The sequence below is a fragment of the Nuphar pumila genome, chromosome 2 (genome assembly GCF_984573655.1).
Source record: "Nuphar pumila chromosome 2, dmNupPumi1.hap1.1, whole genome shotgun sequence".
NCBI lineage: Eukaryota > Viridiplantae > Streptophyta > Magnoliopsida > Nymphaeales > Nymphaeaceae > Nuphar > Nuphar pumila.
The window spans coordinates 87,510,279-87,582,367 of record NC_143250.1 but is presented as its reverse complement, the minus strand read 5'-3'; the positions used below and the strand labels follow the sequence as shown (position 1 = coordinate 87,582,367).

The 72,089-nt window shown below is 37.0% G+C and overlaps 2 protein-coding genes across 3 annotated transcripts; one reads left to right on the top strand and one right to left on the bottom strand.

Annotated features, from left to right (window-relative positions):
* Positions 1–8,124: 8,124 nt before the first annotated feature.
* On the top strand, positions 8,125–9,189 carry LOC149845966 (uncharacterized). The gene has a single exon (XM_089989942.1). The coding sequence runs from the start codon at positions 8,125–8,127 to the stop codon at positions 9,187–9,189; it is 1,065 nt and encodes a 354-aa protein (XP_089846068.1).
* Positions 9,190–34,491: 25,302 nt separating this feature from the next.
* LOC149845965 (uncharacterized) lies at positions 34,492–54,019 on the bottom strand. 2 transcript variants are annotated; one of them, XM_089996102.1, is made up of 14 exons: positions 53,591–54,019; positions 51,881–51,971; positions 50,705–50,789; positions 50,385–50,469; positions 49,897–49,966; positions 49,402–49,471; positions 45,528–45,573; positions 45,178–45,421; positions 44,182–44,387; positions 44,017–44,091; positions 42,149–42,218; positions 41,971–42,051; positions 34,976–35,055; positions 34,492–34,889 (listed from the first exon to the last, which is right to left on the bottom strand). In XM_089996102.1, the coding sequence occupies exons 1-14, from the start codon at positions 53,734–53,736 to the stop codon at positions 34,811–34,813; spliced, it is 1,428 nt and encodes a 475-aa protein (XP_089852228.1). In that variant the 5' UTR covers positions 53,737–54,019; the 3' UTR covers positions 34,492–34,810. The 2 variants fall into 2 exon arrangements, with proteins under 2 accessions (XP_089852228.1, XP_089852227.1); XM_089996101.1 differs by having other exon boundaries at positions 34,976–35,078; positions 53,591–54,017.
* Positions 54,020–72,089: the final 18,070 nt, after the last annotated feature.

Here is a 72,089-nt window from a genome sequence, read left to right as displayed (position 1 = left end):
GATTCACCCAGATAGAGGACATTGACTATAATGAGACATTCTCTTCTATCTCAACTAAGGAGTCAATGAGGATAATTTTTGCCCTCGTAGCTCATTATGATTAAGAGCTACATCAGATGGATGTGAAAATAACATTCCTCAACGGGGATCTGAATGAAGATGTATACATGGAATAACCTCTTGGTTTCTCTGAAGATGATTGTTTGGTTTGCAAGTTTAACAAATCAATATATGAACTTAAACAGGCCTCCAGACAATGGTATATTAAATTTTCCCAAGTCATTATTACTTTCGAGTTTATAAAAAATATTATTGATCAATGTATATACCTTAAGAAAAGTGAGAGCAAGTTCATTATATTGATGTTGTATGCGGATGACATTTTGCTGGCAACCAACGATATAAAGTTACTTACAGAGATAAAACAGTTTCTTGCATCATATTTTGATATGAAAGATATGAGTGAGGCTACTTATGTACTTGGCATAGAGATCCGCCGAGATAGAGCAAAAGACTTTCTAGGCCTCTCCCAAAGATCCTACATAAATAAGGTATTAAAGCGATATGGGATGAAGAATTATTCTTTTGGTTCAACACTCATATCGAAAGGTGACAAATTGAGCTTAAAGGATTGTCCACAGAATGAAATTGACAAAGCACAGATGAGTGTTTATCCATATGCATCAGTTGTTGGTAGCTTGCAATACGCGCAGACTTGTTCACGTCTAGATATTCACTACAAGAAAAATGTTAATTAGCGACGAAAATTTGTGACGGATTTTTTTCGTCTCCAATTTATGATAGATTAGCTAGAGAAAACTATCTGACACTATTTTGTCGCTACTTAGCGATGGAATTTGTCTGTCGCTAATTACGATGGATTAACGATGGATTTTTTCCATCGCTAATTCATCGATAAATAGTGATGAATTAGCGTTGACAAACTAATCGCCTCAGACTCCGTCGCAACTTAACACCGGATTAGAGACAAAAGGCATCCGTTGCTACAAAAGTCGTTACTTAGCGATGGAGTTGGCGACGACATACGTTCGTCGCTATTTTTCTATATAAGCCCCTCTAAGTTGTGACATTCTCTCTCCTCTCTCTCTGATTTTCCTTAAAACCAAACCCTAGTCCACCGCGTTCAGCTCCGGCCAGCAAACCTCAATGTTGTTGTCTCCCTCTTCGTTAGCCACTGGTGGCGTGCTACCAGCGACCATCGTTGCCCTTCTCAGCAGGCGCCGCCGACTGAAGTTGTTGGTGACCCTGAGTACTCCTTGTTGCTCCCGTTCGGCAAACCCTACGAGCAGAGCCACCACTTCTGTCGTCGACACACCAGCAACCTCTCGGTCATGATCTTTGTGCTCCCCCCTTTTTTGTGTCATCGCTGCAATCCCCAGCGCGCCTCACGATCATCGTTTCCTTTATTCCCCATATGCGAGCTCCTACAAGTTGATCCCCCATGCCAGCTCTGCTGCCACTGTCTTTTCCGGTGTCTCTTAGGTAAACTCTGCGACCCCCTCTCGCCTTTTCCCTCTTTCTTTCGGGATCGTCGGGGGACCAGGGTAAGCCCTATCTTACTTGTTTTTCGGTAGGGGGTGGCACCCCTTGCCTTGCTTCTTCTTTGGCAGGGGGTCTCCCCCCTACCTCATTTTGTTTTCAGGCAGGGGGTGCCCCCCTGCCTTACTGTTTCTTCGGCAGGGGGGTGGACCCCCTGCGTTGCTTGATTTCTTCGGCAGGGGGTGGCACCACCACCCCCCCCGCCTCACTTGTTTTCTGATAGGGGGGTGGCCCCCCTGCCTTACTTATTTTCCGACAGGGGGTGGCACCCTCTGCCTTGCTTCTTCTTTGGTAGGGGGTCGCCCCCCTTGCCTCATTTTGTTTTCAGGCAGGGGGTGTGCCCCCTTGCCTTACTGTCTCTCCGGCAAGGGGTGGCTCCTTTGCATTGCTTGTTTTCTTGCAGGGGGTGGCCCTCTGCCTTGTGTTTTCCAACAGAGGGTAGTCCCCTTTGCCTTGTTGACTGATTTTTTTTCTTTCTGGCAGAGGGTGGCCCCCCTGCCTTACTTGTTTTCCGGCAAGGGGGTGGCACCCTCTGCCTTGCTTCTTCTTTGGCAGGGGGTATCCCCTCCCCCCTGCCTCATTTTGTTTTCAGGCAGGCCCCCTCTGCCTTACTGTTTCTCCGACAGAAGGTGGCACCCCCTACCTCGCTTATTTTCTGTCAGAGGGTGGCCCCTCTGCCTTGTGTTTTTCGACATGTGGTAGCCCTCTTGCCTTGTTGACTGGTTTTTTTTCTTTCCGACAGAGGGTGGCCCCCCTGCCTTACTTGTTTTCTTCTTTGGCAGGGGGTCGCCCCTCCTGCCTCATTTTGTTTTCAGGGAGGGGGTGGCCTTCCCTGCCTTACTGTTTCTCTGGCAGGGAGTGCCCCCCTTGCCTTACTTGGTTTCAGTCTTACTACCTCTTATTTCAATTTCGTTCACCCGAGGTTTGTGTTTCTCTGTTCGGGCTTGTTTCTGACAGGGGGTGTCACCCTCCTTGTTATCAGGTAATAAACTTCATTTTAACACAGTGTCTCTTGCAGATTTTTCAACGGATCTCGCTTGTGCCCCGCCACCCGTGGTAAGTAAGTAACAAAAATAATGCAAATTGGGTAAATACCCGTAGTAAGTGATGCAAGTGCATCATATGTTATTTAATTTATTAGATGCAACACTTTTTTGTTCACACACTCACTTAGTTGCGGATATCTAGGACTGCTTTGATGGAGTTTGGAGATCATGCTGAGCATGATTTTAATGTATGAGAATAGAAGTGTTCTTATTTTTTGAGTACGGATTTCATGCTAGGCATGGTAGTAGTTAGCGGGATATTAGAGTGTGTTTGTAGCATGTACGTGTTTGATATTGTTTTGATATGAATGATTTGAATGTATTGCAATGTTTGATGTGTCTGTATCCATACTAACATGAAGTTATTTTTCATTTGATTATGCCTTCCATGTGAAATTGTATCATGGAAACATGCTTTAAATGAATGTATTGTTTTATGGAATGTGATTTAATATTTATAAATGTCATTGTGATGTGTATAAATATGATGTGATGGTGTTACACACGAAAATCTATGCATTAATTAAAACAAAAAATTGCTCACAAACAATCACCAAACAAGAATTAATAGATAAATTAGATATTTTTTCACCATAGCATTATTAAGATTCTTTTTTTATTGGTGATGATAATATATGTAACATTATAGGACAAATGGCTGCAAACCGTGATTGGATGTACCGTAGGATAGTTGATAATGAGGTGTCACATGAATATATGGATAGTGTTGACAGTTTTATTGAATTCGCAATGGTAAATGACAGTACAGTAGATCCCACCGGTCGGATCAGATACCCCTGCACGATGTGTAAGAACAATTGCCTCATGGCGTTAGACATCACCTATACAAGAAGGGTTTTGTTATTGGATTTTTTTTACTGCCTTCAAGCATGATACGCATGATTGAATCACATATAAAGTTTTTTGACTGCCTTAGAAAACATATGAGCATGATTAAATCACTATATAATTTTTTGACTGCTTTAGAACATGATACGCATGATTGAATCACATATAAAGTTTTTTTACTGCCTTAAAATACATATGAGCATGATTGAATCACTATGATAGTTTTTTTACTGCCTTATAACACATATGTGCATGATATTAGCATATATAAAAGTTGTTTGACTGCCTTATAACACATATATGCATAATTGAATCAATATGAAAGTTGTTTGACAACCTTAGAACACATATATGCAGGATTGAATCACTATGCAAGTTTTTTGAATACCTTAGAACACATATATGCATGATTGAATCACTATAAAAGTTTTTTTACAACCTTACAACACATACAAGCATGCTTTCATCACATATGCATGATTAAATTACTATAAATTTTTCCTTAGAACACATTTATCCATGATTGAATCAATATACAAGTTTTTTGACTGATTTAGAATACATATGAGCATGATTGAATTACTATAAAAGTTTTTTTACAACATTAGAACACAAATAAGCATGATTTCATCACTATGAAAGTTTTTTTACTGTCTTGTAACACATATATGCATGATTGTGATACATAACACATTTATTTGATAGCATTATAAACCATATATGCATGTGTGAATCACTGTGACATTCTTTGACAACCTTAGAACATATGTTTGCATGATTGAATCACTAGTTTTTTTTTTCAGTCTTAGAACACATATTTGAATTCTGTTAATGTCCTTCAGTTTATTGCTAGTCTGTGTCATTCAGCCATTTACTTTGTTGTATTAGATTAGGTGCATTGCATATAATTTATTTCATTATATTTTGTTTATAAATACTAACATTTTGGTTCTCTTTTGTAGGATGCTGGAGATGATCAGCGTAGAGGAACTGATGGAGGCATGGAGGGAGGGGTAGATCGAGAAAATAAAGAGGATGATGCCCAAAATCTTGGCGAGGATTAGATTTGTTTGTTTAATTTGTTTGACAAACTTGTAACTAATTATAACTTGGCAAGGACTGTATTTGGTTGTTAAAGTTTGCTTGTGTTAAATTTGTTTCACCTGTATATGTATTTTTTATGTATATTTTTTTTTTATAAGCAGGTTATATGAACTATATAACGAGAAATTTTTCTCGAGTTTCAAAATATTTCAAAAAAAAATAAAATTTTTATTAAACATTAGTGACGGATAATATCCATCGTCATTTGAAAGCAGTCGTTGGTTTGCGACAAAATTCAAACTGTCGTGAATGGTCGTTGCCAAATTGACGACGGACATTAGCGACAGACACATGTCCCTCGATAAATGGTAGCGACAGATTAAATTTTGTTGCATAACCAAATCAGTCTCTAATTAGCGATTGATTAGCGACGGACATGATCCATCACTAACCCATCGCTAATTAGCGACGGATTGGCGACAGATAAATTCTGTTGCAGTTTAGCGACTAGGGTTATGCGACGAATGTTATCCGTCTGTAACTTATTTAGCGATGGATAGCATCCGTCGCCAATATGGATTTTTCTTGTAGTGATTTCCTTCGCAGTAGGGATGCTTGGTAGATTTCAGTCTAACCCAAGCATATCTCAATGAAAGGTTGCTAAAAAAGTCTTGCAGTATTTGCAAGGGACAAAAGACTATATATTGACGTATCATAAGGTTGATCACCTCGGGGTCATTGGTTACTCAGATTCAGACTTAGGATGATGTCTTGATAGTAGAAAGTCTACTACTAGGTATGTCTTCTTACTTATTAGGGGAGCGATCTCTTGGATAAGTGGGACAAATGACCACCGTTGCTCACACCATGGAGGCAGAGTTTATAGCATTATACGAGACTACTTCGCAGGCTATATGGTTGAAGAACTTCATATCACAGTTAAAGGTGGTTGATTCCATTGAGAAGCCACTGAAGGTCTACTATGATAATGAAGTTGTGGTGTCATTTTTGAATAACAATAAAAGTACTACGTCATGTAAGCATATGGAATTAAAGTACTTTATTGTTAAAGAAAGGACAGAGAATCATCTAATGCATATTGTTAATATTGGTACCAAAGAGATGATTGTTGATCCTCTTACTAAAAGGTTAGCACCAGGATTGTATTCCGAACATGTATTGACGATGGTCTTGTTAAACTCTTTATTTTGACATATGCATATGAATAAAGTGATCACATACAGTTTATTGATTCTCATTATAGTTATTGTTAATCTCATAAGAATTAGAGATTTAACTAAGGATCTGTAGAATAGATTTTAAAGGTCAATCTATTCATCAAGCAAATCCCATAAGGTATTCGGTTGAGGGCTTATCGCTGAGACAAGTGGGAGAATGTTGGAGTCACCCACGTAATGTGGGCGTTATCCGGATTAAAGGACTCCCATGAAGGTGTCCCTATCGGATAAACTTCACGATTTTGGAAGGGAACATTTGTCGTAATTGTTCCATAATAAAGATTTACATTATATAAACAAATGTCAATGAGAAACTTGTATCAAGAGAAAAACAAAGAAAATGATTAAGGAAGAAATTACCTTTTCTGAATTTTTCATAAAAGAGGGAAAGGGATCCTACTCATCGGTTGTTGAAGGTGCCTGCACTCATTGGAGGGCTACGATCTAGCTGAGGAGAGAATCTTCCTCATTTCTTCTGCTCTGCAAAAGACCATCTGCCATTGCCGGATTGGAATGGCTTCTTCAGGTACACCTTCGAACTTCTTACGCACATAGTATCCCAACATTGAAAAGATAAAAACAAGAAACTATAGAAATGTCAAGTATCATGTGGCAACAATCATGCATCTTGCCGTGGAGTTGGGATGGCCGGTCTCACACTTATATTTGTCGGTCAATTTTGTTCCTTCTCTAAATGGAATCTTGGGGATCCTAATGAGACCGTTTCAAATAGGAAGTAATGAGTAGAGCCACATAATAGCATCACATCAAAGTGATTTGACTCTTAGCTATTGGATTGGTAATAGTGATGACAATGTTAGAAACTTCACCATAGAGGCTTTTTTCCTATGAGTGGGGAAGTTGATGGAGTGGGAGCACTCATGCATCCCATTCATGCATTCCCCAACTATCCACTTTACCCATATGGATATAGATCAGGCCTGATATATGACTGATCAACTTTCACCATATTATTGTATACAAGGTTATCCTGACCACAGAGAACTAACAGATAGGGCCCTCTGTGGTCCTTGAATACTGTTTAGTCATTTTCCAAAGACTTGTCGGTCAATTATTCTGTGCAGCTGCATAATAATAGAGACGCTTTCCATCCAGGTGCACGTTTGGATGGGTCCAATTTAAGTGGTGACAAAGGCATATAATTTGAACACCTCTGCTATAGGTTTTTGTTGTATTGATGAAAGAGGTAATTAGTTTCTTGCAAGGGTTATTGGTTGTGGATGATACTGTATCCATTTTTCCACCATGTTTGTCTAAGAAAAGGGACCGATTTATGGAATGAATAATTATTTAGAAGTGGGGGTGACTCGATGATGCAGGGGAGGAACCAATTTATGGAATGAATGGTTCTTGCTTTAATCATGTGGTGTGCAAGTGTAAGATGCCCCCGTGACGTGCAGAAGAAAGTACAGCAATAGTCATCCTCTATTGACAATGCGGAGAGGAGAGGCAGCTTTTCCACTAAAAAGGAAGAAAAAAAATAATGGGGCAAGCATAATGTGAGGAACCACCTGACGATGGGGCAAGAAGAAAGTTAAAAAAAGCACAAAACAACAGCGGAGAACTGGCGTACCAGGGAGAAGAGGTGGTGGTAAGGGGGATGAATACATGGATCTGTGGGAGCCTCTCAGTCAAACCAGCCAAGGCCAAGATGGCAGACTAGCCGGCATACGCTCTTAGCCAAAATAATTGTACGTGGGTGGGACACTGTCTCCCACCCAAAAAAAAAACTAAAAATCGTGGGAATGGAAAGTGAAAAATGAGTGAAATTGGAAGAAAAAAGTACAGATTAAAGCAGAAAGCAGCCTAAAGCCAGCCCTACTCGCATGACCCATTACTAGTCTTGTCTCTATATATATTGCAAGGGTCATGGATACTTTGTTGTGTGTGTGATCGAACTAGGGGTAATAAAGGAAAAAGTTGGGAGATTTGCTGTCATTTTGTCACCTGCTCCACGTGAAGTTACACTGGACAGGTATTCCACATCCTCATCTCCCACAACGGAGCTCTCTCCTCTCTTTCTCTCACTAAAAGCACTCATCCACATGCACTAACCCTAAGAACAGGCAGCAAGAACAAAAGCAATTAAAAGGAGGGAAATAATATTATGATTTTATTTTTTTTAGTGATTCTACTTTGGTTCAAAAACAAAAAAAGCGAGGGAGAGGAGAATAAAGACCATCTCCTTGTGTGTTTACTCCACCATGTCACGACAGAGAGAAAGAGAGCTTCAATATTCCTCTTATTCTCGTCACCATGTTTTTCTTTCTCTCGTTTTCCAGTGAATACGATCCTTCTAGAGATTGAGCTCCGGTGTGTGCCAAATATAGTGATCGATGCCGTATCTCCCATCAATCTGATTCAGAATGCTCACACCAAGGCTTGGAAACGTGCTGCAGCTGCCATCCTCCCCTGACCAATATCTATTCAGCATGGGATGCTCCTCCTCGATGCAATCAGGAGGGGACCTTGGAGGGTTGCCCTTCCCATTCGAGCAAGGAGACAGTGGCCTAGCCGACGTGGTGGGGAGGGCTGGAATGCCTTCCGAGCAATCCGTGGTGACTACCACCATTGCTAGGAAGGCTCCCAGAAGGAAGCCTGGCAAGAAGGACCGCCACAGCAAGATCCCCACTGCCAAAGGCATGAGAGACCGAAGGATGAGGTTATCTCTTGACATCGCTCGCAAGTTCTTCAAACTACAAGATTTGCTAGGCTACGATAAGGCCAGCAAGACTGTCAAATGGCTCATGGACAACGCCCGGCCGGCAATCAAGCAGCTCACTAGATCGGCTCCGCTGCCGGCGGTAACGAGGATCCTATCGGCATCGTCCTCCAAATGTGAGGCTCTATCGGATTCCGAAGGCGCAGATGAGTCAAACTTCATTAACAAGGCTAGAGTAAGAGGAGGAGGAGGGTGTGCAGCTACGAAGGAAAAGGGAACGTTGGCCTCATTGAGACGATCAGTGGTTTCTTCTCCTATTGCTAAAGAATCAAGGGAGAAGGCCAGAGCTCGAGCCAGAGAGAGAACGAGAGAGAAGATGCTGTGGAGGAGAAGGTTGGAGGAAACAGCTGGAGAGGAGTCGATCTCCCAGGAGCTCAAATCTTCAACGGAGCTCGTGGCTCAACCTCCTGAGCTGAGCTCCCACTCCCAAGAGAACCGATGTGGTTCCACTGATGACATAATCCAAGACTCTCTTCTTTCTATCTTCGACTATAGCGAGAATTGCCTTCTCCCTCCGGGCTCCAGCACCCTGAACGACCTCTTTCTCAGCCACCAACTTCCCGGAAACTGGGAAATCGACGATGTCGTCATGAATTCGGCGCCGTTTTCTCTCGCAAACGTGCACTCACCAGCCCAATTCAACAATGACTTGCACTTCTTTCTCAGACCATGGGAGTTTGCTCTTAGTGATGGTCAGAGTTTGTGCTAGAGCATCCTAGTCATGTGTAACAGCCTATGTGAGCTCAATTCCTACCGTTCCTTTCCACCCTCTCTCTCTCTCTCTCTCTCTCTCTCTCCTCCAATGGTGTTTGGAGTTGTGTTGCTTGTTATGTTGGTAAAGCGTGTATGGTTACTTCTTTGTAACAGAAAACTCAAGTTTATAATTATATGCAAATTCTAGATAGATAAACGCTATGCAATAGCAGTGACTAGATTGGCATATATAGTTTTGTGCCCAACAGGCTTCAGTTACGTAAGTTAAGAACTGAAACAAGGGAGTCATTGTTGGATGTTTTTCTAAGAACTGCCAACGAAGGGTTCCCTTCTGTTGGCCGCAACGTCAACCGTCTTTGCTAATTTTTTTATTATGGTCAATGAATCTCATTGAATACATGATAAAAGAATTGATTCTGATGGCCTATATGCAGGGATGTCCGGCCTTGCACGATCCCCATTTTACACTTTTCCCTCAGATTACATTATAATATTGAAAAAATGGCGGGATTTAGAGACAAAGGGTACGTGGGGATTCCGACTCGTGAAAACCAGACTTGGTAGAGACGAGATGGAAGAGTCATCGGAAATAATTCCAGTGACCGGATTTTTCAATCTGTTGCTCTAAGTGTAGCCCTTTGCTCCAGATTACTTTCGTGGTGTTACATGTCTTGACATGTATAGATCCCTTTTTTTCTTCTCCCTTCATATGCTCCATTATTGCTCAGAGAGAGATGTGATGAAAATGTTTATGTTCGGACTTGATGATTAGAGGAAAAACAAGGTAGGAAGGCCGAAAGAGGAATATGGGAGGTCATGAACAAGACAGGCAAATATGGAGATGGCAAATGACCATTTCACGGGCATTATTAGAGGGATGACTACCCGTTGGCAGCAATGATTTAGAGACCTTTTGTAGGCCCTGCAGCCTCTCGGTAACTCCCATCTTTCATTTTAGTTGTTTGACTTCCAGTTTCTTCTCTTCCATTTTTTTTTAATGTCTCCTGTTCTGTTTTCCACGGTGCTATGTGCTAATTCTTCCTATTAATCTACGTTCTTCATTTCAACGAGCTTCCCTTCATTTTTACTTTTATGAGCAAAGAATTACAGTACTGTGATTTCATTTCTTCTGTCTGTGTTGACTACTTTTGTTTCAATATTTCTATTTTCAGGGAAATATTCTCTCAAAAAAAATAGTTTCTTAGATTTGTGGTATATATATTCTTTTAGTGATATTATCTGCCACTCATTTTATTGGTGACATTTAGCCATTCGTAGTGGATATTTTTACTTCAAGAAGTCCTTGAAGTTTACTTTTACATCAAACAATATTGTTCTGCGCAGTTTTATGATGAATTCACTTTCGCAGTCGGTCAGAGAAAACTGTGGAAAAAAATACTGGAGTGCAATTTTCTTAATTGCAAGGGACTGTCTCCTTTTGAGTTTCACCATCTTTGCCCAGATTTATAGCTGAAAACAGATCATAGTCTTCTTAAACTGGTGTTCATGTTTAAAGTTGAATACCTTTAACGCTGGCTTAGGAAACCGAAGGAACATAGACGCTGCTCCAAGAAAAATCAGTAGACACCACTTGACTAGTTTGCAAAACTATGGCTTGAGAGTTTGGCTTTCCACATCAACTGGTTAGGCCATAACCTTGGAGATGCTTGTTTCGTAGATTGACGCTGTGATTTGATAGGAGTTTTTTTTTTTTTTTGAAGGAAAAATATTTCATAGATTTAATTAGGATCGGAAGAATTACATCACGAAGAGATTTGATAGATTGCGCTGATTTCTTTCCTTTCTTTGGTAAAAGTTTTATGAAATTCTATCGTAGAATCATGAATCTTATGAAGTTCAGTTGGTTCTTGTTTCTATATATGGCTGCAACAGGTAGAAAAGGGAAAAGACGGGAAAGGGGGAGGGATTATGAGGTACATTATCATAAACCCTTTAAACAGCTTCCATACGTGAGTTTGACGCGTCTGATATATTTTTGACTTGTGTAGAAGTAGAACATTAGGTGGACCATACAGGCGCTATTAAAACGTTTTAGGTTAGCAGATTTACGAATAAACCTTTTCAACTTCCCTAAAATTCTTCTGGCCGGATATAATTTGATGACAGTAACCAACTTATCTGTCTAGGAGTTGCTCTCTAAACGCTTTCCCAAACAGGTTACTGCAATTTCAAACGAAAACAAACATTGCCCTTATCCTAAAATTACTTGGTATTGAAAAAACAAGTACGTTAATGACTAGATATGTCATGTCTGATAGGGAGAAGATAATAGTTTGATACTGACAGCAAAATAATCTGATACCAAGCTTTGGCGGGTTGGTTAGTGAGATACGTGAACAAATTGAACGTTTTATGGATTTGTTCAATATTTCAATGCATAATAAGGATAAACACTTCCCACCACAACCCCTCTTTGCTTTAATCTCCTTTATCGACATCAGGATTTATTGAGGTGTATCTTTTTATTTCTATTTTTATCATGAATAGCCCTTGTTTGTTAAATTTGAACCGAGGATTTTCTTTCAAAAATAAAAAATCAAAACGAGGATCCTCACAAAATGATTGTCAAACAGGAAGTGTTCCACGAGCTTTTTCTTAAAACACAAAATCCATCAGTTCAACGGCCTCAGCAATTCAACATATGGTTGGTTGGTCATATGTTTGGAAATCTGACATGAGCAAAATCCCTTAGAAGGTAAACTTGGAAGGCATTATCTGCACAATCTTATCACTTGGAAACATATTATTCACACTAAGAAAGATTACCTGCATAGAGTCCCACATTCATGATGCCAATAATTTTGTGCAAACTGTCTACAGAAATACCATGCATCAGGGATCCAAAAATAGTAAATTATATGCATATACATCCATCTGATAGAAAGGCAACATAGGGTTCCATCATATTCACACTTGTTCTTCTTAACAACTTCTTTCCAAATGCAGCTATAACTAATCATTATCAGTCTTTTACTAATTGACACCATGGTGCTTTGTAATAAAGTCATAACCACAGGCAAAGAGAGCCTTCAATTTAACCAAAAATTTTAGAATTGTTACATTTAGACAGATAGTGACTGGCTACCACTTGATTGAGCCAGTCATTGTAGTCTCAATAAATAATGCTAATTTTCATATGAAAAAGTGTTGCATGCCTTTGATTGAGGTTTGAAACGGTAATATTCATAATTTCTTCATCATTGTTGAAAATGAGCTATTTTCACATTAGGTACCCATAAGCAATGGCTATTTTCGCATTAGGTACCCATAAGCAATGGAGAAGTAGTTAGCTTATGATTTTAATTTTGTAGCAGAAGAGGTCCACAAGTAACCATAATTAAACCCTCCAACATCCATGCAAGAGATAGCATGATCGCTTCCCAACACTTGAAAATTCCAAAAATACAGTACATGGTGGTTTACACTTCTAGCTAATTTGGCTTTGAACCTGCTACCAAATAAATGGAATTGATATTTTAAATGATCCATAGGATGAAAAGGATCTACAGGAGCTGATACATAATGTTTTTGTTTGGTGGCATGTCTTGGTTATCCTTGTCTTCAGTGAAAAAAGAAACGTCTAGTATTTACATCGAGTTTGCCAATGCATGTTCACAACATTCTAAAGATGATTTAGTTGTTCATGTAACTACAAAAAGGAAATAATGGAATTAAACCATGATACTCTTCCATTGGTACCAATGGTCTGTTTCAACAGCCATGAGAGTAATTTGTATATTTGAGGTAGAATGTGATGGCAGGGCAGTCATTCAAGCCTCCAGTTAGTATATGTCCTCTCATAGGATTACAAATTTTATGGTGCCTGCCTCTGAAAATTGATCAGAATGGTCAAGTGGTAGTTTATTGTCAAGCTTAGCTTCTTATCCAATCTCGAAACTGCATATCATTTCTTGTGCAATCTACATACTAATTATTATCAGTCTATCTGTCATGTTTTGTCCATGCTTGAAACAGACAACTTTAAAGTTGAACAACTACATATATGATAATCCATCAAACACCTTTTCAGTAATACTGAAGAAAAAGTTGTTTTCCTTCGGAAGAAATTGGATGCGCACCCTTTTGCTAAGCAACAAGGCAGCCTTTATATGTTCATAATAAAGATACTCCTCTTAACATGCCTATTTGATTGAAAGGAATTTGTAAAGGAATGTATTTGCATCACATCATACTCCTTTTTTCTCCAAGCAAGATGGCCCATTTTCCTAGTTATCCGAAAAAAAAACACTTCAATTCTAAATAAATGGAAACATGTACCCTATACTTTTCCCCAAGACCTCTCTAAGAAGATCAAGTAATGATCTTGAGAAGTGAGCAACCAATTTGGTAAGATATTCCTTGAGCACAATCAGTATGTTAACTTCACATCATCATATCACGCTTTGAGAGTTAAGCATATTTATGGCACATTAATATTTTTATTTCAAGTTACATGTCAGCAAGTTTACCATTTCATTAAAAGCAATGTTATGTCTTGACATGTCTATTGTTCCTTGGGTTGTTATAACATCCACCTTCATTACTTACAATTTTTATTTCCCTATTTCCAATTTCATTTCGACTACTTACCCGCATCTTAGATATTCCTTGAGATTATGAAGATATTCATACTTATACTTGCACATTAAAGATTCAGCCATTAAAGTGACTATGCTAATGCTTTCACTTGATTGACCTAGTTACTTCATGAATATGACTGCAAGATACTTTATCATACTGCTTACTATTAAAAGTTTGGAAATGCTTCATAGTTACTTCATTAATAATGATACTTTCTTTTTTGATCAAGTAATTTCAATCAATTGCTAGAAATATTAGAAAAATATTAATTGCAATAGCACTGTGAAGAAAGGGTTATAACCAAGGTTGCCAGACTCGGTAGTGAAAACGATACAGGAAGTGAGAAGCGAAGAATTTATATATATAAGAATTGAATAGAAATCAAAATAAAGCACAAATAAAAACTAAAATAAAAGTGAGTATTCTTAGTAGGAATTAAATGTTTAAAAAAATCTAAAAATAATGACTGCCAATTTAGAGAAAGCAAATGAAAGTGAGTGTGAAGCATGAGAAGAAACAAAACATGAAAAGTAGAGTGAGAGAACATATAAGAAGAATAGATGAAGCATGTGAAAAGCATAGGAAAAGTGTGGGAAAATCAAGATTCTCATCAAGTTTTGGAAGCAAGGTGTATCACACTTCCAAAACATGTTTCTAGAAAGCGGGCTTCCCATCTATCTAAGAAGCTTCTAGTAACTCTAGTTATAACCAAGTAAACTTTGAAAATTTATCAATAAAAATCACATAATACAAGTGTCCATTAAATGATCTTTCCAAAGCTAATCCTTGCATATCATAACAAATCAATAAGTGCTCTAACAAGCATAGATATTTGAATGAAAGACCACAATTATGTCATTTATGCATGCAACACATGCATTATATATTAACTTTGAAAAAGAAACGAGTTAAAACCTAAAAATGCAGTTAACAGTTTGTTGAGATAGATGAATGAGCCTTTGATGTTATTACTCCACAAACACCCTTTTATTGACCTTTTGTTAAAAAAAAAATCCCCTTTATTCATGATTAAGTTATTGAAAGAATTTTGATGCAATTTCATATTTGTTTTATGTTTGTCCTCCACAAGAAAATATCTTGGATGAAATTCCAAATATATGCTATTATCTTGTCTAAAAGTAAATCCATGTGGAGACAAGAACATGCAACATATGCTGAAGTGTAAAAATAATATTGGAAATAGAAAAATGTAAAGATTCAATGTGATGACTTTCCAAAACATGCGCCATTACTCATGTTTGTTGTATGTGGACAATGATATCCAAAGTACAATGCCTAACTTGTTATGTTAGACATGAGATGATGAGTTGTGCTTAAACAAGGTATGATTTGGCAAAGACATTCTAAAGAATAGTGTATGTCAGCTGTCAAACCAAGTCATGGTTTTTGCATGGAAAATTGGTGGTTAGGGGAGTCAAACCTCTTGGCTCTCATAGGTAAATCGCGGAATTCGGCGACCAGTGAGAGTTGATGGGATGCCCAAAGAATCAATGCAAAGCTTGGGTTTTTGTGAAGTAAGCTAATAGAATGGAGTAAAAAAAATGCTTGGCAAAGTTTAAGGATCTTGACGAATGGGAGGCCCAATTGAAGATCCTTCAAAGGTGGGAGGAGGAAACAAGGGATATAGAAGTGGCATCAAATCTGAAAATTGAAAGACAAAACTTACTGACTGTATTAGGGAGTGGAGGGTGCAGGAGTGCATAAGGTGGAAGCAAAGTGCGAAGGTCCATTATCTCAAATCGAATGTGATAAATACTTATTTCTTTCACCTTTGTGATTCTACAAGGCGAAAGGTGAATGACATCTCATCTTTGGTGATTGATGAGACTAGAAGAGTGGGTCCTCGTGTCATACCTAGTGCCATAGAGTTCTTCAACTCATGTTTTTCTAAGGTGGTTGTAGAGTATGACATTTCTAGCATGACTTTCAATTCATTAAGTGAAGAGGGAAGGGGGATCATTGTTTGCGCCTTCACCTTGGAGGAGGTCAAGAATAGTATTTGGTCTCTTTCAAATGTCAAGACTACGGGTATTGATCGATTTCTATTGAATTCTTCAAGCGTGCTTGAGAATTAGTTAAAGTCAACCTCATACAAATGATGATGGATTTTCATTCAAATGCCAAAATCCCAAGTGTCATAGAAAAGTCGACCCTTGTACTCATCCCAAAGGACCAGCAAGCTTAGAAGATTGAAAGGTTTAAGCCTATTTCTTTGGTGATCACTACTTTTAAAATGATCTCAAAGATTTTGGCAACAAAAATCAAGGGTATAGTCAGAAATTTCATTTCAGAATCACAAAGTGCATTCATTCCCAATCGGTGGCTTCATGATGCATGTGTCATTACACGTGAGACTATCCACTCAATCAAGCTCCAAGGTGCGAAATCCTTTGTCCTAAATATTGATATTGAGAAAGCCTTTGATTCTTTTGATTGAAGATTCTTGTTATATTGTTTGCATAATATGGGGTTTGGAAAGAAGTGAAAAAATTGGATTGCAACCTTGATTGTGGTTTCCCTTAAGAAGGAAAAAGGTGACTTTTTTAAACCAAGAAGAGGGTTGCGGCAAGGTAATCTTCTCTCACCTCTTTTATTCATCATGGCTATAGAAGCACTTTTGGTGATGTTCTCTAATACGGAAGAAAGGGGGTGTTCAAGAGTTGTAAATTGTCAGAATCTGTTTTGATCTCTCACTTTCTTTTTGAGGATGATTTGTTATTTTTTGGGAAAGCATCAGAAAAAAATGTGGGCACTTTGGGTGGTGATTAAATATTTTTTTGAAATATCCAGCCTATGTATGAATGGGGGAAATAGCCAAATTATGGTGTTCAATAACCCTTTCAGAGGCTTCCAATGGTTGGATTCATCAAATTTTAATTACAAAATGGGATCCTTACTGATTAAGTATCTTGAGTTGCCTTCTTAAAAAAAAGTATCTTGAGATGCCTCTTTACTTGGGATCTCTAGAGAATCATATTGGAGTGTGGTAGAGGATAAGATTTGTCAAAACCTTCAATCTTGTACTTCTCAGCTACTCTTTAGAGCAGGAATAATAAACCTTGTTCGCTTCAACATCTCTTGCTTGATGCTACACTTCCTATAAAATTTCAAGATCCCTAAGAAGGTTGAAAAGTGCCTTAACACTTTGTTTCAAAATTTTATTTGGCAAGACTCAATTGATGAAAAATCTAAGGCGCCTATCAATTAGTCTTTTGTATCCCAACCACTTCTAGTTTGGGGTTTGGGAATCTATAATTTGAGAAGAATTAGTCTTGCCCTCTTGACCAAGCGGTTATGGAGGATTTGTATGATGGAGGGAACACTTAGTTTGATGTTTTCAAGAAAAATATGATTTGGTGGGATGGTCTTGGAGCTGGTCCAAAAATCACAAATGAAAGAAAGACTCCAGGATTTGGAAAGATTGGGTCACAACTTTAGACCACTTTAACTCAGTTCTCTTGATCAAGGTGGGTAATGGTTGAAAAACGTTGTTTTGGCAAGATATTTGGTGTGAGACTGTGAAACTTAAGAATATTTATGTTGCTGCTAGAGCCAAGTATGGTAAGGTGTGTAACTTTTGATCGAGTGGAGAGGTGTGGGACATTGTTCTAAGAGGGGACTCTTCAAATTCTGTATTTTAGTGAGTGGACAACACTAATGGTTTTGTTACAAGGCTTTTTCATTTCACCAAGGGAGGACATAGTTTTTTGGCCACTTGTATCATTTTCTTGGTGTGCCATCTCCTCCATAGCTTTCGAGGAAAGCATTGTGGGGCCTCCCACTTCATGGCTCTCTTACAGGCTGATTGATTCTCTATGGCGTGGTTAACACGGACTCTAAACTCAAGAGCCAAAGATTTCATCTTGCTAGCTGATGTCTGCTTTGTTTTTGTGAAGAAGAGTCCAGCTCGAACATGCAACTAGCTTAATTGATCCATTCCAGCTCGAACCTATCTTACTAGCGGTATCTTTGTTAAAGCCACCATCTTGTTATATCATAAATCTTAAATATCAAAACTTATGATATTATTGAATTGTACGATCTTATATTTTACGGGTAATGACATAGATGGCACTAATTTATAACACAACACCATATATAGCAGCAAATTAAAAAAGATGGCAAACATGACCAATTTATCTTTAAAATATTACAAATATGGTCAATTTACTTTTTCTCTTTTCAGTTTTTCCATTTCTCATGACGCCCCAATTTTTCATACGACAACTTACGTGGTGCTTGATCTTTTCAGGTGACAATTACATAACACTTGATTTTTTCAGGCTACAACTTACATGATGCCTAATTTTTCAGGTGACAATTTAGAAAGCCGACACTTAATTTTCAGGCAACAAAGGGCAAAACTGTCAAGAAAAAAATCAACTGGTTTGATTTTTCATATTTTCTAATTCACAGCCAATCTTGACATTATGACCATAGGCCAATGCCATCTATGTCTTTGTCAGTATATTTTATGACTTTTTTTCTCAATAACTTTTTCATTAAACATGCATTGCATATATTCTAATTTTGTTTTACTATTTTTTAAGCTATTTTTCGTTAGTGTACTCCAAAGTTTTAGTTTTCTTTATACATCTTCTCTTTCTTGATTAACAAATATTATATTATCTACAAAGGGTATACACCAAGGGACCTTATCTTGGATAAAAGATGTTGCTTCAACTAAAACCAATGCAAAAGAACATACACTTAAAACACATGTTTGGTGTAACCCAACTTAATAGGGAACATGCCTCTCAATCTATGTCACAGGGATTCGGCCAACTAGGTGTCGCACCCGCGTCGACACAACATGACGCAAGTGCAACATCCAGTGTGGTCAATGCACCTAGGGTCATAAATGTCTAAATTTTGAATTTAAAAAAAAAAAAAGAGCCTGATGAAATGGGCTGAGAAAAGGATTAGGGCAAAAAAAATTTGCCCACTCCTCCCAACTCCGACGTCGGCGATGATTATGAGCTACCACCGTCTGACGACACCTCCTCTCCATCTCCAACCCAGGTATGCATTCTCTCTCTCCCCTCGTCTCTCAATCTCTCTTCTAAGAACACTAAAAACTCAACCTTAATCATAACCCAAGACTTTGATCCGTTTATAGGTTTAAGAACCATAATCACAAATCTCATTTTCTTGTGATGTTTTCAAAAATCTGTTTTCTTGGATAAATATCAGAAAAGTTGTGGAATTTAAAAAAAATGGGTTTTCCCAAAAAAGTGAAGGAATATATATATATATATATATATATATATATATACACACACACATGCTGATTCTACCCACTTTCTTGTTCTGTCCCATTATGCTCAGCTCAAAATCCAATTTTTGGTGTTTTTTTCTTGTATTCAACACCATAGATGTGATATATAGGTTTTGTTTAGTGGGAACCGGCTTTTGGATCACCGGAATCTGACCTGTATACAGGTTTTCCGGTGATTCAAAATCAATGGCTATAAAGGTATTTGTTTTTTTTTCTCATAAAAACATATTTTTCATCAAAGAATCATGATCCAAGAGTTGATTCTCACTGAATCGAGCATGCTAAACACATCTAACGGTTCAGATCTATCATAAGACACTTCAAAACTATGGAGCAGAATGGGGCAAAATGTGAAATGAGACCTAATATGTTCAGTTCTCATATATATATATATATACCCTCCTGCACCCCCGCACCCAAGTTTTTTTAAAGTGCCGCATCGCTGCACCGCACCCATGTGACATAGCTCTCAATTCATAGTCCTAACAATATTTACAACTCCCTTGTACATATTTGGAATGGTATACATGTATTATTGTCAAAATATGGTTTTAGCAGAATTAGTTGTTGCCAAAATATGGTGTTGGCACAAAGTTGTCAAAAACATCATCTTATGAATCACATTGAAATGTGGTATTGAAGTTGCCAACTCCATCTCCAATGAAATGTTTTGGTTATGCCCTTGCTCCCAAACAATAGAAGGTGTTGGAGAAGTTGCAATGCACTGGACCCAAACAACATCTCTAATTTACTTCCAATTCAAGGCTCCTAAATAGAACCTTATTGTGATCAACTAACATATTAGAGTTTTGGCTCATTAAATATATTCATTTGAGCATGAGCCTTTTCTGATATGTTGCAACTATCAGCAATGTTGCATATTATAAATGATGAGCTAGCCATACATGCCTTTTAGTGTATCCCATACTTCTAAAGATAAAGAAATGCCAATTACCTAGATGAGCATGCATTGTTAGACAAAATTAATGAACCATGCTTTTTTTGAAAGAAAATTAATGAACCATGCTAGCAGCAGTTAGTCTTGTATGCGGTTGCTTTGCAGGAAGAAAACCGATGATGGAAGTGTGGGATGGTGATAGAATCCCATGCTTTCATGGCATGTGATCTTTGACTGTGGGTGAAAGCTACAGTTCTTCCTACAACCATGTGGTGCTCTGATGCATGCTGGCAAATTACAGAGGCATTAGAAGGTAAGCGTGTTGCCATTGATCCAAGAACTTCTCTTGAGAGATTACATTATGCAAGAATATTGCTGGAATTTCCATTTAATGCTAAGCTGATTGACAACATTAGTATTACTCTTGTGAATATTTTTGGAGATTTAATGTAAAAACAAAAATACTAGGTTTGGGCCTTGGGTTTTTGTTCGGGGGTTGTCTCTTGAGAATTGTCTTGCATTATTTGGTTTAGCGTCCTCTTAGGAAGAAGATCTTGTTAAATTACTTTTTGATTAATAAACTGGTAGATGTTTGCCTAACCCCAGTTTGCCTATCAAAGAAAAAAAAAAGCCATAGTTAGTCTGGCATGTACCATTAAACATAGGCTACATTAATGTACTCTAATCCACTTGTAAAGAATAGCAGTGACTTGGATCCTAATGAATCTCATCGTTATGCAACTCATGCCTATCTTAAAAAAAAAAAAATAGAAAAGAAAGAATTTAATCATGTCATGCTCCTTAACAAAGGGAAACATTGGGATCGTCACTACTGATGAATTTCAGAAGTCGACTTGAGCAGAAAGTATCTTGGATTTCAAGGTTCAGGTGAACCCATTGCCATGCATTAGTGGAGTCCTAGTGGTACTTGAGCCAAATGTTGGTGTTGAGGAGGATAATGGACTAGGTTTTGGGGTGTTTGGTGTTGTTGAAAAGTGCCTAGAATCAAGATAGCCCTGTCACCATCTTTGAACATAGCGAGGGTTTTGAAAAGCTAGCAAGATCATCACATTTTGAGAGTTGGTCTATTCATATTGATGTACTTGCGTGCAATGATATTATGGTACATTAATCTTTACTTAACACTGTCCAAGTTACATGATTTGGCGAATTGCTCATTATGCAGAACACATTGTTATCTTTTGACCATTGTCTAGAGCCAAGTTTAGTGAGAAGCATAATCGGCATTTGCTTATAGATGTATGCGTGATATTCATGACTGATACAAACACCTAAAACGTGGTCTGTCTTTATTTTTATGTTTTAAGTTTGATAGATATTCTTGAGAGACGAATGACAGGAGATCATCCTTACCAGACAAGCAAAGCAAAGGGACAAAATCACTGACTGATCTACCCAAAAGACAAGCTAAAATAAAAGCACCCACATAATACAGATTAATCGATGCTAGAAGAACTTAATATCTTATCTCTGGTCCAAAGATGTCCAAACTTGGCCATTTAGATATTGCTAAAATTCAAATGTAGGTTAGCACCTGACCCAATTTATTCTCAAAGATACCAACATTTCTCACCTTTCATACAATCACCACTTCCAATTATAAGCCATTTTCTTCTGTAAGCGATTAATGCCTTTACCCACAATGAGAATTTTTTCCTTCTTAGGAAACAAACTAAACAAAGAAAACGTTAAACATGATAGCTTCTCTGCACCCCAGACCTGACAACACATTCAATTCCCTGTCTAAATCTGATCATCCTTTCATTACAATATCTTACAAAAAATGAAGGGTGCCTAAAGGATGTGATAGTCTCTTCCTCCATGCAGCACAACGTACATCAGTTTACAATTAGCTCGACCCTTCCATAAACCTAAACTCATCTTCCTTAAAAAAAAAACTAAACTCATCTTTATGGATGTAAACGGGTTGGGAATAATACCCGACCCAACCAATGGCCCAAGCCAATTAAACTGTCTCCCAATCTTAATCAACCTGCAGGCTCGGGTCGGGCCTGAAATCTAAAACTGCCTCAGAAATGGATCAATTCTTGGATACACACGAATCCATTTGTCCCTGACCCATTTTAATGTCCAACACATGATTCTATATATGCAATTTATACATGAACTCATTCAAACCCGAACGAGTATATATTCCATCATGTTTCATATCTCACCTGAACTTAGGGCTGTTAATGTGTCGGGTTTGTATAGGGTGTCAAACCCAATCGAAGCCTAATTTCCAGGTATGGGCATGAAAAGTGTTGACCCGACCCGAGCAACATGGGGGCCGGGTTTGGGTCATGATTTTTGCTGGGTACCTGTCCTAACCTGGCTTTTTGGTCGGGTACCCAACTCGACCCAAGTATTTTTAATAAAAATGATTTTCTAAAATTATGCAGATCCAGGTTTGGTATTCTATTTTCGTGACCGGCAAAACCCGAACCTGAACCAAAACCCGGTAATTTGCTATTTGAGTGGGTTTGGGTATACCCTGATGAATTGGGTACCCGACCCGTTGAGAGCCCTGAACTTGAACTGGGTCTAAACCAGAACCTGGTTTACATTTTTTATCTTTAAATTTTGGGGTGCATTAGAATAGTTATTTTAATAGGCTTTTAAATTTTACAAGCGCTCACAGTAAGGTTTGTTAAGATATAATCTTGTTAAAGGGTTAATATCTGACCCTATTAAGTCCGTTTAAAACCTGAACCATTTATTACCAGATTTAAACCCAAACTCATTTTCCATACGTGTCTACAATTTCAGTTATACTTAGACCTGCAACCAAACCCAAATCAATTTGTGTTAGGTCGGGGTGTAATTTTTAGATTTCAGTAAAATTAAGGCTGGTCATTGTAAAACCTGACCTATTTATACTCGTCTCAATATGCCCATACAAACCATAATTTCCATCATGCAGACTCGAATTTGAATCAAATTGGATTAGATCCAATTTTTAGTCTCATTACTTGGGCAGAATACTTATATGTGTTCTGCCCAAAACACTGGGTCTGCTTCCCTGCACTCATCTTCCATTTCTTGAATGAGATCCAGGGCTTGCTTAAGTGCTGTCATGTGACACAGGCCAATCACATGACAGCATTCCATGAGCCCCATAACAACAGAATTCCTGCAGGCCCCACTCAGAATGCTGTCATGGACAGGGGATCAACGGGTCAGGTTTGGTTCGGACCTAGGTAGAACCAGAACCCATACCAGATTTGTGATGCTGTTACCGGGTCTGGACCTGAGTCCAATCGGACCCAGCATAAGCGAAACCATACACGGATCCTATAAGGATTACATGATCCATACCCACACAATACCCATTAAAATAATATATTTTATCTTCTTTACATTGAAAATTGCAGATTTTAGTCGAAACTAGGGTCAATCCCGGGTCTGGTATGAAATTTCACAAACCGTACCTGGCTCCGTATGTTAGTTGAACCCTTCAGGTCTGACCTGGATTCTCACCGAACCCTAACCCTATAGGGTCAGATACGGTTCAAACCTAACCCGTTGACACCTCTGGTCATTGATCCTATTTCCAAGACATCCTACAAGCTCACACTTGCTGTTTACTTAAAGATGGAAGAGGGGCATTAGTGTGCCAAAATAATTTACTGTATAAACTTTTAAAAAATTGCATTGAAGTTTTGTTAGGTTCAAATGTCATTTTTAAATTTTCCTATATTTGGTCCTAATACCCCCGTCATAGACAAGAGAGAGAATGATAGAGATAAAATGTTTTTTTATTTAGATGAGGGCGTTAGATAGAGAGTATCGGCATTAAATTAAAAAATTAAAAAGATCCTAAGAAAATTACCAAAACCAGCTAGAGAGAGAAAGAGAGAGTAGGGAATCTTACAAAAATTATCAAATTTATAATAAAAGCTATCTAAAATGACGTAATAGACAATAGAGAGAGCTCTCTTTTGTGGTAAAGTGAGAATATATTAATATTAAAAAAACAAATTAGATAAAATTGCAGTCATTTTTAAAATCTATCAAATTTCAATCACACAATGGCCATCTTCATAATGAAGGAGGTTTATGATGTGCTTTTATTTTAATCTGGGATATATATATATATATATATATATATATATATATATATATATATATATATATATATCGAAAATGAAACCTACAAAATGGGCACCGTGGTAAATGAAACATGTTATTGGATTTCTGTTGCTTTTCTGTGTTTTACTTCTTAGAGTATTTGATTCCAATGCATGTTTTCATAAGGTTTCAAAAATCAACGGCCTACAATTTTTATAAACTTTTGAAGCTCCAAGTACTATTTTTTTCATCCAAAATGCCTGATCAAATTGTCGATTTCTAGTAAATCAATCTTGCTGAACACATCTATATATGGGTTCAGAATTTTGAAAAAAAAAAATCTGAAATCTATTAGCATGTTTTATTTAGCATTGTGCCCATTTTGTATGTTTTTATTTTCTTATATATATATATAGCGGGGGGAGGGGCAGAACTGGGCTGTAGCCCAATCCTGCCTACCGAAATTTTTTTTTGCTACACCATAAATACCTCACATGAATCCTAGCTACGCCCCTATATATATATATATATATATATATATATATATATATATATATATATATATATATATATATATATATATATATAGAGAGAGAGAGAGAGAGAGAGAGAGAGATCCACTAATTAAAGAGGAGCGCATAATAGGTATTATTTCATTTTCTTTTTCCATAAATTTCATATGCCCTAAACTTAGTTTTGGATTATATGTCCATCTAAATTGTGTGTTGTTTTCTATATTGCCCCGTCGATCCGTAAGGTTGGGCCGTTGATCTTGTTTGATAGTTATAAATGATTATGCCCTTACAGGAGCTAAAACATTACCTAAATTAAATACTTTGCTCATCTCGCAAAAAGTGAATCATATTAAATCTAGGGAGATAAAGTAGGGTTGCAAACAGGTCGGATCTGGATCAGATCTGGGTTGACCAGACATTAAAACCTGACTTTTATTCAGTGGATTCAGTTCTGGATATCTGGATGTCACCCGGAACATGCATGGTATGATTCCAAATCTGGGTATGAACTGACCGGCCCCGTCTGATACTGGATCTAGGGATGTAAACGGTCGGACTCGGGTCAGATGTAGGCATTACTGAGTTTGAATTAATCGGACCTAACATAATTGGATCTGGATTTGGTCAAAGGGGATTAAGTAAAACTGAATCCACATGCATCCAACTTGCTTAAAACCTGACATTTACATGTATCGGATGTGGATTTTAGTTGGATTCAGATATACTTTAGGGTATTGACTGTATACAAGAGAAGATAGTTCAACAAGATGTTCATACCAGACCATATTTGAGAACTTCATAACGTGCCGAGCCTAATGGAGAAAGAGAGAGAAAAAAAGGTCTAAGCAGTGACAATGGTGCATAATATGTGAATACGGACACCTCCAGACGAATCTTCCATGCAGATTTGATTACTATTCGACCACTGTCAGGGGGCACTGTAGGCCAAACCGTGTGATTGCTTTAGATGCCAAATATCTACTAAACCATACTTTAAATCTATTGCTCATACCATCAATAACGTAAACAACCAAATCTTTAAGCGCAATTAAAATGGCAATAATGATTCCCTTGAAAAAAGAAAAGAAAAGAAAAGATGGCAATAATGATTCCAAGAAATAGGTGAAGGTGAGAAATTGCGTACCAGGAGACTTGATTTTCTCAGAGGTTGTTGTTACGAACCCATCCAGCCTGCTTTTGCCATGCACATGCCACCGGATTCATCGCCAGAAAAAGGTGAAAAAGCAGAAACAAAGAGAGAAACGAATGAAGATTGACGAGGGGTTGCAAGGACTAGCTAGTCAGTAAGCGAGAATGAAGGCCGCATTCTCTCAAATAAAAGAATGAACCACCACAGATTAGACATGAGAAAAATGAGTGGCTGAGCTCATTGGAGAAGGCCGAAATGATACGTGGGGGGGTGGTGATCTCCATAAATTTTGTACGTGGTGTATTAAATGCGACCGCAGTCTCTAAACACTAGCTAGCAGCACCGACTGACAACTAGGTTTCCCATTAAATTTAACATCTCTCTCTCTCTCTGTAGGAGAATTGTATAAAGGTTCTGTCACTCTACCGCAGAGAAACATAACGAAGACTTTTGGCCATTTTTCCTGTAATTCTTTTTTGTTAGAACCAATTTTCCTGTAATTAATGTTGAAGACGTTGAAAAACTAATGGGTCTACTAAAACATATCTTTTGTTCTGTTCCTTGTCAAGTAGATGAAGAAAGTTCCTCTCCGTTTCTCGCTTGTCATGCAGAGAGAGAGAGAGAGAAAGTAGTAGTAGTAGTAGGCTCAACTCAAGCAGTCAAATGACTACTGTAGCCAATGAAGCATGCACACGGGTGTTACGAAAAGAAGGCGTGCCATCCTTACTCTGGAATCAGGCACCCGCACGCCTTTGATGTGAGGTCGTATGATGCACAGTGCCCAATGCAGAGGGTACGTTTATGCAATAATGCCATTTCTGCATTCTTGTCCCACCAGTCTTATTATTTCTCTGCGTGGTCATGTTGGTTTAATAATTTGACGCGTTGGAGTCGGATTAAAGAGTGCGTATCAGGTCAAAGGCAACTTTGACGGTAATACTTCAGGGATCATTTTCATCCGTCCATCTTTAAATTCATGAACAATATATCATCAAGCTCTCTTCCCCTTATCTACCATAAATATGTATATAGAAGAACTCTAAAAACTCTAATCCTACTACAGATATAGATTCGAAGCTCAACTAAGACATGAATAATATCAAAAAACCAATATCCAGTTAACATAATTAAAGAAAAACACAAACAATTAAGATGGATCCAAATGAATCCTAAGGATCCGATAGTGTCTTGCTCTCCCTCATGCATCATACCCACAAGCGTCTTCATGCTGACTATGATGATAAGTTGGAAGCTCTCCAGTTCACATGTCGAGATGGTCAAGTGCATTCTTGGATTGGATTTATGCAATGAAGTCTACCTTTGAACACCATCATATCTGAAAACACCAAAAAGTCTTCTTAGCAACTATCGCATTTCGGGATGCATCTAGAGTATGGTGGACGGGCATAGAACTCAGTAGTAAATGCAAAGGACTAGAAGGAATGCCAACCAGAATCAAATTGAATAAGTTGATGCATGTCATATTTGTAGAAGATGGCCAATTTATACCTTTGACCCAAAAAACACCAAAACCCAATTAGATAAGACCCTATTAAAACCTATCCCAAGTGAACATCTATTAATACCCATCCAAAAGCTTACATTAGAACCACTTTCAGAACTTACTCAAACCCCAGATCCAATTAAAAAAAATCGAACCAAGATCCCTTCAAAGTGGATCAAGATTTTGTCTTAGCCATCTATTATAGATCCGTTTGACCCGTCCCATGTGATTATGATAGTTTGGAAAGAATATTCCAGATCGTGTTTCAGATGGACGGCATCAGGATGGTTTAAGATGAACGGCTCACAATGAGCCTGTTCGCTGTTTTAATGAGCGTCGTTCTTTTCGTTTCCTTTTGGTGGTGTTTCTGTAATACCGAGACAAAGGAATCGTTGAAGAGGCGCGGTCGTTTCCCCATCCAAGTGGCAGGTTCAGACCCATTATACTGTTGTATTACAGTACATACTATCGCGGCTATGATTGAAGCGGCTCGAGAATAATGGTGCAGTGTTATTCCTTTTCTACGTACGTCAGGTTTCACTGTTTCGGATGTGATCTCACAGATCTTTTCAGCTGGCTTAGTTCTTCCTTGATTTCTGCCATCGTGAATGCTGCAAATTTGCTGACTCACTCTGGTATTTTACACAAAGCACTTTGATTATGACCCGCTCTCTCACGGCTATTACGGACAAACGAGACGATCAATCTTTCTTTGGAAAGCCCACGGAGGCCGTTCTTGCCGCAAGGTGGTGGCTGGGTGTACCCTTTGAAGCAATGTTGTTAAAATCAGTTTCTTAAAAGGAAACTTAAAAATTAAACTTTTAACCACCAAACGACACATGTTATTTGAAAATAAAAATTATTAAAAATAATTAATCCATTTAAAAAAATATTTAAAAACTCATCTGTCTCGGCCATTTTAAAATCGATGTTGGGCCGATTTGATCTGAATGAGTCGATTCAGACCGCCGAAGCTCACTAAGAGAAGAACTTGAAGAGACGGCAGATTTTGGAGCATCTATTTGCCGAGAGAAGAAGACCATTGTGATGGACATAGATTTTGCCAGAGAAGCCAGGGACGACATTGGTCGTTAATGAAGCATCTATTTAATTTGCTAGCTCTGTAATTATTAGACCCATTGACTCAATGAAATGATTAAAGTCCTCTTAGCCAAGATGATGTGATGATGAACCAAGGCGCTCTGATATGGAACGAGTTCCAATCACCGATCGCCATCAATGGAGAATCAATGTTATGCTGCAGCAAGGATTGCCATAAGGTTTTACAATCTAAGTAGGAGTTCATCCCGTAGAACCTCGAAATAACCAGAACCTCCGAGCCGTTGTCTGTCTACCATGATGGTAACAACTTGATCCGAACTCCATAAAACTTCTACATGGATTATGTGTTTTTGCCATAAACACAGTATCCTACTAGAAGGGAAAGATTCAAAATTACCAAAAATTCCATAATGAGAAATGCTTAGCTGAATTTTCTGCTAAGCGTCCTCCGTGATTTTGGTTTCTATCAGAAAAAACACCTCTGGATGGTGCAACTTCAGCATGTCAGCTGTGTGTCGACGAGCCCAGCGTGGACTAAGGTCGAGAATGTTCCAACTAACAACTATCATGAGCAACCGAGGATGTGGAATTAATCAAAGTCGTCTTATCGACCTATGCGCCATTGTTGGAATCCTGAGGAGGCAGGCTACTGGCAGACGTCTCTGGAATAACCAGCGTTGGACCCGATTGATTACTCAATGTGACGATTTGTACTCAGCCTCATGTAATGATTTACGGGGCAATACCTATGTGACGATTTGCACAAACTCTCATGTACGCTGTGAAGGAGAACGGTTGAAATCCTCAACCGTGAAAATGAGATATTTTATATATATTCATCTTGCATATACAATCCCTTTTATATACAATCCCTTTTATATACAATCGAGTGACAACATGGTAGAACAATAAAGTTACAATGAGAAATTGGGAAATATAAGCTAAGCTTATCTTGAGGAAATGAGGAAACAAAATCAGACGTGATCCTTTGAGATCCTCCATCAAATGAGGAAACAAATCGTAACACTTCCCCTCAATATATATGGAGCATGAAGATCACGAAGACTCAGATTGGAAGTCAATCTCACAAACAGATCTTGTCCAAGAGGCTTGGTAAACAAATCATCAGCGAGCTGACTGGAAGTAATGATATGACAGTCAATGTCGATATGTTTTGTATGTTCATGATACACTGGGTTTGCCGCAATATGAAGCGCAACTTGATTGTCGCAATAGAGCTTTGCGAGTGAATCATGAGAAACCCCGAGAGATAGAAGCAGAAGACGAAGCCAAGTAATCTCACAAACCGTATTTGCCATGGTGCGATACTCTGCCTTCGTAGAGGATCTGGACACAGTAGGTTGCTTCTTGGTCTTCCGTGACACTGGTGTAGATCCCAATAAAATGCAGTAGATGGTCACTGAACGTCTAGTTTCTGGACACGCAGCCCAATCAGAGTCACAATAAGCATGAATCTGAAGAGAAGAGGAGGAAGATAAGAATAGTCCTTGACCCAGATCGCTCTTCAAGTATCTAACGACTTGAAGGGATGCATCCATGTGACGTTGTCGAAGAGTATGCGTGAACCGACTTAAGATGTGTACTAAGTAAAGAATGTTTGGTCGAGTTATAGTCAAATAGATGAGACGCTCAACAAGTCGTCGATATGGGATTGGGTCATGCAACACTTCACCCTTAGTACTTGTGAGATGTTGGCATTGTTCCATAGGGACATTAACAGGTTTAACTCCCAATAAACCGGTTTCATCAAGTAATTCGAGAGCATATTTCCTTTGAGAAAGCATAATACCTTCTTTTGAGCGAGCCACCTCGATGCCTAAAAAATATTTTAAAGTGTTGAGGTCCTTCATATGAAACTGACTATGAAGGTATTGCTTAATGGTCTGAATGACACATGCCTTGTTCCCAACAAGTATGAGGTCATCAACATACACAAGTAATGCAAGGAAAGCATCACCTTGTTGAAAAGTAAATAAATAATTGTCCGACGGAGATTGACGAAAACAAAAGGTGAGGAGTGCAGCGAAGAATTTGGCGAACCAGTTTTGAGGTGCTTGTTTAAGCCCATACAAGGACTTGTGAAGTTTGCATACTCGATGGTGCTCTCCCTGTCTAGCAAATCCAGGCGGTACAGCCATATAAACATTTTCTTTCAGATTGTCGTGAAGGAAGGCATTATGCACGTCCATTTGTTGAAGAATCCAATTTTGTGTTGCTGCTACTGAGAGAAGATATCAAACAATTGTCAATTTTGCCACAGGGGCAAAATTTTCATGATAGTCGAGGCCCTCTTGTTGGGAATACCATTTAGCAACCAACCGAGCCTTATAGTGTTCAATGGTCCTGTCAGATTTGTACTTAATCTTGTAGGTCCACTTGCTTCCAATGGGTTTGACCCCTGGTGGTAATTCAGTCATAGTCCAAGTATGGTTGGCTTCAAGAGCCCAAATTTTAGCAACCATAGCCTTTCTTCAGCAGGAAGCTTCATAGCTTGGGTGAATGATATGGGTTCAACTTCATGGGATATGGTAGTGAGGAAGGCTTTATGGGACGAAGAGAATTTGGCAAACAAAACAAAATTTGATAAAGGAAAATGCCTACCTCCAATCGATTTTGATGAAGGTTGAGGCAAGGATTGAATCGATGCATAATAAAAATCCTTCAATTGGGTAGAAGGTTCATGGTCTCTAGTGGACCGTCGTAAGTGGGTTGATAAGGAGGTGTTAGACATAGGCAGAGAACTAGAGATTGTGTCACAAGGGTGTTCACTTGATGGATGTGAATCAGACGCTGAAGAAAATTGCTCTGAGTGAGAGTTTAGAGATGTCCTTAGGGCAGGATGAGAGGAGTCTTGTTGACCCAAAAGAGGTAAAGGCAGCACCGGTTCATGTGGTATCTCTTTACTCGTATGAAATAAAAAAATTTGTTCATGAAAAACAACGTTGCGACTAAAAAATATTTTATTTTTTCCAAATAAAAAACTCTATACTCTTTTTGTCTATGAGCATAGCCAAGAAAAACACACTTTGAGGCATGCTGATCAAATTTTGCCCTAGTTTCACCATTGTTGATAGCACAGCACAAACATCCAAATATCCTGAGATTTGTGTAGCTAGGTTTTTTCTGAAAAATTTTCTCAAACAAAGGTTTGTCACCTAATTTGGAAGTGGGTGTGCGATTGATAAGATATGTGGTTGTTAAAATGCATTCACCCCAAAAATTTAAAGAAAGATTGCCTTGGAAGCGTAAAGCCCTGGCTACTTTGAGAAGATGATGATGCTTTCTTTCAACAACATTGTTCTATTGAGGAGTTGCAACACATGAATGTTGATGAACCACTCCTTGAGAGGAGAAAAACTCTTGCATTTCATGTAAAAAAAATTCAGAACCATTGTCAATTCTGACGATTTTGATTTTGCTTTTATGTTGAGTTTCAATTAAATAGAAATAAGATTTCAATAGACTCTGAGTTTCAGACTTATATCTCATTAGATATACCCAGGTGCATCTAGAAAAGTCATCAACAATGCTTAGAAAATAGTGAGCACCATTTAAAGAAGCTTGAGAATAAGGTTCCCAAATATCACAATGAATTAAATCAAATTATTTTTTTGTGACACTTTCACTCAACAAAAAAGCAAATCTTGATTGTTTTGCTCTAGGATAAATTTCACAATGACATAAGTTATTCATCTGAATACTAGCATCATAGTTATTAAAAAAATTCACACGAGAAGGAGATGGATGCCCAAGGCGCCAATGTCAGAGATGTGTTGTGGTTTGGTGAGACGATAATGCTGATGGAATAGGTAGAGAACGATTGAAGTAATACAGTCCATCTTTTTTCTCACCTGCTCCAATCATCATCCTCGATTGTAGGTCCTAAATAAGACAAGAGTTTGAAAAAAATGTTACTAAACAATTGAGTTGCTTAGTCAATTTACTAACTAAAAGTAAATTGAATCTAAAAGAGGGAATGCACAATACATCTTGGACATTCATATTGGTGTTTAAAGTGGTTGAATCAATGTGAGACACTGGAATGAGATTACCATTTGGTAATTTGACTGGAGGGACTGAAGTATTTTGAAAGGAGCGTGATAAGAATTTTGGAGAAGCAACCATGTGATCACTTGCTCCGGAGTCTATAACCCATTTACCTGAGTGTAAATCGAAGTTGGAAACTGACAAACCTGCAAGATTTGTGGATAGAGCATTCTGTCAAAGAAGAGACATAAATTGATGATATTCTTCTAATGTAAATGAAGGAAACATTGAGCTTGGATTATTAACTGAATCACCAATGGGAGTCTTTCCATCAGAAACAATGCCACTATGATCTCATGATGTGGAGTGTGCGGCTCTATTGGTTCTTTGACTAACATTATAGTGTTTATGTCCAAGCGGATACCCATGAAGAACATAACACTTGCCTTTCACATGTCTCACTCTATTGTAATAAGAGCACGCAGGTCTGTTTTTTTTATTTTCCTTTCAATTTTGACTTTTTAATTTTTGAAAGTTATTTGAAGACAATCGATTTGCATATCCTGAGTTCACGGCACAAGTCATTCTGTCCATTGGTTGGGTCACCTCATATCGAGCTTCTCGTTGTTTCTCCTCTTGAAGTATCAAGGAGTAGGTTTTTGCAATGGAAGGTAATGGATCCATTAATAGGATTTGTCCTCTCACTGTAAGGAACGAATCATTCAAACCCATTATTAACTGAATGACTCATTCCCTATGAAGTTGCTCAGTCATACTTCTAGCAGCCCCACAAGTGCATACTGACATGGGAGAATATGATGACAACTCATCCCAGTATCCTTTTAGTTTGGTAAAATATGTTGCAACTGAACTAGATTTTTGTTGATGTTTTGCAATTGCAGATTGAATTTGATAGATTCTTGGAGCAATACTCTAAGTAAATCTCTCTCTGAGATCATCTCAAACTTCTTTAGCCGAAGTAGCGTAAATGACATTGTTGGCCAAATCTCTTGAGATAGAATTTAAAATCCAGAAGAGGTTATATGATTGCAACGCATCCATACCAATGATTCAGGTGAAGAAGGGTCTGGTTTGGGTAGCATACCGTCTATGAAACAGATTTTATTCTTTGCACTTAACGCCATTGTCATGGCTCTGCTCCACGTAGGGTAATTGTCACCATCTAGTAGTTGAGTAACCAAGATTGAGCCTGGACTATTTGAATGATGCAGATAATTTGGACTTACTACATCTGAACTTAAATTCATTGAAGATGTCGAAGTGATATATGTGCCACTTTCTTCAGTCGCCGTCAATCAAAGTCAAGACGAGAATGAACGATATTATAGCACAACAAGGAATGAAGATCAGGCTGTGAGGATCTGCCCACAGTCATCCAAACAAAATATGAATGAACAAGCACAGCTGGAGACACTCGGCAAGAACTGGAGCTTAAGGCTCTGATACCATGTGACGATTTGCACTTAGCCTCATGTAACAATTTACGAGGCAATACCTATGTGATGATTTGCACAAAGTCTCATGTAACAATTTGTAGAGTCATTGTGAAGGAGAACGATTGGAATCCTCAACTGTGAAAATGAGATATTTTATATATATTCATCTTGCATATACAGCCCCTTTTATATACAATCAAGTGACAACATGGTAAAACAATAAAGTTACAATGGGAAATATACATGCTTATGATAAGATATAGCTAAGCTTATCTTGAGGAAATGAGGAAGCATAATCAGACGTGATCCTCCGTCAAATGAGGAAACAAATGGTAACAAGGAAACAAATCATAACACTCAAGGACGTTGATCTGTGAGACTGCAGGCGAGCATAGCGGCTAGAAGTTGAAGACGTAGTGATCTCACGGAGGGGGGTTCTGCCTAAATTTTAAACCCATGTCTTGTATCGTCTTCCTTGTCATTGAGATCCACCAGAATAAAAAGGAATGGGAGTCATTGCACTTTTGGGAGGAGTGTTTTCCTAGGATGGCCCTGATTCTGCTCTAAGCGTGAATCCATTGCTTCTGTTTAGTCTTCTTTCATGTCACTTGTTGACATGTCTTTGAATTGATTTGAATTTTTTGAGGTGGCATTTGGTTTATCAAAAGTATCCACCTAGGCCACTATCGACTCATAAAAAAAGGACAAAATAAACAGGAAAACTAACAAATAGTATTATCCGATATATGTCATTACACCGTTTGGATGGCAGAGAACAAACCCAACTTCCACAAGATATTTACAGCTAGTTGCAGAAGGCAATCCTTTACAGAAATCTAAACAGTTATCTCCAGCCTTGTCACTTTATGCTTCATCATCTAAACTTCAACAAAGCAAAGGAACAGCCAGAAGTTTGTTGAGGGCGCAAGTAGCAAAATGGTAGTGTGCTGAAAGTCAAATCTGTACATCACATACCGTCCATCCCAGCTCCCCAAAAAGTAGTGTTTTTTTAGTATACACATGGTTAGCCTATACATCATATACAGGCATACGCTCCTCAATGGAGACTCGGCAGATCGGGCACTTCTTACACTTCTCGCAACAAGTACTGAGTTAAAAGATAGGATGGATGTTAAAGTTCATCAATAGATGCTGAAATAGAAACCATACTAAATGAGATGAAACATGAGCTACCTGCAAAGGATGCGGTGCCTGCATGGCAACAGAACGACACCAATTTCTGCCTCGAAACAAATCCTACAGAGGACCTTCTCCTGATCAATTGAACGTGCAGAAGCTGTGAGGATAGGAAAGAATAAACCACAGAAATAAAGACAACACAGGTCTTTAATGAAATAATTAATCATCGATGACTTTTTACCCGCCTGCAAAGCTTTTTCCATCTACGCAAAGCACTATATATGTAACTTGTAGCTAGAAAGCAAATAAACAAATATAATTTGAACTTCTAGTGAACTCAAAAAAGCCCAAACCATGAATCCACAAGTTAAATGAACACCACATAAATGTATAAGATAACTGTATCACGAGCAGATTAAAGTGGCATGCATTAGAATGCGGCACCTTTCTGCAAGTGAATATATAAAAGAATATAACCCAACAAGCTTGTAGCTTTCACCAAGAGCTCATGCTAACAAATAACTGAACTCAAATTAACCTGCCCATAACCTCCATTAGGTTTATTGCTACAGGAGTAAAAGAAAGGGGGCTTTTTCAGAATCAGCTGCTGAATACTTCAGAATGAGCAGAAAGCAGTTTGCCACATACATGCCTTCTACATACCCACAGAATATTCAAAGAACTCATGAATACATACCAAAAGTGAAATCACTGTAACGAAACAAGAGTGCACAAATACAACACCAACAAAGGGCTACACAAGTGCTCAAATAAAATATGGTCTCTAATGGACCGATAACAATCCCATAAAAGAGATACAAAAATATGAAAACCCACAAGATCACAAAAGCATAAAAGCTCACAAGAGCATAACAAAAAGATATTGTATTAATGTATCTCAAATGGTTTTAGAAAGCATACCTTTACAAGAGGAGGTGAGTTACATAAAGGCAGTCCAAGACTAGTTGGACTGACCTCCCAACAGCCATATTGACTTTAACATTTAAAAATACAAAAAAAAAAGACTTTTCAGTCCCTAATGGATTTTACTAAAATACAATATAAGAAATAACCAGAATACCCTTGATATACATATATCAATGAATATGTACTAAGTATTTTAACACTCCCCCTTAAACTTATGGTGAAATCCCCAAAAGTTTGCTAAGAAGATACAAAAATCTTGGTAGAGGAATAGCTTTGGTGAAGAAGTCCGCAATCTGAAATTCAGACTAAACATGTGGCAAAGTAATCGTTCTCTTCAAATATTCTTCGCGAACATAGTGACAATTCATCTCAATAGATTTTGTCCGCTCATGAAATGTGTGATTGTTGGCTATATATACGGTGTTTTTGTTATCACAACATAATTTTGAAGGTTCTCAAACATCAACACCCATATCTGAAAGTAATGATCTCATCTACACGACCTCAGTGGTTGTTGTAGCTATCGCCCTATACTCAACTTCCGTGAAGGATAAAGACATTTTATGTTGTTTTTTACATCACCAAGAAATGAAGGAATCACCTACAAACACACAAAAACCTTTAGTTAAATTACGGTTATTGGGATCTCTTCTCCAGTCAGAATCAGTATAAGCAATAAGATTTAAAGATGATAAAGAGGATAAGAATATCCCTTTAGATATAGTTTTCTTGATGTATCAAACTATTCTTAATATTGCACTCATGTAAACTGATGTGGGTGTATGTTGAAACCGACTTACAGTATGTACTGCATGCGCAATGTTTGTCTTAGTAATAGACAGGTACATTAATGATCTGATAAGTTGCTTATAAGGAGTTGGATCATCTAATAATACTCTGTCTTCAGCTCTCATTTTTGCATTTATCACTTCAGGAGTATCGGCATATTTTGTGTCAGTGATTCTCGAACGCACAACGATATCAGTTGCAAACTTGATTTGAGACAAAATGTACTCTCTTGACGCATAGGCAACTTTAATTCCTAAAAATATTTCAAAAAACCAAGGTCAGTGGTATCAAAAGATTTTTTAAGCATAACTTTAATTTCTTCAATTTCCTTCTGATCATTCCTACTGATGATCATATCATCAACATACAAAAAAAGAATGATAAGTGAGGTACCTCTAGATCTTACAAAAAGAGCAGTGTCAATGTAACAAGATTTAAATCAAAGGTCCACTACAATACCACTAAATCGATCATACCATGTTTTAGGGGCTTGTTTAAGCCCATATAAAGTTTTTTGAAGACGAATAACCATACCATTTTCAATAGTCAAACCAGGGAGAGGATGCATGTAAACTTCTTCATTTAAATTTGCATTTAAGAATGCATTCTTACCGTCTAACTGATATATAGGTCATTTTCTAATTGATGCTACCACAACTAGAGCCCTGACTGTAATCATGCGAGCTACTGGGGCAAATATTTTCTCATAATCTATTCCATATTCCTGAGAGTATCCTTTTGCAACTAATCTTGCTTTATATCTTTTTAGGGACCCGTCACTTTTTGTTTTGATTTTAAAAATCCATCTACACCCTATCGTCTTCTTTCCCTTGGAAAAATGTTGAATTGCCCAAGTATGTGCCTTGTGTAATGCATCTAATTTTATTTTCATAACTTCAATTCATTCTTTTATGTTTTTAGTTTCGTTGTAATTAGATGGTTCATGATATGAATGAATTGCTAGAAGACAAGCTCTATAGTTTAGAGAAAACTATTCATAAGAGACAAATCTATTTGGAGGCGTATGTATTCGTTTAGATCTTCTAACATTGGTTTCTTCAATATTTGTTGATTGATTATATCTTTCAAAAGCAATGGATGCTCCCCATTATTTTGTTTAGAGTATTCTAAGAGATTATGAGTTGGTTCGCTTTCTTCACTTGAGTCGTTAATAGTCTCAAAATTACCAATGTCATTATCATCAACAATTTCATTATTTGATTTAGGTAACAAATCAAATAAGAACGCATACACGGATTCTTCCTTAGGTTTTAAAGATCAAATCCATTTTAATTTTCAAGAAAAGTAACATTTCTAGAAACATAAAGTTTATCATTTGTTTGAACATAACATCGATAGCCCTTTTTATTTTCGGCATATCCAAGAAAAACTCATTTTTATAACTTTAGGAGAGATTTTGTTATATTTTTCAAAAAGCATAAAACATTTACATCCAAATACCCTTAGCCTTTTCAAGTCGAGGGAAATTTTAAAAAGTTTTTCAATAGAAGATTTGTTTTCCAATGTTTGAGAAGGTATTCTATTTATTAGACATACCGTAGTGAGGGCGGCTTCGGCCCAATTTTTTTTTGGAATTTCTTTTGAAATAAGTAGGGTCCCAGTAGTTTCAATAATGTCACGATGCTTTCTTTCAGAAATACCATTTTGTTGAGGGATCCTAGCACAAGATCTTTGATATACAATACCATGAGTTTTTAAATATAATTGAAATTCATTTGACAGAAACTCTCCTCCTAAGTCAAAGCAGAAGACTTTAATATTTGTTTCAAATTGATTTTTAACAAGATTATGACAGTTTTTAAAGCACGAAAAAACTTCGGATTTGAATTTAAGGAAGTATATTCAAGTATGTCTACTAAAATCATCTATTGATGTAACATAATATGAATAACCACCTTTTGATATAACGGGAGCGGGACCCCATACATCCGAATACACTAATTCAAAATTTTCATTAGACAAGGAAGTTTTATATCCAAAAGGCATCATTTGCATTTTTCAAAGTATACAATCTTCATATACAAAATCTTTATCTTTACAAAAAATTTCAAAAATGACAAATGAGATAATTTGGATATACTTCTAAATTAATGTCTTTGACATGATTACAAAAAGGGTTTTGGGGTAAACATAAGGAATCCATATAGTAAAGATCTCTTTTTCTATGGTTTTGCCCAATCGGCTTCCCTAACTAGAGATCCTGCACCCAACAAGCCTTAAATGAGAAGAATACTTTACACCCATAATCGAAAAATTGAGAAACTGAAAAAAAATTAAGTCTAATTTTAGAATAACCCTCACATTTGGAACAAAAAAAAATAAGATATTGTTGAGGTTTCCTATACTTTTAATTTTTAAAAAAGTACCATTGGCGGTTGATACACATGAAAAATATGAAATAATGCAATCGGATAATAGAGACTCACTATGAGTCATGTAAAAAGAGGTTCCCGAATCCAAAATCCAAGAAGTCTTACCTGGAGAAAAAGAGGAGGAGATGGTGGCGCCGGATGTAAAAAGAGTGGTTTTAAGAATTTGTGAGATGGCATCAGCTATTTGGGCAATGGTTAAATCATTGAAGTTGCCCCCTTTCTTTTATTCTTGAGGTTCTTCACTTATGGCGTCCACTTTCTTAAACTTGGGACAATCCGATCTTATATGCTCTGGTTCCTTACAACGATGACAAATGGTTTTACCTTTGTATCCTCATTTATTATGTCTTTCTCCATTGAATTTTCTTTCAAAGTAAAGTGATTTATATGTTTTTACAAAATTTTCAGGTCTTGATACGGCAAGAACCTCATCATTAGACTTGTGCATTCCAAGTCTTGTTTCCTCTTGGCAAATTTGAGCAAGAGCCTCACTTATAGAAGAAGTCGAAGTCCTATGAAGCAAGGAGGACTTAACTTGCTCAAATTTCGACTGAAAACCATAAAGAAAAGAGAAGAGATTTTCTCTTTCTAATTGTGACCTCATTTCAATAGCTGAACCTTTTCATTTTGATTCTAACAAGGCTAGTTCATCTCAAATAGGAGATAAAATACCATAAAAGTCTCTTACACTCCTTGTTTGGTATTACGTACCTTGTCTTGAAGATAATATGACTAAGCCATATCTTTTTGGATGAAGGTAATCTTTAGAAAAATTCATGCATCGCATGCCTTTTTAAACTTGATGTTGGTGGCAATTTTGAACTCTATGGTATTAATGAACCATGAGAGAATTTGAGCATTGCTAGCTTCCCAATCCTCCAACTTAGTTTAATATTCTTGCAAAGCTTTCTTTTTTTCTTCTTCGGATAAAGCTTTGACTTGATCTCCTTCTCTTCTTGTCAATTTGAGTTGAGGTTCGTTAGTTGTTCCACCAACAAAACCCCATAGCTTTTTACCTTTGATGTGATTCTTGATAGCGGTTACCCACATTAAATAATTATTTTCAGTGAACTTGTAGGAGATGACAGGGGCAGAATCTCTTTCTCCCATAATGAAGAAGTCTATGTAAAAGGATTGGATGAGAACCAAGGGTTGAAGAGCACCACTACAAGTATGATAATCCCAAGATAGCTTTCACTACAAGAGCCAAGTTTTGATACCATGTAATGAAACAAGAGTGCACAAATACAATGTCAACAAAGGGCTACACAAGTTCATAAATATAATATGGTCTTTAATGGACCGATAGCAATCTCATAAAAGAGAGACAAAAATATGAAAACCCATAAGATCACAAAAGCATAAAGCTCACAAGATCATAACAAAAAGATATTGTATTAATGTATCTCAAATGGTTTTTGAAAGCATACCTTTACAAGAGGAGGTGAGGCTCTATTTATAGAGCCTCACATTACATAAAGGGAGGCAGCCCGACAGTAGTTGGACTGCCTCCAAAGAGGGGCAGTCCAACGACTAGTTGGACTGACCTTCCAACAGCCATATTGACTTTAACATTTAAAAATACAAAAAAGAAATAAAGAAACAGACTTTTCAGTCCCTAATGGACTTTACTAAAATACAACATAAGAAATGACCAGAATACCCCTGATATACGTATATTTATTAATATACATATATCAATGAATATGTACACAGTGTTTTAACAATCACCCCACAGATAAACCTAATAAATAGAATGGCCTTAAACAACTCATCAGCAATAAAAATCAACTGCTAAGTGACCATGAAAGCTCAGCTGCACATAGTATAGCCTAATAGAACAACTAATAAGCAGCAAAAAATCACTGACAATAGAACAGATACAGTGAATCTCTAGCTGCATATATTAAGGACAAAACTGAAGATCACTTACATTAGATAAATATACACCATTAAATTATATCCTTATTTTTACACAAGTGTTAAAATATGTTATTCTTACATATATATATATATATGTACTTATGTAATAGATAATACTCTCTAGGGGTATTTTTGTCTTTTCATGTGTATGCATTGTCTTTTTATATTTTTTTTATTTAAGTTTTGTTTTTTTCATTTAGTATAAGGGCATTACTGTAAGGCCTTTAGAGCCCTTGGGAGCTCCACAACGGCTCTAAGAGCCTCTTGTGGCCTATGTCACAGGGACTCGGCTAGCAGGGTGCCGCACCCACGTCGATGCGACTCAACGTGGGTGCGGGTGCGGCACCGGGTGCGGTCAACCCGACCCTGGGTGTGTTGACCGCACCCAGGGGCATTTTGGTCCATTTTTTTTGTTTTTGTTTTTGTTTTTTTTTTTCCTATGAAATGGGCTTCGGATGGTCCATTTTTTTGGTTTTTTTTTTAAAAAAAATTGCCCTATGAAATGGGCTGCGAAATTTTTAAAAAAATCTGCGGGGGAGGGGGGGGGGCGCTGACCGCGCAGCAGGACCCGCACCGGGGGGAACCCCAGACCCCCATATATATATATATATATATATATATATATATATATATATATATATATATATATATATATATATACACATTTTTGCCCCTGTCGCACCCCCGCACCCGGGTTTTTTGGAAGTGTCGAATCCCCGCACCCGCACCCATGTGACATAGCTTGTGGCCTATTTAAAGGGGCCTTTGTCCCCTCTCTATCTATGCTTGGCTAAAGCATTTTTAATACAATTATTTTTTTTATTTTGTTCCCTTGCTCTTTTTGAGTGATTTGTGTTAGCCCTTTGTGGCTTTTTGTATTTTGTAGGTTAGTGGCTTTTGTGTTTGTGTGCTCTTTGTTCTTGTAGCCCTTTAGTGGCATTGTTTTTGTGCACGTTTTTTTTTCATTACAAATAGCACATAACTAGATGAACTGGACACAAAGGGTTATGGAATTACATTTTGAAGCCTCTCATACTCTTGTTGACTGTATTTTGTGATTTCTGATTGCTCTCCTAGTGCTGCTTGCAACCTCCAGACCTGGGAGCCGCATAGAATTTAAGAGACCTAGATACACATTCATTGCATAATAACGTAATGAGATTTAATGTTAAAACGAAATGGCAGTGACAAGCACCTCTTCTGCAAGATCCCTTTTGGGCATTTTCTTTACCACCTCAGGTGGATGACCACAGAAAGTGCTGTACCTGTACAGTTTATGTCAAAAGAATATGAAAATTCATTAGATATTCCACATATTACACTGAACAAAGCACACAAAAGGAAACAAATCAAACTTTGAAATATACTTTGAATAAAATTTTGCTATATGGGAAAAGTGTTCATATTATTATATAACATCCTCACAAATTGTGATCTTTATAAGTGCAAGAAACTGTGGTAAAAAATAATACTCAGATTTTTTTATTGGAAAATGGCTCGTTAATTTACTGCAGGCCAACAAGCACAAGTGAACCAGAACAATGATCACTAGTCTTAGATCAAAAGCTTTTAAAGTTTTAACTTAATATACGAAAGCTGATGTGTTGAGGAGAAGGAATAAAAATGTAATTAACTTGCAAGAAACATGTGAAAGCCAAAAATCATAGGGATCTTAAACATAAATTCAGCATGTAGCATGTCGATGACGGAGAATTTAAGGATAAATTAGTACTGACAATCTCATCAGAATGAAGATTTTTCTTACTTCAAACATTAAAAAGAAAAAAAGTCAAAGAGAAATTTAGGAATATAATAAATGATATATGATAAGTCACTATCGAAGAAAGTAGGCTCATTTGAGAAGTAAATGGGAATACCACTCAAAAGGAATTAGGCTAAATCATTCTCCTTCTAGGTTTTTTGCAAAAAATGTACTTCTATCATCACATTTCATTTGTGATTCATAAGAATCACAAAGACGGAGCTAATATGAGAGCAGGGAGAGTGATGCTTTGAGGAGACTGATTATGAGTTAAAATAATGTGAAACAAAAATAAGACAAAAAGTTATTTGACAATTAAAGCATCATTTAGCTGACAGGTTGCTTTTGAAATGCTGCAAATTGGGTAACATTTGGTTGCTAGAAGAATACTTTAGACTAGTGAAAGATGAAGGAGACTGCACTACTACAGTTTGACATAACTATCCGAGGAGGCCAATGATGACAATGATGAAGAAGTTGAAGTTGATCACCAAACTACTAACACCCACCATACAGACTGATATTTCTTTTGAAGGGTACACCTGGTAATAGTTTCAGCAGCTTACAAGGAAAAAGGACGTGTGTGTGTGTGTGTGTTAATGAGTGTGCATACTTTCTACTGAAGAGAAAATCATCCAGGATATATAGCAAGTTAGCAACAAATTGTACGCGCATGTAGAAGTGTCTGAGATCATGAAAACAAATGGTTCTAGAAGGAAGATGACGCCTGCTAAAGCTTAAGAAGAGTCATCAGATGAACAAGAGAAGCTGCAAATTCTAAGTCTCAATACTGTCAGCAATATAAATGTTCATGCTGCTTTTACTGTTCCCCAACACCAAAGGTAAACATTAAATTACATCCAGGAAGAAAAATGTCACCATCTATATCCTTTTAAAAGGTCACTGCCGCTTCTTGATACTTAAAATACAGAAAGCTATCTTAGTTTCCATATTATATGACAGTTCTTTACTGAGATTCAGTTGGATGAACCGACACATATAAGATAACAATACAGTACACAGTCACAGATACATTCTCTTCTGTTGTTCAAGTTCTAGTTAAATCCCTGCACAAAGGCTTAGACATTGTTAACATGAATGTAAATCAAGTTGAATCTTCAATGAAAAATTCATGCATAAAGATAGAATCGAAGAGAGTACAATTTTATAGCCTGAAACAACCAACAGACATGCATTTCCATTTCAATATCAAGGTGGCCCTGAGAAAAGGAGGCATATGTATCATCATTGCATGCCACACAAGAACTACCTACAGAATAACAGGAACAGGGGGTCCTTACCCAGCATTTGCTGATTGAAAAAGTCGAGCCTGCTCTTCTCTACTGCCTTCATCAATCGACCACCAACCCAGAAGCCTGCAAGAGTAAAACAAATTTCTAGTCAAAAACATCTAGGGACATTCAGAGAGTAGTGTACCACAAGACAGAAACAGAAAATTTATTTACCTTGAACCATGATGTAGGAACCCAAAACAATCACGAGCTCTCAAAGAGACAGAGAAATATCTTCCTGTATTAGTTCCACTATTAAGTAAAAGAACAATTTTCTCCAACAACCTTGATACAGCAAACAAAACCCCAGCACCCTGCAGAAGGAAAAGTGGCAAGAAAAGTGCTGCCAGTGGAATGTGTTGAGCACTTTGTGGCGTACCCTGACATTATAAGCAACTGATCAGGCTATGAATTCAGTTTGAGGAGTAAGCCTATGACTAGGGGTGGGCATCGGCCCGGCCCAAGCCCATTTAGAGCTCAGCCCATCGGGTTTCAAGTGTGGCCCGGCCTGGAGATGGCCTGGCCCATTTGCTAATGGGCTGGATTTTGGCCCGGTTCTTAATGGGTTCGGGTTTGAAGAGCAGCCCATGACCCAGCCCATTGACCCAATGAGCCAATGTTTAAAGGGTCAGTTCAGCCCTGGCCCAAACTCATTTGTACATTATTTTTGAATGTCAGCAACTCTAATTCTTAAATAAACCAATAGTCACATGCACCCAGCCAATTCTATCTCACAAAATTAATGCAACTAATTAGGTAAATAGTAATAATCAACAACTTCCCATGTACCAACCAAACTAATTATGTTTTTAGTTTCCATAAAATTAATGTAACTAATTAGGTAATGGTATTATGCAACCAGCTTATTTCTTTATTGTTCATATTACTAAGAAATTAATTAGATAGCTTAGGCCCATTGGGTCATCCCAGTAGTCCGCGGGCCGACCCAGGCACAGTCAGCTTATTTCTTTATTGTTCATATTACTAAGAAATTAATTAGATAATTTAGGCCCATCGGGTTTCAGCCCGGTAGCTAACAGGTTAGGGCCTAAAACCTTGACCCATGGTGGGCCGGGTCGGCTTGGCCCACTGGGCCACCTGGCTCGTTGCCCACCCCTACCTATGATAGACTAGTTGTTTGCCATGTCTAAAAGGACAGCCAGGGAATACCTCCAAGCGCATGCAAAGCAAAACCTGGAATGCAATCACCGGAATCTTCATAATATGGCCTCCAATATCCTGTGGGGCACACATATGATCTTGGCTTTCATCCTCTTCAGATGACACCACAAGGCCACTGTTCCAATCAAGATATCTGGACTGAGAAGACGAACTTGGTCCTCTACGATTAGGTCGGTGAATAGCTGGATTGGACCACTTTGTGCAAACCAAAAATGAAAAGCACTCTGCAATTCTGCCCAGTGAAAGATATTAGAAGCAGCTGATAAGCCATGGTGTGTTCATAAAGAAGGAAGAAAAAAAATAGGAAGAGAAAATACAATAAAGAAGAAATAATTTACCCAAAATTAATAAATAAATCCCACCATCCTAATGCACCTACATCACCTGCATTATAATAAATCAACATTAGCTGTGTAACTGTTAAGTAATAAAGCACAGAGTCACAGACACCTATCTGATACAAATGACCTGCAAAAGAAAAAGTAAGCTCAAGGACTGGCTGAATGACTTATGACCCACTGATAGCAAGCACCCGAGTAGAGAAGAAATGTCTCCATTATAGACCTTTTGAACTTCAAATTTTCATGATTTTCCCATTTGGACGTTTCTTTTAGCATTTGTCAAAATTTATCAAGAAACACAGGTTTTAATTTCTTCTCAGGAGAAGTAGTATTGCTGATATTATCCAGACACAGTCATTGTTCAGATAATTCACCTCCTTAAAGTTGGTAACAAAATTATAAGACCATAATGTCCGCACAATCAAAAGACTCCTGCCTCACCAGAAATTAAGTACATAAACCACAGAACTAAAAGGAATTTCCAAATTGGCTACAGGGGCCACAGAAAGGAAAAAAATCCTGGCGCCCTCCCATGGAGAACACATCCCTAAACGGCCTCACTAGTCTCATGTAACCAAAAGGTTTTTAGCCTGTGGCCTCCAGACAACAAAAGTTACTAGTCATATGAAAAAACATAAGTTTAAAGTTTAAACTTCATTGAACTTCCTAAATTTTCCTCCCAAGTGTTTCATCCCCTAATTCTCCCTAAATTCAATTCATTGTTCACTTATTTTGATATGCATTTTCTGATTTTAATATGTAAGTTGTTTTTTATGCATTCCTCAAGTACCACAGGTCCTTAAAATATTACACTTTCAATATCTATGTCTTCAATTCGATTCCTTTATTAAGCACCATAAACACTCTAACCTAGTCCTTCATTGGCACATGCTTTCAAGTTGTTGCAACTTGCAACCAAGGTTACCAAAGAAGGAACTGGATTCAAGAAGCAATGTGGTATGCAAAAGCGAGAAACCAGGGGTCTATAAGTACATGTAAAATTGAAAGTGAAAAGTGACTAAGCATTTAAGAAATTTATTAGCCTGCAAATATAAAAAGGTCAAAATTAATATAATATATGTTACTACTATTTCAACTAAAATTTATTAACTATTTGAACAACAAAGTATATGTTAATATAACATTTTTTTAGACCTAAAATAAAGACTTATATATTAATAGTATAAAATCAAAACAAGACCTTATTTAAAAATATCTAAGAAAAAAAAACTATTTGTTAATACAGTGATACTATAGTAACTATTAAGCAGCAAATAATAGATGAAGATTAGCATGACATGCTTATGAATTATATATAAGAGCACATAATACTGAACGTCTGATAACGAGAAGCTTTAAACATGTGTGCCTTGGATTTTCCTTTTTTAAATGGTAAACTAAAATACCTATTGAGTTTAATGAAAACATTTTGCATTTTAAGAATTTAAAAAAATTGCCATATAAGATTTATCTTTAAAACTAATTAAAATATGTAAACTATGGCGCCATTATTATAGGAACCACAATTCAAGAGTTAAGCCAATGTGTTGTTTCTTAGTTTAATTTCCATTCACAATGAAAATTTGATGCAATTGGAAGCGTGCTTCTCATGATAAGGGAACTGAATTACAGAAGTGCTTAGCTTCCAGCTTCCATGACTTCCCAACATATAGTAGTCTTCAGTAACCATGTTTGCAACACCCATCTTCATGACCTCCCCTGTAAGCTCATATTCAGACCTTTTCACCCATCAAGTTCATGATTTAACAACTGGTTGCTACTAGGAATTGGAAATGGGAGATTTAATAAACAAGCCCATTTTATATTGATCTAGTTCCCCATGTCACCTACATTCAACTAAGTCTGCCTATTTTTCAGTGCCAACTACTGCTGATAAATATTTTGTTCCCTTTTATCTCAAGAATTTCCTGGGTATTTCTTGGTGAGAGAAATCTGATAAAGGGCAAACGAATATCATTGTCAATACTAGTCGTATTAGAGTAGACTAGGAAGCCAAGAAGATGCATCTAGCATTCTAGCTGCTTTAGTTCACCATCTTAGCCTAAGGAGCATCCCTTAAGTAGCTTTCATGAAAAGAGTAGTTTTAAATACAGGGTCTTGCAATAAAAATGGTGAAAGTTTTTCTCATAAGAATTTAAGAAACTAATTTCCTAGGGATAATATAAGTTTAAAACAAATAATAAACATTATTCAAAACCAATGTTGTGAAAAGTGCGCCTCGCCACAAGGTGAGGCACCTTGAGCCTTGAGGTGCGCTTAAAAAGCATAAAGTCCCTGAGGCATGCACCTCATGGGCTATAAGGTGCACGCCTCATGCCGAGCCACGCCTCGGGCTGAGGCATGCGCCTCAGTCTTTTTGGGTCAAAGCCCCCATTTGACCCTAAATGAGGGGAGGCCCGAGTTCCTAGGGGTCTCTCTCTCTCTCTCTCTCTCTCTCTCTCTCTCTCTCTCTCTCTCTCTCTCTCTCTCTCTCTCTCTCTCTGCGGAAAGGAAGAAAAAGAAGAAGAAGAGGTACAGGTACCTCTCTCTACCGAAAGAAAAAATAAGAAGAAGAGCATGTACCTCTCATCTCTCCCTCTCATTGTCTCACCCTCTCTCTCTCGTTGTCTCTACCTCTCGTTCTCCCTATCTCTTTGTCTCTCACTCTCTCTGTCTCTCCCTCCCTCTGACAGTATATCCTGCATCCATCATGAATGTAAGTGATAGATCTCTAACTACCATTGGCCTTTGAAGCATCAATTATAATAAATTAGTGATGCATGTACATGCATTTAAGAATCAACAATATGCATTTTTTGCATAAATAGTGTCATCTAGTAGTCATTCTATATAACTGCATATGTTTTGTGAATCCAGTTCCTTTTAAGGTTTTACATTATGTTTCATCTATGTAGTTTTGGACAAATACATTAACATTTGGTTGTTAATGCTAATATGCATTTTTTGATGATGACATGATGTTGAGAAATTTGATTGTTAGTGATTTTGTTACTTAATTTTTTATTGAATGCTCATATTTTATTTGTTAGATACTTACATAAATCAAGTTGCATTAATGTTAGTTTCACATGTTAATCTCAAATTTTTCGGTATTTATTTGAGATTTTATATTTCTTATTGGTTGTTGATTCATTAATGAAGCATTTATTTTATTTTTTTGTATTTTTAGATATTTTTTAAAGTTTTTTTTAAGTTTTCAAAAATATATTTTTGAGGCTTATGCTTTATGCCTCGAGGCTTACGCCTTGCTTCATTTTTTGGTAGAGCGCTTCACTACCCCTCAATGCTTTTCACAACATTGTTCAAAACAAATGATTTTCCCAAAAAATAACATGATATATTGTGATATTTAACACATTATTTTACTATAGATTTTTTCAATTTATCTTATCTTTAAAAATAATTAAAATCCAATAAAATCAAAATATTGTGATATCTGGTGACTATCGTACAGAGCATAACCAAATATTTAGGTATAAGGCTTACTTTCTGTCAGACCTAGTTAATACATTATTTTGTCCCATCAGAATATTTAAGCCTGTTTACCCATTCAAATATTCTCAAAACAAGGTTTCCTATCTGTGTTTATTTTTGCATCACCATACTCATTGTTGCAGCACACACTTCTGGAGATTACAAACTATAACAAGTGATCCTTTACATAAGTTCAACACTTTAAACCATATCAGAGACATCTACCGAAGTGATAGAAACCACACATTTGAATCACTAAAAGAACAAATAGTGAGCAAATTGTGATGAAGTGATTTTTTAGATATTGATAAAAACAAGGCAACATCAAATAAGATGTGACTGGAATTCATGGCCACAGGGGCAAGAACAACTTTACCGCATAGTTTCAACAGCGTAAATATGGTGGCTGCAACAAAGAACACCATAGCAATTGCAACCCAAAAATGCTGGAGAAAATAAAAAAAAACTTATTAGTCCCTCAAAGAACAATCAGGGTAGCAGAAGCTGCAGAACCACAGCAACAACTGGAAATAGCTGAAAAATTACAGGACCAGAAACAAAGATACTGATAATAAAACAGAAATGAAAGAGAATCTGTTATTCTATTTCATATCAAAAGTACACGGCCTTCATAGCCTTTCAAGTAAATGAAGCCCTGCAAACAATGGATAAGATCAAGTTCTTCGTGAATCCTAATATGAAAAGTTTTCATGCATAGAACAAAAACTACGGAATACAATAAATTAAAAATGGCATATAGATACATACATACAAATATGTACCCATACTAACTCATTCCCCATTAGACAGCACATAGCACTTATCAGTTATCACAAGCATATGAGACCATATCAACATAGCGGAAACTTACTGGAAGTGTCTCCCATATGGCCTCATCATTTATGCTTTCTTCATCACCTGGCATCAGAGCCCTACACATTCTGCATAGGGATAAATATGAAAATATGTTGAGAACAATGAAGTTAGAACATGAACCACTAAGAGCAATACTCGTCAGTTCACAAATCACAAGATTGAAATTCCTTAGGATCCTAACAAATACATAACCAATCATCTTACATGCATCCTAGCATTGTTTGTACTTTGTGTTGCAAAACAACTAAATACATGTTTATTCCCTACATTAGCATAGATAAAATGAAATAAACATGACAACATACTGACATATGAGCATAGATAACAGAGTATCAGGATGCAGAAAAATAAATTATGGTGTCACATAAAAGGAGATATTGCAACACATTGTTCCATCTTGTTACAGTTCTTGATGCACTACACCTATGGAATCAAAACTAATACAAATATATAACCACAGTAAACTCAAACAATGGAAGATACCTGAAATTGTCAATCAGGATAACGATTTCAAAGGCTAGCAAAGGGAGGAAGACGATCTTCAGGTTCACTGCTGGAGAGCCATGAACTGCAAGCAAATCCTTAAAAATAAATAAGAGCCTAGTGCATGCAAAGACTTATTTACCCTTATGAACTAAGCATGGATATATTTGGAAAAGGCTTGTGTTAATAAGAGAAGCATAGAAACAACAGAAAACGATAGAAAAGTTATAAGGTACAACTTCATAAAATCCAGTGCAGCAACAGTTACCATAAAATTAAGATCAATGTTTAATTATATGTCAAGAATGCAATCCACATACCCCAAAGGCTCTCAAGAAATATGCAAAGCAGAAGCTCAAACGATATCATCAGCGGGGTGGCAACAACAGCATGGCATGGTGCCCACTGTGAGGGAAAAAAGAAAAAGAAGAGAGGCAACCATAAGCTTCATTTGTAGTGCATCAAATCAAGGTTGTAAGTATTCTATCATTATCCATATCAGTCGGGCCCAAAAAAAGATACGTATGGTAGCGTAGCGTATCGAATCGTATAATTTTTTAATAATTTTTTCCCAAAAAATAAAAAAAAAATCAAGAAAAATCAGAAAAAAAATAGCAAAAAATCTAAAAAAAGCATAACACATGAAACAACGATGAATTGCACAAAATACAACCATAAAATCACATATGAAGCATTTATGTCTCTATGAGCTGCATAAGATGCCATCAAACAATGATGAATTGCATAAGATAAAACTATAATATTAGATATCAAAACAATTATGTGCTACGAATGGCATGCATAAGACATCGAACATTAAATAATCAAGATAATATGTTATAAATGGCATGCATATCTCACAAGAAAAATGCAAACTATGAAATAATATACACATTAAATAACAATCTAAGCTAATGAGTCACAAGATTCATAATAATGTGTGTTTACATAAACAAAAAAAAAAATCAGTGTTTTTTTTTAATGCTTAAAAATTTTACATAACTATTTTTTTTAATTTCAAACAAAAATGAATTAGATAACGTCAATCATTGAGTATCATCAACCTCATCTTCCTCTTTTTTTGTTGGAAAAAAATCTCTCTAAATCACTCTTAGGCTCTTTAGGGATGAATATGAACTCGCCCCCAAGGGGCCTTATATGTTTTCGGAAAAAAAAATGAAACGTATCGGAGTGTATTGTAAGATACAAAGGTGTATCGTATTGAAACGCCCCATAGATACGATACGCTACAATACAACATTGCATCAAATGACAAGAGTGAATCCTAAACGTTAAAGATATATGCAATCTGAGTACATTATTTTTTTTGTTTTTTTGGATAGGCAAGTTGCAGATAACCCCCATGGGATTTGAATCGAAGACCCCATGGTTATGATATTGCGATCTAACCATCTAGCTATCTCATTTGACACCACAACTTTACACAAAAATATAAATTCCAGCTAAAGATGGCAAAATGAAGAAGTTGATCATACATGGCGGTCACGTGGTGGTGATGGAGCAGGTAAGGAGAATCTCCCTCGAGCGACAATCGAGTGAAATAACCATAAGGGGATGAAAATGATCCTGCAAAATTTCAAAACCACTACTTATGGTATAAGAAACTTAAACAAATAGTTAAAAGTCTGTGCAAGAGAAAAGAATGACCATTAAGTTATTAACGATGCTCATAAGATGCATACACCAGTATCCACAGCAATAAAACACGCACACATAACATGCACATAAAGAAGTGACGGCTTAAATCCAGGTGTCCATATTTAAGAATCATTCCTTGTTTGGATCATCTACATGAAGAGTAGAAGACAAGGAAATTGGAATAACTAGCTAAATTAATTAGCATCAGGACACCTAATGACAGCCAATCAATGAAAAACAAATATAGTAGGATGATACTACATAAATGCCTAGCATTCTCCTACTGTCTTCAAATATTAATTTGCTAAAATATGGGCTCCAAATGCCACACCTGCACAAGCACTCATTATAGAGAAAAAAAGGTGTTTTCCCTGCAAAACATTCAGTTTTAACTTTCACCAGAAATATTCACTAATCAACCAATAAAACAGGAATGCTGGATGAAACAGCTGTCAATTGCTTAGATGGGCTCTTGGTGTCAGGTCAGCACCAGGAACCTGATGTGAGCTTTGACAATCTAGCATTCCACCATGCATCTTAAGTATAGTGTTACAGGATGTAACTCAAAATCCATCGGTACCCATTGTATACCACTTGGGAACACACGGTCCGTAAGCACCAGGAACTTGACGTGAGCTTCAGCAATCTAGCATTCCACCATGCACATTAAATATACCATTATAGGCTGTAACTAAAATCCATCGGTGTACACTGTATGCCACTTGCAAACACACCCGTCCGTCTACTATAAGCTGAAATGTGGCTACAATCCGACCATCTAATAAACACTAAAACCTCCTGAGACTGCCTTGCAGATAACACCGATCCAGCTCTGCTACTCGTGCCAACATGGATGTCAAACTTCATTCAACTAACAATCAGCTAGAAAAAAAATCCGACCATTTACACGCTGGCTGTTGGAAGCCTAATACGGTTAAGTATCTACCATGCCTATATCTCACTCTCACATATCTCAAAAGCGTTCAAAGAATGCACCAAGGTCCAAATGATTAATACCTATAACATGAAGTCAAAATGCAACTAACTAACGGCGATCCTCTAAATACCTCCTAGCCAAAATAAGCCCGAGATTTCCGAAGTTCTCACTAGAGCATTGAACAAATAATAGAGCATATCCTGCCATCATCCGCGGTGGCCACCGTTGATAAAATTAAATCTCTTTGCAAAACAAGCATACAGTTTCAAGTTCACAATTCAAAGACGCCCATACTCTGTCTTGAAAAAATAATGGCGAACTCACAATTCATGGAATTCGCATGTCCCAGACTGAAAAACAATTGAAAATAACTATATCATCCAAAGCAACCGAACCCACGATGCTATCCAACCCTTTCCTCAGTTCCGATTGAAACCCAATCTCAAAACCCACTCAACAAGAAAGAGAAAACGCTAAACAACAAAAAAAAAAAGCGCAGTAAAGAAAAGATGCCACGATTATTCAACTGCCCATATCTCGTTCTCAACCAACACAAAAAAAAAGAAAAAGAAAAAAGAATTAAAGAAGAAGGAATAGCGATAAAACTGACCACCATGAGCAGGAGACACGATGGTCGAGCTTCAAAACCAGAACTATGGTGAAGGCAAGGAGGAGCCCATGAGCAGCCACCGCTTGCAACGATCTGGCGACTCTGTACCACGAGCCCATCGCTCCCCGTCGACTACTCTCTAGCATAACCAAACCAAACCAAAAACCCCCACAACAACCCAAAACAAACCTCTCCACAAGGAAAAAAACCCTAATCCCCGCTCCCCACACCCATACCTGGTTTTCCCCTGTTTGGTATTAACAGGAAAAAGGAATCCCAGCTCCGTCCCTAAGGAAGAAGGATCAAAGGGAGAACAAAAAGAAGAGAAGGTAAGGGGTGTAGGGATTTTCCAATGGGCGCCGCGCCAACTCCTCGCATAGTTGCATTTCCCTCCCTCCCAATTTTCCTTCGTCTAGCCGTCTTCCTCACGATTATTCTTTTTCTTTATTATTTTATAAGCTTTCCCAGTTTCCCTCTTGCTTTATTCGTTTCCTTTTCTTCCTCCTACGCGCGCGCGCGTTTTGGGATTCCTAGGCACTCTCTTTCTCAGCTGCTGTCTGTCCCTTCTTCTCTAGAGTCCGGATCGAGTGCAATCACATGGCACAAAAATTGTGCACTAAGCGTCTGATCGCCCTCCATCAACTGATAGGCCTGTCCCCAAAAGGAAAGATGGAGGGTGATCAGGTGCTGAATGCACAAATATTTGTACAATCATATTGCGCCTGATCTTTCATTCTTCTCTCACGCAACGCTTTTTTTAACCAAACCGAACCGACGTTGACATGAGGAAGCTGGGGGCACGCACAGCGCATGGATTGGTGCGATAATTAAGATAATATTTTTCATGACCCCACGTCGATGGTGCCCTTTCTTAGTTGCTTGTGCAATTTGCAACATCTTTTCTTTCTTAAATAAGATACCTTCCGTCCTTATCTGGGCATGACATGCTTGTTTGGTAGAAATTTCTTTTTCATATTTTCTCCCCAAAGAAAATCTAATGAAAAATTAAATAATTTTGTCTTTTTTATCTCGAGAAGTTATCATATATTTAATTTTTGAAAATTTATTTTAAAATATAAAAAACATAAAACATTACATATATATAAAAGTATATAAAAATATATGTATCACATTAATAACATAATAATTTCATTATTTTTTTTATGACAGAATTAGTTCCTGCCAGCAAAGCTACACCAAGGCACCTAGCAGCAATATAAGATGGGAAGTAAAACCTGGAACGAAGAGGTCAACACCTTTTCTAAACCCACTACCACTCGGGCAACCCAAGCCGGTGTCAATATTATGATAAAAATACGATACTTTTTAAAATATATAATATTTAAAAAATATCACATCTTTGAGATATTATATAGGTTTTTGGAAACCAATAACAAAAGAGATTTTAAAAAATTAGATAATATTTGTGATTATGTGAACTATAAAGTTGTTCGAAAACATGGTGAGTTAGGATCTAAAAAAATAACCTATAAATGTTATGATATTCAATTACTACATAGAATATTATCAATCCAGTATGAAATATCCACATATGATTGCACTTAAAGGATAAAATTTTATGACTTTATTTTATGAAAAACAATCACATCTTTTTTTTTTATTTGAAATCATCAAAGTAATGAGATTAGCTATACACTTCTATATATAATCTATATGGCATATCAATTTAAATATGCGATGAAATCTTCATGACTAAATCATTGTTTTAAATTAGTATATATCATTATAAATAATTAATTAAAATATCTAAACTTGTTTAAATCGATCAAATTTTAAATAATGGGCACTTGCAATTAAAAATAAACATGTAACCATAATCAACATTTATAAATATGATTTTAATTAAGACAGGAAATAAGATCTAGGATATTTAAATAAATAAATAAATTTGTCAAAATAGAAAATGTTTGATTGTCATGCAAATTCGAATATGAAAGAAAAAGAAATTAGTTTTGGCTTAAAATACAAAATTTAGATAATTGAATGATCTTTTTAATACATAAAAAACTACAATTGCAAAGTTATGGTTTCCTCAAGCTAACTACACCATATGCTATCTGATTTCAAGTATGTCCCAACCCAAATATATGTATAGGATCCAAACACAAATTTGAATAAATAATATACATAAACCAATAATTACAATAAAAAATTAAAAAATGGAAAAATATACCTTTCACTGGTCAAATCTTCAAAATTCATGTTAATTGAAAAATAAAACAAAAAGTTAAGGCTAGATCAACTTACTTTTAACTTGAATCATCATCAAAATAAAACAAGGCCCAAGCTTTTGTATCGATTCTAGGTTTATGATCACATTGAATGAGGTAGATGTAAGCTTGCTTCTTGGACACATGGCACAAGGTTACCCAGAAGGATTTCTCCATCACTTCTGGCTAAGGTGAGCCCTCCTATTTATAAAGTATGGGGACTTCAATCTTGATGCCAACCTCTAACTATATTTTTCTAATTGACAATGTTGTAACTCATTAGATAATAATTATAAATAAAACAAAATTGTAAAAGTTATAGAGATTTTAGAGATATCAAAATCAAATTTAACAAAACAATAATTACAAATTTATCTCAAAAACAAGATTTACCAAAAAAACTTGTTTGGCAAATCATGACTTCGACTCAATATATTCATATTTACTACTATATTATTTGAGACCACATTGAAAGACATTCTAGATGTCTAACCTTAATATAATGTGCTCACACAAGTTACTATTATGAGCATCAAAAAATATATAGTCAATATTATTTCGAAAACTTCTAATAAGTATGGTTATTAACCATTATCTTTTAATAGACTTATCTGCCTCCGCACACATTAAATTATCCAACTGACAGAGTGGCAATGTTGAGTCTATTGCAATCATGTGTGTTGTATACTCTATGGTCTTTGTGTAATATCAACAAATTTTCTAAGTCCTTTTTCTATAATACTGTGAAACTTCTTGAATTTTGTGCCAATATAAAATCGTGATTTCTTTAAAAAAATTAATGTTTGAGTATATTAGTAAGGTTTACGGGGTTTAATTATGTTATAATATAGTAAATATAAACCCTACATGTTTTGGATATTATAGAAAATCCTAAGTGATGGTTAAATGAAAATGTTTATCTTAAAAAGAAAAATTCAAATTTTCTTTAAGGAAATTTATTTGAACGAAGTGAATTAACAAAAGTAGATTATAAAAATACATATTAACATGCTTAATAAGTTGGAATTAGCTTATACTTAATGCCTTTACATTTTCACATGATTTGTGGTTATATAGAAGAAGAAAAAAAATGATCTTAATTGGAATTTAACAACTATTTAATTATAATTTAATATAATAGATTTTTCATAAATTAACCACATTTTTTAGTTCAGTAGGAGCCCATAGGTGGGTCGTCCCATCCTATGTGGCATCCTACTTCAAGTTTTAAATTGTAAATAAAAGTAGAGAGAAATTCAAGCTTATTTAAAACTTGAATAGTCAAAGTGGAGATCAAGGGCTCCAATGACTTCTCTTAAGTTTGATCAATGGCTGAGATTTATTTCAGCCCATGACCTAACTCAAGAGTGGCTATAAATTCCTCTCCTAATTCACGCCCCCCCCCCTCCCCTATTGTGGATGATTTTTTTTAGAGCTTCACTCTCTCCCAAAAACCCTTTTCTCTTTCCCCTCTCTTTCCCCCTTTCTCTAGGGTTTCTTTTCCTTTCTTGGGTACAAGATCCAGACCTCAAGTGTGTGTTGAGGTTATCTAAGGCCCTCATCTTGCTAGAAAAAGGAGTTGATCAGTCGGATCGTGCAAAAAGATCCATTAATCCATCAAGAAACACGTTTTTTCAACGAGAGGTAGGGTATCTATGCTTTTCTTGCAAGAACAGAGTTCTTGGCATAGATTTTTTTATTTTTTATGAGTTTAGATCATGATCAGACCTTTCTAAGCGTGAGTTTGACTCAGATCTAAGAATCCATGGCAAAAACACATTTTCTCCCAAAGAAAATCCATTTTGAAATCGAGTTTTTCATAAAAATCGGTTTCACAGAAAATACATTTATGAAAATAGTTAATATTGGATTTATACCATGATCTTCTTGCAAATATTGATTTGGGTTGGCAGAATATGTTATTGTAGGCATACTGTAAAAATTTTAGAGCTTTCTATGGTCAAAATTTTTGGATATTGCGATTTTAGCAAAATTAGGTTTCTTAGAAAAGAAAATGGTAAAATCATCAAGAAAGTAAATTTCGTTGGTTGATTCATGCAAGATTTGATAATTTATGATAGATTATGATCTTTTCAATCTATTGTGGATTTTTTTTTAATTTTATTTCATGTATATTGCCTATTTCTTTTGAATTATTTCTGGATTCGGGTGACTCGGTTTGGCTCACCCGAATGCAAAATCTCAGAATTTCGGGTTTTCGACATGACCTCCGACCAGTAAAACGGTTGTTTCTCCCTTGTCCAAAAGAGTTTTGATGAACAGATTATTGCGTTGGAAAGCTAACAAAATTTCATATCTACTGTGAAATTTTGGGCTCATTTCAAGAACTGAGCACGTCCATGTAATAGTCGGAATGAAAAATGATAGGTCTGTAGTAAAACGTTTGTAACTCCTTCATACAAAAGAGTTTTTATAAACGGTTTGCGGCTACGATCAGCTAACAAAATTTCCTATATACTGTAGAAATTTCAGTTTTGTTCATGGAGCCAAAATTTTGTTAGGAGCTTTGTACCAGTCAGGCAGAGTTAAGAATTTGGTAAATTCAAGACTAACTTTTAGACCGAGGTTCAAAAGAGGCATAGTTTGTATATTTTTATGCAAATTCTTTCATTTAGAATAGCATGCACTATGTGAATAATCATGCAGATCTGATCTTATGAAAAGTTATATGATTATGATATGAATTGTTAATAAAAGTCTATACAGTTAAGATCAAGGATCTAAGGATCCAATGAATGCAAGTTTATGTTTTAAATTTTGAAAACGTGTGAACTATATGTGTGCTTACTTATCGTGATGATGTGACTATTTTGTTGATGTGGATGTTTATATATATGGTCTTTATTGCATTTGCTCTATACATGTGCAATATGGTATGTAAAATGAGTAAGATATTCATGGCTCGCATGTGTTCAAGTTCTTTTACAAGTTGTATTAAGTGTATCTTTTCAATACATTATAAAAAAATGCATCTACGATTATAAAGTAGTTCAAGTTGATGTTGCATGAAAAGTAAGACTATAATCAAGTAATCATGTGACATTAAAACTCAAGATACTTGCTGGGAGAGTAGCAAGTGATACAAAACTTTGTGGGGCAAGTCTGTTATGGGCACGGAAGGTTGCTCCTCCCCTCCCACGATTTTATGGAAAAAACCTTTGCATTAGACTGCAGTGTAGAGGTTCTAGTACTCATGAGATAAAACTGGTGTATCGAGTTGAAAGGTGTTGAGAATCTCGCTCTCGTATTAACGTCCCTCACCCCGTCTTAGTGAATGGACCTGATCAAGCTAAAGTCACTCATGTATGTAAAACACGTCCTGAGCCATGGTCCTGATCTGAGAATGTTTGCATGTGTTGTATCAGTAGGACTAAAAAGTGATAACTTAACTTGTTCATGCACTAATTAAGCATCACATGCATCATCTAGGTAAGAAAATATAATTAAAGATAAGAAAATATGCATGCATTTAAGGGCTTATGCATATGGTAAGTCATGCATATTAACTACTCATGCATTTTATATTTTGAATGTATGAATTAATGTTCTTTTGTTAAATATGTAAATCTTAAACATGCATGATTGGTTGCATGATTGTTTCAGTTAATTTCAATGCTAAACCATGAAATCTCTATTGAAATTATTGCTTTGTAATTCTGTCTTACAAGCTTAGCATATTTCACTCTACTGAGACATGTTTTGCCTAACCCTATATGATTTGCTATTTTTTAGGTAATGAGAAGTAGCTTACATGCGAAGGGGGGAGGTTGCGATGGAGACTGAGCTTACCTTTCCTATACTTCATGGATTTTGAACTCTGGTTTTATTTTAATTCAATTCAAGGACAAATGTGATTAATTTTGAATATTGTGGAACTTTGATTTTATTTTATGCATGGTTAATTAGTCGTTAAATTTTAAATTTCATAATTATATGCTTGTAAGCGTTCATGTGAAGTAGCACGCCAAGTTTTATGCCCAATATATTTTTCCGCTGTTAACTGCTAAAAGATTTAAATGTATTTCAAAAAAAAATCCACCATTTTCGGGTTATAAAAATTGGGGTGTTACAAACATGGTATCAGAGCCTAAGGAAAGTATGACTCAAAGCTCGTCCAACCGACCACCATCGTTGTAAATATGTTTCAATTTTTATTAGTTTTGATGATTTGTTTTGAAAATTGTATGCATGTAATTATTTCTTTTGATAAATGCGGTAATAATCAAAATATAGATCTAATAGGGTCACATGAATAAGAATTTTTGATTTGTGCCCAACTTATAAGTAATCTGAATCCATGTGTGTGTTTTTGTAGATGGTCGAACGATAGCCCTCAGGTTGGACTACCCAGAGGGACTTCATTTTTTAAGCCCTTGTGAATCTGACGACCTATTGTCAGAACTATGCCGACAACGGGGGTAATGGCAATGGTGCGGGCCATCAGCATGATGGGCATGTAGCGGCACCGGCTGTCGCAACTAATAGAGCATCATACAAGCGCTTCATGGAGTTGAGTCTTCCTGCTTTCACTGGTAAGGAGGATCCAGATGTGGTAGAGGAACGGGTCTGCGCCATAGGCGAGATTTTTGAGATTCTTGAAGTTCCCACCGAGAGACAGGTTTTTTTTGCCACCTACCGGCTCTAGGGTGACGCCAAGAGCTAGTGGAAGATGACACGTGAGGTACGCTACACACCTGATGAGCGACACACCCTCACATGGGAGGAGTTTACAGTGGTATTCCTGGACACCTACTTTCCCCAGTACGCACGTGATCGCAAGATGTAGGAATTTTTGGATCTTCGACAAGGGTCTATAAAGGTGGCGGAATACACTACACGCTTTTGACACTTAGAGAAGTATTGCCTGCATACCTATACCACCGATGAGGTGCGGGCTAAGAAGTATGTGCATGGATTACATGATGGCGTGAGGACGAGAGTGTTGATCAGTCATCCTCAAAACCTCAACCAGGCCATCGAGATGGCCATGGTACTTTAGGTGGGAAAACTAGAACCTACTTTTTGGTTTTTCAAAAACAATCTTGATAGATCGTAACGATGTCTTTGTGATGCATGATGACTGGGAGTCTTCTAAAAAGACTCATCCTAACCATTTTGGCAAGTCGAAGGTCAATGTTAATAAGTCCCCTCGACCAGCTACAGAGAGTAATAAGGCGACACCTACAAAGAAGGCCAAGGGACAACAGGTTGTCACACAAGCGCCACAGTCTTATGCAGTATGTAAGCAGTGCAACAAGAGGCATCCTAGAGTCTGCTATAGAGTTTCAGGTGCATGTCTCAGATGTGGGAAACATGGTCACTTTATCAAAGATTTCCCTATGAGGTCAGATGAGGAGGGAGTTGCCTCTATTCCTAGAGGACCACAACAGCCTCAGCAGCAACGACCCCAGCAGTCCAAGGCGCAAGGATAGAAGAAAGCTATTGGATGCGTATATGAGACTTCTGCAGAGGAGTTGAAAGAGGATGCCAATGTCATTGAAGGTACAATCCCTATTGCAAGGTTTGATGCTAAAGTATTTTTTGACATTGCTGCTACACATTCCTTCGTATCTTTACGTTTTGCAAATTTGATTGATGTCACACCGACTTCATTGGGATATATTCTAGAAGTTATCACACCTTCGAATGGTAGCATTATCCCTCGTACCTATCTATTCAGAGTAGAGGTTATGATTGCAGGGCAAAACCTCTCTGCCAACCTTATCCTTTTGGATATAGTCTGTTATGATGTGATACTTGGCATAGATTGGATGTATAAGCATTATGCTTGTATGCTTTGTTGTGAACGATGCATCGAATTTACTCGCCCTGATCAGCCTGTACTTGAGTACAAGGCATGTAAAAAGGAGAGCAAATGATGACTTATTTCAGCATTAAAGGCACATCGTTGTGTAGAAATGGAGTGTGAGGCCTTTTTGGCCACTGTTTCTCTGTTAGACCCCAGCACTACACCACTGGAGGTCTTAGACGTAGTTCAAAAGTTTTCGAACATCTTCCTAAATGACCTGTCAGGCATACCGCATACCAAAGAGGTGGATTTTGCGATAGAGTTGGTGCCTAGAACAACCCCAATATCTAGAGCACCCTACCGTATGGCCCCAGCAGAGTTAGAAGAGTTAAAGAAGCAACTGCAAGAATTGATGGACAATGGCTTTATTCGGCCCAGTGTTTCACCTTGGGGAGCTCCCTTGTTGTTTGTTAAAAAGAATGATGGGTCAATGCGTATATGCATTGACTATAGGATGTTGAATCAGGTAACAATCAAGAACAAATATCCTCTTCTCAGGATCGATGATTTGTTTGGTCAACTTCGAGAGACCAAGGTCTTCTTAAAGATTGATCTTCCATGAGGGTACCATCAACTAAAGATTAAGGAATCTGATGTACAAAAGACAACATTCAGGATGCGGTACGACCATTACGAGCTTCTGATGATATCCTTCGGGTTAACCAATGCCCCTGCAACATTTATGGACCTGATGAATCAGATTTTTCGGCCTTACCAGAACCTTTTTGTCATCATATTTATAAACGATATCCTGATTTACTCAGAGAGCGAGGAAGATCACAAAGAGCATCTGAGAATTGTCCTCGAGACACTTCAACAACATCAACTATATGCTAAGTTCTCAAAGTGTGAGTTTTGGCTGAATCAAGTTATTTTTTTGGGTCGCGTAATCTCTAAAGATGGGGTGTCAGTTGACCCTGCCAAGGTGGAAGCAGTCATAGATTGGAGACAACCTAAGAGCATATCTAATATACACAGTTTTCTCAGACTTGCAGGCTATTATCGACGTTTCATCCAAGATTTTTCAAAGATTGTTTCACCTATGACGAAGCTATGTCGCAAAGGAATTAAGTTTGTCTGGACTCAGCAGTGCGAAGAAAGCTTACAAGAGCTGAAGAAGAGGCTTACTACAACCTCCGTACTCACATTGCCTTCTGGGCAAGGAGGCTTTGTGATTTATAGTGATGCATCAGGTACTGGTCTGGGATGTGTATTGATGCAGCACAGCAAGATGATCGCCTATGCATCACGTCAACTAAAGGTGCATGAGCAAAACTACCCCTATCACGACTTGGAGCTTGCTGTAGTAGTTTTTGCACTGAAGGTATGACAACATTATTTGTACGATGAGCACTTTGAGGTCTTCTTGGATCATAAGAGCCTCAAATATATTTTCTCACAGAAGGATTTGAATATAAGGCAGAGGCGGTGGTTAAAATTTCTGAAAGATTATGATTTCTCCATTTTATACCACACAGGCAAAGCCAATGTAGTGGTTGATTGTTTGAGTAGAAAGGCTGGAAGCCTTGCGAGATTTATTAGCAGTGAGTGAAGATTACTCGAAGACCTGATAGATTGGAAGCCTTTTGAAGTAGAATCAGGTCAGATTCAGATCGCTAGCACAACAGTGCAGACATAACTCATAGACCAAATCATCGCCTAACAGAAGGATGACCCTATATTCACTAAGATGATTGCAGTGTGCAAGCAAGATCAGTCAGCATTGCACTTAGAGGAGGATGGAAGTATCTGATATGGCCAGAGGCTTTGGGTACCAGCAGAGCCCCAATTAAGAAAAGAGTTATTGGATGAGGCGCATCGTACCAAATTCACTATACATCACGGGAGCACCAATATGTATGAGGATATTTAGAGAAATTACTGGTGGCCTGACATGAAGAGGGACGTCACTGAGTACATGTTGAGATGCTTAATCTGCCAGCAAGTCAAGATAGAGCATTAGAGATCGGGAGGTATGGTGCAGTTGATTGAGATTTCACAGTAGAAGTGGGAAGACATTACCATGGATTTTATGGTAGGTCTACCCAAGACACGCCAACAATATGACACCATTTGGGTGATTGTGGATCGCCTTACAAAGTCAACACACTTCTTGCCGACCAGGGTGAATCAGACCTTGGAGAGTTTGGTTGATTTTTACATCGACGAGATTGTCAGGTTACATGGGGTACCTGTTTCGATTATCTTAGACAAAGACCCTAGATTCACGTCTAAGTTTTGGGGGCAACTTTAGAAAGCTTTGGGGACAAAGCTTAAGTTTAGTACAGCTTTTCACCCCCAGATGGATGGTCAATCAGAGAGGACTATTCAGACACTCAAGGATATGTTGTGAGTGTGTGTTTTGGAGTGGAAAGGTGATTGGAGTAAGCACCTGAAGCTGGTTGAGTTCGCCTATAATAATAGTTATCATTCGAGTATCAGCATGGCTTCGTACGAGGCATTGTACAGACGACCCTATAGGTCCCCTGTTTGCTGGAGCGAGATTGGTGATTGAGCTATCGAATCACCCATAGTTTTGCGGCATTATATTGATCAAGTATAGTTGATTCGTAAAAGTCTTCAGACCGCACAGAGCCATCAGAAGAGTTATGTAGATCCAAAGAGGTGAGAGGTTTCTTTCGAGGTTGATAATCATGTTTTTGTCAGGGTGTCACCAACGAAGAGCGTATTTCGGTTTGGCAAAAAAGGAAAATTGAGTATGAGGTATGTAGGATCGTTCCTCATCCTCGAGAGGATAGGAGGCACCGCGTATAGATTAACACTCCTCCTTCAGTTCTCTAACATTCACAATATTTTTTACGTGTCGATGTTGAGGAAGTATGTGCCAGATCCCACACATGTTATTCAGTATGACGAGGTCGATATTCAGAGAGATCTCATGTTTGAAGAACGCCCGATCGAGATAGTAGATTGACGAGAACAAGTGTTGCGATATAAGACTATTCCATTTGTTAAAGTACGATGACACCACCATGGGCTTGAGGAGTGTTCTTGGGAGCCCGAAGCTGATATGAGAGCTAAATATCCACACATGTTCGGTACGTAATTTTAACCAAATTTTGAGGATGAATTTTTTTAAGGGGGGTGGATGTAATATCCAAAAATTTTCTAAGCCCTTTTTCTATAATATTGTGAAATTTCTTGAATTTTGTGCCAATATAAAATTATGATTTCTTTAAAAAAATGAAGGTTTGAGTATATTAGTAAGGTTTAGGGGGTTTAATTATGTTATAATGTAGTAAATATAAACCCTACACGTTTTGGATATTATAGAAAATCCTAAGTGATGGCTAAATGAAAACGTTTCTCTTAAAAAGAAAAATTCATTTTTTCTTTAAGAAAATTTATTTGAATGAAGTGAATTAACAAAGCTAGATTGTAAAAATATACATATTAATATGCTTAATAAGTTGGAATTAGCTTACACTTAATGTCTTTACATTTTCATGCGATTTGTGGTTATATAGAAGAAAAAAAATGATCTTAATTGGAATTTAACAACTATTTAATTATAATTTAATATAATAGTTTTTTCATAAATTAACCACATTTTATGGTTCAGTAAGAGCCCATAGGTGGGCCATCCCATCCTATGTGGCTTCCTACTTCAAGTTTAAAATTGTAAATAAAAGTAAAGAGAAATTCAAGCTTATTTAAAACTTGAATAGTCAAAGTGGAGATCAAGGGATCTAATGACTTCTCTTGAGTTTGATCAAGGGCTAAGAAGCCCATGACCTAACTCAAGAGGGGCTATAAATCCCTCTCCTAATTCATGCCCCCCCTATTGTGGATGAATTTTTTTTAGAGCTTCTCTCTTTCCCCAAAATCCTCTTCTCTTTCCCCTCCCTTTCTCTTCTCTTTTCCCCTTTCTCTAGGGTTTCTTTTCCTTTCTTGGGTGCAAGATCCAAACCTCAAGGGTGTGTTGAGGTTATCTAAGGCCCTCATCTTGCTGGAAGAAGGAGCTGATTGGTCAGATCGTGCAAAAAGATCTATTAATCCATCAAGAAACATGTTTTTTCAACAAGAGGTAAAGTATCTATGCTTTTCTTGCAAGAACGGAGTTTTTGGCATTATTTTTTTTGTTTTTTTATGAGTTTAGATCATAATCAGACCCTCCTAACCGTGGGTTTGACTCAGACCTAAGGATTCATGGCAAAAACACATTTTCCCCCCAAGAAAACCCTTTTTGAAATAGGTTTTTTCATAAAAATCGGTTTCACAAAAAATAAATTTGTGAAAATAGTTGATATTGGATTTATTCCATGATTTTCTTGCAAATATTGATTTGGATTGGCAAAATATGTTATTGTAGGCATACTATAAAAATTTTAGACCTTTCTATGGTCAAATTTTTTGGATATTGCGATTTTAGCAAAATTAGGTTTCTCAGAAAAGAAAATGGTAAAATCATCAAGAAAGTATATTTCGTGGGTTGATTCATGCAAGATTTGATAATTTATGATAGATTATGATCTTTTCAATCTACTATGAATATTGTGGATTTTTCTGAATTTTATTTCATGTATATTTCCTATTTCTTTTGAATTATTTTGGGATTCGGGTGACTCGGTTTGGCTCACCGAATGCAAAATCTCAGAATTTCGGGTTTTCGGCATGAACTCCGATCAGTAAAATGGTTGTTTCTCCCTTGTCTGATAAAGTTTTGATGAACGGATTATTGCGTTGGAAAGCTAACAAAATTTCACATCTACTATGAAATTTTGGTCTCGTTTCAAGAACTGAGCACATCCCTGTGATAGTCGTAATGAAAAATGATAGGTCCGTAGTAAAACGTTCGTAACTCCCTCATACGGAAGAGTTTTTACAAAGGGTTTGCGAATACGGTCAGCTAACAAAATTTTCTATATACTATAGAAATTTCAGCTCTGTTCATGGAGCCAAAAAATTTCTGGGAGCTCTTTACCAGTCAGGCAGAGTTAAGAATTTGGTAAATTCAATACTATCATTTAGACTGAGCTTCAAAAGAGGAATAGTTTGTATGTTTTTATACAAATTCTTTCATTTAGAATAGCATGCACTATGTGAATAATTATGCAGATCTGATCTTATGTAAAGTTTAATGATTATGATATGAATTGTTAATAAAAGTCTACATAGTTAAGATCAAGGATCTAAGGATCCAATGAATGCAAGTTTATGTTTTAAATTCTGAAAATGTGTGGGCTATATGTGTGCTTACTTATCATGATGATATGATTGTTTCATTAACGTGGATGATTATATACATGTTCTTTATTGCATTTGCTTTGTACATGTGCTATGTGGTATGTAAAAATGAGTAAGATATTCATACCTTGCATGTGCTCAAGTTCTGTTACAATTTGTATTAAGTGTATCTTTTCAATACTTTATAAAAAAATGCATCCACGATTATAAAGTAGTTCAAGTTGATGTTGCATGAAAAGTAAAATTGTAATCAAGTAATTATGTGACATTAAAGCTCAAGATATTTGCTGGGAGAGTAGCAAGTAATACAAAACTTCGTGGGGCAAGTCTGTTACGGGCACAGAAGGTTGCTTCTCCCTTCGCATGATTTTATGGGAAAAACCTTTGCATTAGACTGCAGCTTTAAGGTTCTAGTACTCATGAGGAAAAACTGGTGCATCGGGTTGAAAGGTGTTGAGAATCTCTCTCGTATTAACGTCCCTCACCCCATCTTAGTGAATGAACCTGGTCAGGCTAATGCCACCCTTGTATGTAAAACATGTCCTGAGCCATGACCCTGATCTGAGAATGTTTGCCTGTGTCGTATCAACAGGACTAAAAAGTGATAACTTAACTTGTGCATGCACTAATTAGGCATCACATGCACATCTAAGTAATTAAGAAAATATAATTAAAGATAAAAAAATATGCTTACATTGAAGGGCTTCTGCATATGGTAAGTCATGCATATTAACTGCTCATGCACTTTATATTTTGAATGTATGAATTAATGTTCTTTTGTTAAATATGTAAATCTTAAACATGCATGATTGGTTGCATGATTGTTTCAGTTAATTTCAATGCTAAACCATAAAATCTCTATTGAAATTCTTGCTTTGTAATTTCGTCTTACAAGCTTATCATATTTCACTCTACTGAGACATGTTTTGTCTGATTCTATATGGTTTACTATTTTTCAGGTAATGAAGAGTAGCTTACATGCGAAGGTAGAAGGTTGTGACGAGAACTGAACTTACATTTTCTCTACTTCATCGATTTCGAATTTTGATTTTATTTTAATTCAATTCAAGGACAAATGTGATTAATTTTGGATATTGTAGAACTTTAACTTTAATTCATGCATGGTTAATTAGTTGTTAAATTTTAAATTTCATAATTATATGTTTGTAAGCATTTATGTGAAGTAGCACACAAAGTTTTATGCCCAATGTATTTTTTCGCTGTTAACTGCTAAAAGATTTAAATGTATTTCAAAAAAAAAATCCGCCATTTTTGGGTTATAAAAATTGGGATGTTACACTTTGTCGGATCTTTATGTGATTTTTTCCTAATAACATTGTGAGTAGATCTATCTTGAAGGCATCATCTTCATTAAATCCTACTTAAAATAAAAAGACATTGCATCATCCCAACTCATTTTGACTTATTTTGTGAGACATCAAAGACAATGTATGAAAAATCCTAAGGTTGACTTTTTTTTTGTCCAGATTAACACAACTTATATAAGTTTTCATATCCGCTCATCATGGATAAAATCTTGCATAAGTCATAGTTTTATGCAATACCAAAACAACTGTTCATGAATATATATAGTTATATTTGAATATCTATGAATTCCATCAAGACGTATGCAAGGCCATATAAAATATTCTGGGTCGTGGTTGATATTTTTTTTTTATGTATATGCTATGTTACAGGCACTTTAATTTTGCATGGTTTGCATTAATACTAGTGTACGCTGGCTTCTTTAAATCTATCATTGTTGTGTGAGAGGGTAAAGAGCTGCTACTATTTTTTGTAAAGTACATTATCAGTGAGCTGGAAATCATAGTTGTATGTGATCAACAAAGTTTGTTAAGGAACATACATTTAATTGCGTGTTTTTAATTTTTTAATAGAGAAGGAGAAAAGTTTTGAAATAGTAAAAAAAACAGAGAAAGCTTTTGAATAGGACAAAAACTGATTATACTCACAAATATAAAACGAAAGCTCCTTTGTCACTAAGCAAATAATGTACGTCACGTTTGTGGTGTTTGATTCGCAAAAAACAAAAAAATTATGAAAAGCGGTGACTTATGTTCAGTAGTAGTATGTACCCCAAACAGTAGTCACCATTTTACCTTGTGCCATTGGGGTTTATTTGCATGTATTGAATATGATTAAACTTTCTAGCACAGTAAACAAATCATATCAAACACATTTTTTTCTATGGTTAGATCTAAAAATTTCATGGTTGGATCCACTCAAATAAGAAAATGTACCATCATACACTGTTGTGTGGTTCACACACACGCACACTATTGCCTTTAACTTTTACTTGCTGGTGCCCAAGTCCCAACATTGGTCACCATTGATGACCGTCGACAGAAGAACACCCTGATTTTTTAAAGTGGTTGTGCCTGCATGGGCACGTTTGGAAGCAAGAAGACCCAAGGGGTGTGTGTGACTTAGTGGGATGGGGCCTAGACCGTTTGATGCGCAGTCTAGGTTCAAATCCCATCGACATCACCCCCTGTGTAAGCCGAAGCTTGGCGACTCCCTGGGGTTAAGGGTAAGCCCTCAGAGTTTTACGCTGACATGGATAGAGATCGTAGTACAACAGGCGGAGCCAATGCGGCTAGGTCTCTGCACCTGGAGTGGTTTTTCCAAGTAAAAAAAAATAAAAAAAAACGTTTGGAAGCAAGAAAACAATAAAAAAAGTTAAAGCAGGAAAGAAAAAAGTGAAACTTTTTCATCTATTCCAAACGAAAAAAAATTCGAAAGAAAAGTTTTTCTAAAAATTCTGATATTTTATAGGAAAAATTCCACCACCTAGAGGGGTGGACGATTTAGTGAAGGAATTTTTCTTAGCAGAATTTTTATTTTTGCATTATGACAACCCCTCACCCTCAAAGTATCTCACTTCGTCAGCAGCTACTCCACTGCCTCATCTCCTTCATTTTCATCGCTCCCTTGCAATAACAGTCTACCACTTCGCTGCTGCTCATCTTAGGATGGATGGAGCATCACTTAGGATGATGGAGAAGGAAGGGGTTGCAGCCTACAAACCAATTGTTTGTAGATATGTCTCAAGAAACATTTTGAGTGCAGTTAACAAATGGGTACATAATATTATCACATTTATCATATTCTTTCAACTTGATTTTCTCATGTGATACAAATGAGAGAAATTTTTTCATGTAGATATGTTTTCATATGTAATTTTTTTCAGTATGAGATTGTTTCTCACTTCCAAATGTGGATCTAGTAATGTTGTAGGTGTTGATTAGGAAAAGTCCCATCCTAACAAATGTAAGGGGCCCACCACAGCTATCGTTTGTGAGAGGTATGGCTTCGACTTCATAGGGACTTGGGTATTGGAGAAAACAGAGGGATTTCACAAATTTTTCTTTGCCGATAATCCAAGGGAAAACCCCAACCCTTTCAATCACCACCAACACGTTGGCTGGCCTCTGGTTGGTCCTCTACCAACCAGAGAGTGCACACAGTTTTGACATTGTGGCAGGGATGCCACCAATCAAACTTGTGATGTTAACTCGTCAACTTGCCAATCACAAAACATCATTGTAGAGAGCCCACATCAACAGATCGACCCCACATGGAATGCTGTCATGATTGGTTGTGCCCCCACAGCAGCAGCAGCAGCAGCAGCAGCAGCAGATTGCAAGCCCCACCTGAAATGCTGTCATCACGGTTTTGGGCCAATGATGCAGAAAAATAGAGAAAGCTACCCTGAGAACATGACACCACCGGGAAAAAATCATGATATTTAGAAAGTATCATGAATTTAATGCAATATTCATAATGATTGGTATTGATATTTTAGAAAAATCACCCATCAAGGTGCACCCACAACCCACCTAGATAACATGCAGTCAGGTTGGGGAAAGGGTTATGTTGGGTAAGAAAATGGAAACCCAAAGCTGACCCACAAAACTAGTCGGTTGGGTCAGGTCAGAGTGGGTTAGACATCCATCGAACCAACAAAACTTGCCCGTTTGTTTTTGGCACAAATTGCTCATCGGCTTTATGCAAATCCCAAACTTTTCCGGTTTTTGGATTGATTGGAGAAAGTGAGCAAAGGATTTTGCACAAGCAAAAGTAGGAACTTATCAAATCAAGAATTATTGGGAGTTTTTTTTTTATATTATCCCATAAGTAGTCGTTTTGTCTTGCTCAAGAAATCAAATGCCAAATTGCCAATAATGGCTAGACACTAGACAGTGACGTTATTGTCCCCAACTATGTTAAAGAAATATCAGCGATATTTTGAAAATACACATTCCTAAAAAACATGATATTTTTAAAAAATATTGCTTATTTTGTAAAATATTGTGCTTTTATCTCTATAATAACGTGATTAAAACACTTTAATATTTTCGTTTCTTTATAATTATATAATTCGTATATTTTATTTTTTAATATGCTGAAATTTTCCCTAAGACAAAAAGTTCTCATTTATCCACAAGAGTTCCTCGATGAGAATTTTCCCAGAGCTACACTTGTGACATTGGGCCAACGGGTCCCAAGTAATTATGATGGTGGTAATTAAGTAACAATATGAGATTTACAATATGGTATTCTTTTGTATGATGAAGTATTACAATAAAATAACAGTAGGGTGAAAGATATTATCAGTTCAAGCTCCAAATCCATTCAAGGTGTTAACAGAGAAAGAAAGCAAGAAACCTTTTCGTGTGGTCAATGGGTCAGGTCTATATTAAGTAACCCAAAAATCAAAATGTGCAGTTTTTTTCTTTTTTTTTTCTCTTATTTCTTTGGGCTAGGCCAAGAGAACACAACCACCCTCTCATCGATCTCACGTTGTCAGGTATTCTGTTGTTGAAACCTTTGAGGTCCCCCTGCCCGCCACAGAGTACGTCGAGTGTGAACCTAATGGCTGTTAGAAAAAGTGGTAGGTCAGGATTAGGGGTGGCAATCGGGTCCGGTTGGCGGGTTGGTGGGTCAGCATACCTCAACACGAACCTGACCCATTTATTAAACGGGTCGGCTGTGGCAAACATGAACCCGACCCATTTATTAAACGGGTAATTAACCCGACACGACCCGGTTAACCCGTTTAATAAACGGGTTGGGTCGGGTAAACGGGTTGGTGGGTCGGGTTTGGGTAAATGGGTTGACCCACCCACCTAACCCGTTTATTAAACGGGTCAGCCGAGTTGGTGGGTTGACATACCCCTTATAACATGAACCCGACCCGTTTAATAAA

Excerpts from the sequence above, each read along its gene's own strand:
- LOC149845966 (XM_089989942.1), top strand. The coding sequence starts at position 8,125 with ATGCTCACACCAAGGCTTGGAAACGTGCTGCAGCTGCCATCCTCCCCT.
- LOC149845965 (XM_089996101.1), bottom strand. The coding sequence starts at position 53,736 with ATGCTAGAGAGTAGTCGACGGGGAGCGATGGGCTCGTGGTACAGAGTC. Across the intron at positions 49,967-50,384 it reads ATCCTGATTGACAATTTCAG|AATGTGTAGGGCTCTGATGC; the intron begins GTATCTTCCATT and ends ATCCCTATGCAG. Across the intron at positions 45,422-45,527 it reads GATTTATTTATTAATTTTGG|AATTGCAGAGTGCTTTTCAT; the intron begins GTAAATTATTTC and ends TTCACTGGGCAG.